A 56,882-nucleotide genomic window follows, 5' to 3' on the forward strand; every position below is an offset into this window, starting at 1 on the left:
TTTCCACTGAGTCCATGCCTTGTAATGCCCTGAATTCATAACACTAGTGAACAGTAAAAATGGACTCAGCAGACAAGTTGGGTTTAGTGTGTACAATTTTCCCCAACTAATGTCCTGAGCTCTTCAAAAAGTACCTGTAGAAAATTCTCTCTCTGTTATGGAAAGCTATGACAAGCAGCTTTTGGACACGATTTTTTTCCTTTAGATGAGTAGCTTGGTGGATGAGGAAAGAGCAGGAGGTGGTGTTTATTTTGGCTTTACTAAGGCTTTCGACCTGTCTGCCACAGCATCCTCACAGGCAAACTGATGAAATGGGCAGTGAGGTGAACAGAAAACTGGCAGAACTGTTGGGCTGAAAGGGGCTCATCACTAGTGGAGTAACCCTGAGGTCGATACTTTAACACCTTCATTAATAACCTCGATGAACAGGTAGAGTCCTCTCTCAGCAGCCATCAGCAGATACAAAACCAGAGAGTGGTTGACAACCAGGTGGTTGTGCAGAAGGACCTCAACAGGCTGGAGAAATGAGCAGCGAGGGTTGTCAGGAAGTTCAGGAAGTCTTCTGGCTGGGGAGGTATAATCAGTCCAGGCTGGGGGCTGACAGTCTGAAGGCAGCTCTGCAGAGGAGGAGGTGGGAGTGCAGGCGGAGACCAAGCTGCCCATGAGCCAGCAATGCGCCCTTGTGGCAAAGAAGGCCAACAGCATCCTAGGCTGCGCTGCAAGGGCTGCCAGCAGGTCACAAAGAGGGGAGCTTTCCCCCCTTCAGTTTTCTTCTCAGTTCCAGGAGCTAAAACCTAGGCATTAACTCTGCCCTCAGCAGTAGAGACAGTGCAAGAACGGCTGAATTGTAGTTGCATTATAATCAGGAGAAACCTTCTTCAGCTGTGACCTTCAATGTTAACAACCACTGCAACATAAAAGTATATCCCCCGCCACCCCCTCCATCCTTAAGCTATACCCTTTAGCACAGAACACTGCCTGCATGCTTCTGTTTAAAAAGGTTTAATTTTTCACCCTGGTACAAAAATACAGTACAATGTGATGGCAAGGCATTCACCAAGAAACATTTGAAGAATCGAGGGAAACCCCCCCTGTAAAGCTTTGCCATAACCCACCCTCACCTGGACAGCAATCAAAAGGTGAGAAAGTTACACTGCTGCCCAGAGGCAAAGAAAGATGAACCACACAGGTTTACACACACACATATACCAAAAAAATATGTTTGCAGAGCTAATAGTTTCACATGCTGCTTGGACATTCATGACATTTAGTCTGCTTGGCTTAGTGGTAGAATTCGTGGTCTGGGATGTCTAGAAAACACCTGGCCTAGAAACATGATCTGTTCATTGGAATTCCCAGTAAAAACAATGGGATCACATAATACCAGTGGGGAAGGAGGGATCTGACCCTGATTAAGTGTCAAAACATCAGCTGCTTTGTAGTTATTCCAATCACACTGCCCTCAAATGAAGGTTCTGTCCTCCACACCTCCCTTTTAACACCAAGTATTAGTGTCTGCTCAAACACAGGAAGTGATGTGTTTGCACATCACCTACTTGCAAATAACCAGTAAGAGTACAAACTGCCAGGCAGAGGAGATAACACTGCAATCAATGATGTGTGTTAACCTAACGTTGTGGATGGGAGAATGATGTCCCTCCAATGCACCTACATTCTTGGTCTGTTTAATCATTTCCTTTGAGGGTTTTGAAATGACAGAAAAGCATCATTCAGTGTATTCATTATAGTTCATCTCCCAGGTGTTTTTGTTTGAAAGCATCACCTGTTAGCTTCTCCTGGGCCTCCTTCATCCCTTGGACAACTGAAAGGAGAGATACCAACTGTTAATCTCAACGTGAAAACATCAAGATGGACTCGTATTGAAAGTGTTCTAAACCAACAAGGCTTCAGAACGTAAATCTACAAATTAGCCTGTGGGACAAAACCCAAGCAGTTCTACAGTCTTTTCCCAACTCTCTGTAGCTGGGAATGGCACCACATTCTGTGCCACAGCTGGAGACAACTAGGTTCTACAGACATTACAGTAGGTAGGGAGGTGAATCATGATAATGATTATGAATCATGAGGTGAATCAAGAAGAATCTGGAGATGCTGGAACGTGTCCAGAGAAGGGCCACAAGGATGAGCAGAGGACTGGAGTTCCTCTCCTATGAGGACAAACTGAGAGAGTTGGGGCTGTTCAGTCTGGAGAAGAGAAGGCTCTGAGGAGACCTTCTTGTGGCCTTCCAGTATCTGAAGGTGGCACAAGAAAGCCGGGGAGGGACTTTTTAGGGTGTCAGGTTATGATAGGACTGGGGGGAATGGAGCAAAACTAGAAATGGGTAGATTCAGAGTGGATATTAGGAAGAAATTCTTCCCCATGAGGGTGGTGAGACACTGGCACAGGTTGCCCAGGGAGATGGTGGAAGCCTCATCCCTGGAGGTTTTTAAGGCCAGTCTGGATGTGGCTGTAAGCAACCTGCTGTAGTGTGAGGTGTCCCTGGCCATGGCAGGGGGGGTTGGAACTGGATGATCCTTGAGGTCCCTTCCAACCCTAACAGTTCTATGATTCTGTGATGATTCTGAATGCTTCTAAAAGCACTTCAAACTACTTAGCACCTACCTTGATCAGCGTTAGTATAGAAGTACTTGTAGCTGGGGTTTCCTTTCTCATTTATGATTTCTGGGTGGACTTTTCCACTGGGGTCTATGAAACAAGAAATCAAACAGGAAGTTTAGGTAAGACAATAGCAACACAATCCTGTGAGTGGATACAACAGCTGTGGATGGCCTACCCATGAAGAGGATTCTGGGAATGTAACCTCCATCAGGACTAAAGGCTTCATCCTTTGGCTCTTCATCATCCTACCAAAGCAAGACAGAAGAGAGGGAACACATGAGGAATGTATCTAACAACGAAGCACATAATTCCTTTTAAAGCAACAAGCTGTTGCCTTCAGATTCTATTTACCCCAGAGCCTAGGTAAGTGCAGTATCCTCCACTCTCAGTTTTATAACTAAACAAGTATCATGTGTGAAAATAATCTTTTTTTTTTTTTCTGTGTAGGAACATTTGATATGTCATGAGAATGTAAACTCCTTCACTGCAGCACCAGAATGGCAGAAGGCACAAACTGTTAGAGACCATGATAGAGCCAGGTTTGTAAACACAACTGAAATAACCAGACTGAAGACAACTCTTTTAAAAACAATCAGCTCAATTCATCAACCCTGAATACCTGCCCAGGGGTGCAGCATTTAGGATGTACACAAAGGCAACCAAATGGTTAATTTCTAGGCAGTAGCATTGATACAAACCAGAGGGCAGCATACCTCAAGGTTGACCATAACAAAATTATGGGCAAGTTCAGAGATCTCCTTGGATTCAGCAAACTTCGGCTTTAAGGCTAATTGAGGAGGAGGGAAAAGAAAAAAAATGAAGAGGTGTGTGATAATGACAGTGGAAAAGATTTCAGATCTGCAGGCAAGCCAGCATTCAAAATCTGAACTTCATTGCTCCCTCTGGAGTGCTGGTACTCTTCCATAAGCAGTAAGCAAATGGAAGAGAGGTATCCACCTGCTCAAGCCAGGCTCAGAACAGCAGAGAACTGAGGCTTGCTGGGCAACCATATGATGAAGCCTGGCCAACAGACAGATTTGAACCAATGGAACAGAAACAAAAAGCTTGCCCTAAACCACTGCTCTCACTCAATTAGCTCATCCTTTAAGCTTAGCCATTATGCCCAGATACTGAAAGAGCATGGCAATTTACCCTGAATCCTTGAAACCCATTCATTCTATTCCATTTTTCAGAGCCAAGTGCAGGAGAAACTGCAGCCACGACATGAGTGCACTATTACAGCTGATTATTTTGCTGCATTTAGGCATGGTTGGCTTTGGACAGTGCTAAGAGGTAGGGGAGATAGTGTGATATTACACCACCCTAAGTGAAACACAAGTACCTCTAGCTACATTTTGAATGAGAGTTCAGGTTTCCCATGGTTACATGATATGCATACAGAAGCTCCTTAGGAATTTAAACAAGCTCTAGTATTTACCTTTGCAAGCTCCACACCAAGACTTGTGGATGATAACCATAAGAGGCAAACCACTAAAAAAAAAAAAAAAAAAAAAAAGAGAAAGAAAAAGAAAACTATCAAAGAAAGCTTACAGTTGAGCTTGTATTATAGGTACATTTTAAGATTTCTGCAAAGTTGCTAAACAGAACAGCAAATGAGAGGTGTAAAGAGATTCTGCTGTCATTTAAGGTTGTCTTGCAGAAAGTCTTCCCAATCTTCAAACATGTGTAATAATAATTCATTATAACTGCCAGCCAACAGCTCTTGTAAAGACTTCAGTATCTATCCCTGTTCTTCAAAAATCCCTTTAATCCCTCACCTCCTGAGGACATCAGGCTTACCAAAGTCAACTTCTCGAGGCTCCTTTACAATGTATCCTGCATTATGTGATCAGACAAAGAGGCACTAAAGATATCTCCTGTACTCCCTGTTGTTAGTGTTGGTGATTCAATTAATCCACCACTTCATTGCTCCAGACTATTATGCATCAATTTTACCTGACAATAGAGGTGATACAACTACAGGTGACTTCTTTTCCTGTTCAGCACATCCAGGTAGTACAACACTTACCTCCAAGCTTTCTGCATGAGGAAACTTTCATTGTTGCTACCACCCAGCAGCTGAACTGGTGAATCCTGACTAGGGCAGAAAGCTAAGTAACTCTAAGAACAAGGAACTGGGAATCTCATTCCTTTCTTCTTACCAATAAAACCCTTAAACTATGGACTAGTATCCAAGGGAAGTGGTAATAATGATACAGCTTCCAGAACAGTTAAGACCAGCCTAAAACTAGGTGAAGGGAAGGAAGTAATCTAGAGAAGATATATGACCTGGCTGCTTCTTTCAGGATATGCCAAGCAAAGCAAGCTGTGAGCTTTCTGCCACTGTTAACTCATTGGGCTGTTAGGAGGTAAAAATAAAGTGACATTTTCACATAGAAAAATCACAAGCACCTTTATACACAATCAGTGACTTAGTGAATTACTACCAGGACTGATGTATGAGTTTATCTTTAGCTGTAGAGAGCTACAAAATAAATCTTTGCAGTGTTCAGTTCTGGCCTTTGGAAGCAGGAACGGGTGGAGAGGAAACCATTACCATTTAGAGTAGCTCACATAGAAGTCTGCCCCTTAGAACCAATCAGTGGTACCATCTTCTTTACATAGGACTCTGCAGTAAGGGGCAAGAATACATAGTTCCCTAGCAAAGCTTGTGCTGTACCAGCATCCTTTTCCTGATGATGAAATCCACCTTCTTTTTTCCCCATTGTTTCACAGGATCACACAGGATCACAGGATATTAGGGGTTTAAAGGGACCTCTGGAGATCATCAAGTCCAATCCCCCCTGCCAGAGCAGGACCAGAGAATCTAGCACAGGTCACACAGGAATGCATCCAGATGGGTCTGGAAGTCTCCAGAGGAGACTCCACAACCTCTCTGGGCAGCCTGTTCCAGTGCTCTGGGACCATCACAGTGAAAAAGCTCCTCCTCATGTTGAGGTGGAACCTCCTGTGCTGTAGTTTATATCCACTGCTCCTCATCCTATCACAGGGTGCAAATGAGCAGAGCCTGTCCCCTCCCTCTTGACCCCCAGCCCTCAGATATTTAGAAACATTTATTAAATCCCCTCTCAGTCTTCTCTTCTCCAGACTAAACAGCCCCAGGGCTCTCAGCCTCTCCTCATTGGGCAGTGCTCCAGTCCCCTCTTTCTTGAGTAAAGGATGACTTAAGCCTGGAAAACACACATTGTTCTTATCATCAAAGATCAATGCTTCACCTTAGAAGAGTGAAATCATCTGGGAATCAGTACTGCAACACACCTTTTGTTTCTAAAGTTAAGAGAAATTTTCAAAGCAGATTTGAAACAGACATGCTTGCAGTCTTGGAATACCAACTCTCAGTGAGAGCTCACAGAGGTTTTCAAGATACTGAACCTATTTTCACAGCTTTATTCTCTTTGACAGGGAAAATAACCTTACACCAAACATTTTTGCAGTGGCTCCTCAGCCCTGCAATGTGTACAACCACCTAGCAGCTGATACCCACACAGCCACTCTCACTGCAGGAAGCCTTCCTGCCCCACAGGAGCTCTGCCTCCCAGGCGGCACTACTCATGACATTAAACCCAACACACAGAGGTTATTGAAACAGGGGATTAAGTATGCACCAGGAAGTGAAAAACTTCTATTAGTTGTACATGTGGTATAGCAAAGACTGAACTTAGCTGAAACTAAGTGCAGAATGAAGTCACCCACCACAGCTGGTGCAAACTCATCAGTTTCACCCAGCAGAGACACTGACATTTTAGCCCAGTCTTCCTATGAGAGTACCCATTCTTAAACAAGTGTTTTCAAAGGCATTTAATGATGACCTTGCACAGAAAAGACATAGCCTCCATTTAAGGCACACATTTTATTGTTAAACCTGAAACAGAGGTTTGAGTTTGCCAAGCCAGCACCCTTCTGTTTGTGCAGAGCTTGCAAATCTCTCTCTTGTGTTCAGCAGGGTTTTATGAAACAGTCACACCCTAAAAATACAGCCTGGTGCAGTTCTGGACCTGAAGTTTCTTCTGCAGCTTGACATCATCTGGAGACAATCTTGAACAGCAATCTTCTTATTCAAGACATACACACGTCGACATGGAAGGGAAAGGTTTTCCTTTTGGGTTTTCATGCTCAGACACTATTTGCTTACTGGCGTTTATGTCTCCATAGGAGACTTCACTTGCTTGGAGATGCAACAGTAGCTCTTCCTTTCAAAGGATGCAAGTGGCAAGGTGGAGGAACAGCATCCCAGTAGATCCTCTTAGCAATATAGCTTGTTCAGCTGCTGCAAGGACACGGCATCCATCCTCCCAGAGCCGCTGCTGCCAAATGATCCAATATGTAATACGCTCGACCAGAGCTCTATCAGGTCTGTGGCTGGAGAGCATAATCCTCCTCTTGCAAGTCCTTTGAGACCAAATCGTGGCCCAGTGCCCTGTGTAGCAGAGGTGACAGGGTTCACTGGATGCTGCGGCTCAGGTACTGCAGGAACATGCTGGCCAGCTGGGGCAAGTTTTCATCACTGGGCTGCATCTTGGTGTAGCTGATAAACTGCCTCCGCAGACGGCTCAGCTCGGCCATGCTCACGGGCCGGTTCAGCACCAGCCCTTCGGCGACGCCGGGGACGCGGACCAGCTCCCCGGGCTGCACCCCGCTCCTCTGGGCGGCCATGACGGCGGCCAGCACCTCCTGGGTGACGCGGTCGAGCTGATGGAGGAAGCCGCACGACTGCAGGGGCTGGGTGCGGGTGGCGCGGTGCGGCGGCGGCGGGGCGGTCTCGAAGAGGGCGGCGCGGATGTCGGCCAGCGGAAGCGGCTCCTCGCCGTGCACCGTGAAGAGCGGCCGGTCCCAGCGGTTGCCCGGGTCGGGAGGCTCGAAGGGCGGCTCGTCGGGGCGGCCCGTGCCCCCGGCGCAGTGCAGGAGGCAGCGTGCCGTGCCCGCCTGCCGCGCCGTGCAGTACAGCTCGTAGCGGATGCTCCGCAGCTCGTTACCCGCGTCCACGATCACCACGTCCCGCCGGCTCAGCAGCCGCTCCACCTCGGCCCGCAGCGCCGCCCGGCCGCCCTCCGCCTCGGCCACGACGTGCGCCTGCCTCTCGGGCCCGCCCAGAGCCTCCCGCAGCTCCGCGGCCCGCCGGCTCTTCCCGCTGCCCGGCCTCCCGCACAGCACCACCAGCGGCATGCTCCTCCCGCCGCCGTTCCGACCCGGACGGACACGGCGACTGCTTCCGCTCGGGGCGCGCCGCACCTCGCTCTCCGTCGCCCGGGCAACCGCGGCCAGCGCCTCCGCTGCTTCCCGGGCTCGGGCAGTGCGGGCTCGGCAGCCCGGCGCAAGGGCCTATCCCAAGGGCACTCGCCTCCTCGCAGCGCGCGTCTGGCCCAGGGCCACCGTCCCGCCAGGCCTCCCGCTGAAAAGCGCTTTCGTACCGCGGCTATCCCTGAGAACCAGGCGCACACTAATTGTACGGGAGCTGGATCCCCACCTTTACCCACAGGGAACGTTAAAATAAGGCGTCTCCAGCACATCCAGACTGTGCTTCTTATCTGAAACTGAAGCCCCAGCACTTCTAGACCACTTGGCTCTGATGTATCTCACTTGATGCATAGCAGATCATTTCATACAATTGTTCATCTATGGGCCTAAGGTCAGACTTAGAACAAAAAATCTGGGGTTTAGGTTTATCTTCGTGGTTGCTGGTTTCTTCCAGTCCTTCCATTCAGTAGCACTCAAATGCTGCTGAACTCAAATGGTGAGCAAGTCTGTCCAGCAATGAATGGAGAGAGCACCAACATGCATTCCAGCCATCCCTCGTGGGGTGTTTCAGAGCAGAAATGCTCATCCTGCCTACACACAAGAGCTTGCCACCCCTCCTTCCTCTGTCTCATTTTAAAGCTTTCTCTGCTTCACTGCAACATAATACTGCAATTATTCCTCCAAATACTGAAATAATCTATGTTTTTACACAATTGTATCAAATAAACATTAGAATATCCCATGATAAAAACTTGCAAGGCCTCTGGACCATGCCATCTGGGTTGATTTGGTATCTACACTAGAGTGCAGAACTTGCCAGACAGCTCAGTCTGAGAGCAGAATTCAATGAAACAGCAAGCCTGGAAGGCAGAAGGAATTTCTGCCCACGTCAGCGCTGTCAGATCTAGGTTATACTTTTAAGTAAGTACAAGTAGAACTTACAAGCATACAATTTTCCTTCTCAAGCATACAATACAAGCAGACAATCTTCCTTTTCAACAAGAAACAGAAGGAATCCCGAGGAAAGAAATGTGTCAGAATGTCATTTTTAACCTTCTCACAGAGTCCTTACTAGCATTTAAGCTTAGCCCCAGAAAGTTTCTGCTTAAACCACTGATCCCCTTAAACATGCGTTTGGGGGTCTGAGAACCATGATCTGTCTTTACTCAATTATTTTCTCTTCAAAGTCATGCTGGGAATTCCATCATTTAATCAGACCAGCGATTAAACTTAGGTATTCTCAGCAAAGTTATGAAATTCCACATTTTCTCCCTAATGAGCTCTATGGATCTAGGCAGTCTCCTAAGCCACCTTCATGCTTGTCAAGGACTCCTCTTTTCTGTGAATAAATTTAGGAGTGAGACAGAACCTTTGTGAATGTCTTTAAAGACATTTTTCTGTATTTAGTTAACTTACCTGGCTGCTGCCTCTTTCTTCCCATCTTCCAGTGTTCTCCAGTGAATATGATCGCCAAAACCTGCCAGAGAGAAGGGTTTATAAATGCTGCATAATTTAACATGGCAACTAACAGAGGGAACCAGTCCGACCCTTAGGAATATTTTCAGCTCATTTTATATTTTTTTTTTCCCAAAGCCAACTATAATCCCAGTCCTGGCAAGACTTCTGCAAAAAAACAACCCACATAGCCTTATGAGGAAAATCCCACTGAAATCAATTAACAGAAACATGCCACACTCATGAATATTTATTTTTTATATAAGCAAATGTCATTTAAATCCCCCAAACAGAGATTAAAACTGAAGGGCTTTCTGATTATTCCTCAGCTTTTTCAAGCCATGAACATTTAACTGAGTAGTGACAAATTAAACATGTCAGCATTTGTCTTCCTAAATTGCTCTGAATTTGAAACTTAAAAATTCCTAGGCCCACATAAAATCACTAATGGCTCTTAAATTATCATGCTAAGCATTACTGCTGATGAGAATACTGTCAAAGAGCAAACAAGAACTCCATGACCAAACAATGCAGGAAATTTCCCTTATCAAAACCACAGAGAAGCCCAGATGAAAGAGATCCAGGAACTGTTCATAGGGGCACTCCCCTGGAAGACCTCCAAGGCCTAATGGCTCCAGTAATGCACACCTGTACTGGATGACTAATTGTCAGCCTCTGCTTGCCACTTCCCATCCCCTGAGGGTCTGGATTAGTCAACAACCCCCCCCTCCTCCCCTAGGGTGCTGAGCAGGGCAGATTTGGAGAGCTATACAGTGGTCGGGAGCTACAGACTGCCCAGTGCTGGCACAAGAGAGAGTGGATGTTGTCTCCCATAGACAAATATGGCAAAGAAGCTGGAGAAAGCCAAAAATAAAGTGAGCAAAATCTCATGGCATCCGAGTTCAGCATGCGGGAGCTGTGAACAGCTGGCACAGTATCTTCATTACCCTCTCTTCTCTCCTGATATGAACAACTATGCACATATATGATGCAACATATCAAATATTTAGTTGTGCTATGTGGGGTAATGGCCTAGCTTACCATGGGACAGGACTTCAGGTTAATTGAATGCACTTCAGGGGTGAGGTGGTTTAGAACCAAGAGCCCTCTATGTTAAATGCAGGCCCATGAAGCTCACCTGCCATATGGCTGCAGGAAGGAGTCTTATGAAGAAAAGACAGCCCTGTTTTGGCTAAAACTACTGAAGCAAAGCTGAAACAACAAAACCACTCAGCTTTGAAACCGATTTTGAAGGTAGTGATTGGGTGAAGACCTTTGCCTAGTTAATTTAAAGCAATTTTAATGATGAAGTTGACACCCCTCAGTGCAATAATGAGACAGGTGGAGCAGATGCTAAGCACACATGACTATGTCTCTCGACCCTCCACCCAAATCAGGCTAAACCTCAACTAGAAGGCAGAGACAGACAGGTCAGGATGTAAAAAAACACAACAGGAACATATCTCTGCAGCAGCATTGGAGGGGGAAGACTGGATTTAGCAGAGACAAGGACAGTGGATATGCTGTGATCCTCTTCATCCATCCAAGCAGGGATACCTTCTTAGTAAGAACTACAGCTTCAACGTATGGCTTCACTTCTCCTGCATTTCCACTATATATCAGCACTATTGCAAAGATTTCTGTGTCTGGCTTTGTTTGTTATCTAGGGTTTATGAACTCGATCCCCTGCAACCAGCACATTTCTCATTGGCAATTCCCAATCTGTTGTGTCCGTCTCTTTAATAAATCAAACTTTTTCATTATTTTAACTTTCTGAACCTTTGTCAGTGCAAGTCTTTATTGGGGCAGTGGGGGAAAAATGAGACAAATGTTAATTTTGTCAAACAGCTACAGTAAGAGCCCTGGATTCTGGGACTGGCAGGTGCTGGGGTCTTATCCCTACCACAGCAGTTATGGGTAAGGTGAGGACGTCTGGTCCGTGTTCTGTCACACACATACCAACACACGCATACAAAGCAACGTTTGTAGCAGAGCAAAAAGCAGATCAGTTAACACACAATGCCCAGACCCCAGTCACTTCAAGCTCCTGCTTTTGTAACACATTCAAAATTACATCAGTTTCAGAAAAACACACAAAAGAAATCACCACATGAACCTGGTCTTTAGAGAGCAAATGGAATGGGTGGTATGTGTCTGCCCCAGTGAATTGGTGGTTTGGGGACTTTCACAGGATGTTAGGGGTTGGAAGAGACCTCTGGAGATCATCGAGTCCAACCTCCCTGCCAGAGCAGAACCATAAAATCTAGCAGAGTTTGCACAGGAATGCATCCAGATGGGTCTTGAAAGTCTCCAGAGAAGGAGACTCCACAACCTCTCTGGGCAGCCTGTTCCGGTGCTCTGGGACCCTCACAGTGAAGAAGTTCCTCCTCATGTTGAGGTGGCACCTCCTGTGCTGTAGTTTATAGCCATGTGCTGTAGTTTATATCCATAAGCAGAAGTCATGTTTACTCAGAATATTGACAGAGCAGCTATTTCATTCAAACGCCAACATTTACAACAGGGGAAACCTCAGACTGTTCTAGCTAGGAAACACTTTTTAATTCTTTTTTTTTTTTTTTTAAACTAAACCTCCCTTCGTGGTGAGTTTCAGTACGTTTTTAAAAAGCACTACACAACACATAGTAGAGTGTTTCTTTTTGAATGAAAGTCACCTGAGGAATTAACTGTAAAACAATTGGGAACGCCTGGCAATGCACACCACAAAGCCTTGCGGTCATTGATCACACTGCGTTAGAGGAGATCGATTCCTCAGACGGGCTGAAGCCACCACCCGGGGCGAAGCTCGGGGCCGTGGCGCAACCTGACTGAACCGCGCTATCGGACATGGCAATCACACAGGGAGGCTTCGGCGTGCCAGAGGAGAGGTGAGGAGCGGTCGGGAAGGAAAAGGGAAGCCGAGGGCGGGAAGCAAGAGCCATTCACCGTCTGCCAGGAGCCTGCAGACAGGGGCCGGCAGAGGCTGAGCGGAGCTGACGGGCAGCACCAGGCAGGGTGGAGGCACTGAGGGGCTGCTGCCCCCCCTGCCTTTGCCAGGGGAAAGCGGAGCCCCTCGAAGGGCTAAACCTGAGTTTAGCCAGAACACAACCACGATGCCAAAGATCGGTTAAAGACCCCCTTCATCTTGAACGTCCAAAGGCAGCGGTGTCCCTCTAAACGGCGGCGGCAGTGCCAGGCCAGCCCGGCCTCCCCCCGCCCCCACGGCCCCCTGCTCGCCGCGGGCTGTGGGAACCAGCCCGGCCCCGGAACACCCATTCGCGACAATGACAAAAGCTGAGAGAAAAGCCCGAAGAAAACGTTTGCCTGACCCTTTCCGAGCCCTTCCGCGGCGGAGGCTGCGGAGGCCGCCAGCACCAGGCACAGGCAGAAGATGGACGCTGCCGCGGGCTGAGCCTTCATGGTGTCGGCGCGGGCAGCAGCGGCACCTTGGGTGCAGCCACTAAACCTCCAAAACGGGACCGGATCAGCTTAGGTGATTTTTTTTTTTTTTTTAAACCTTTTTTTAGAGCCCAGGAAGTGATGTGAGGCGGGTGTGGGCGGTGCGCCGCCCCCACCTCTGTGCTCGGAAGTGCTGCGGAAGGGAAGAGGTGGCGGGGAGTTGCTGTAGGGGTTTCTCTCCCCGGCCTTTCAGCTGTGTCCACTTCGGTCACGGTACTTCGGTTCCGCACAGGTAGCAGAGGCTTCCCTGGGTAGGAATAGCTCAGTCACACCGGCTTTCGAAACTCCTGCTTACTGTCATGAATAAAATCAAGGGTTACCCTGGCAGGCGCAGGCGACGAAGGATGACTTTTCTCCGGGTTTACTTCTTCCCAAATAAACCCTTTTATCCCGATTTTTGACCACCTTGTTGGGAAAGTAAAACTGACCGCAAGCACCCGTATATGAAGGAAAGTTCGCCAAGGGGGACTGCGCACCGAACGGTGCGTGGTGACATTTGGAGCCGCTGCGTCCCCAGTCTGGGCTACCCGGCATCGGTGTCCCCCCTAGGGCGTCAGTGCCCGCCTCGGGGCACGGGTCCGTGACGGCCTTCCTGGACTACAACTCCCAGGAGGCTTTACGGCTCGTGCGCACGCGCACCGTGGCACCGCCCCTTGCCCCGTGGAGTGTGGCTCCGCCAATCCGCGGGCGCGCTGGCACCGTCACGTGGCGCGAAGCTTCCTTTCTCTGTGCGCCTCTCTTTCCTTCTTTGGCCGCCATCTTGTTCTCACCGCGTGTTGGGCTGCGGAGGATCCACCGCGCTTAGGTGAGACTTTCCCCGCGCTCCTCGGCACCGGCCCGCCAGCATGGCTTCCTCTCCTTTCTCTGCCGTCTCCGTGCGCGGGGCGGGCGGGGCGCCGCAGTTCGGTTCCGTCCGTGCCGTGCCGTGCTATGCTGTGCTGGGGCCGTGGGCGCCGGCCGCTCTGCAAAGAGAGGACGGGGGAGCGAGGCCTGGCGCCGAGCACGGCGGGGTCTGCCCTTAGCACGGGTGGCCCGCGAATCTCCCCTCGTGCCGCGGCGCCTCAGCCAGGCGGCGTTGCCTTGTCTCCCGAGGGACGGGACCTTAATCCTCTCCCGCTGCCCATTTTTTGGGGGTGGCCAGCGCACTACTCTGCTGCCCTGAGTTCCTTCTACTTTCTCGGCGGAGTCGCTGGCAGTACGGCCTTCCTGGCTCCAGCTCACCTGCGGGAGCCCAGTCCTCCCCTCCCGGGCACATCGCAAATGCAGAGGGGTTTTTTCCTTCATTCAGGGGATCACTGATGACTGCCTGCCTTGTCCTGGAAACCTTGAGGCATTTTCCCACCCATTTCGGATTTTCAGGTTTTCCAGCCTTTGAAGGGCCCACATGACCCATTAGAGAAACTGCTTGGTTAACTTCCCAGTCATTGAATTGCATGGATACCTTGCCAGAGGTTCATGTAGGAAGTCTGTCAAGATGTGAGCTACATCGAATTTGGAGTTGGCTTATTAGCCAAAAGTATCAGAGATTAATTATTTGGGAATAGCATTCCAAACTAGTGTAGTTTTTCAGGCGAGTTCTCTTAAGGTGTTTTCCTAGAAGCGGCTGTGCTGTATGTGATTTGGGTGTGTTCTGAAGTCAGTAGATCAGTTAAATGGTTCCAGCAGTGAACTGGTGTATTTGGAATTCTCAGTTAGTACCTTTTGATTTGCCTCATCATGGCACAGACACTTCAGCTAGCCCACACTGTGTTATTTAGGTGGTATGGCTTCAAAGGTTTTTGTTCGTCTGTTTGCTTGCACTGTTTGGGCAGATTTTCTGTAAGGTTGAGCCCTCTGCAGTTTCAGGACTACTTTCAAAACAGACCATTTTTTTCCTTCATGTTTTGATGGTTAATTTATGGCTGTGTCTTGTTCTTACTCCTTAGACGCAGCACCATGAACCAAGAAAAACTGGCCAAGCTTCAGGCACAGGTCCGAATAGGAGGAAAGGTAAGAAAGCCATCAGAGACTGTTTCTTGTCAGTTCAAAGGACAAATTTGTTTTTCAAAACAACCTTTAGTTCACAAGAGGCAGGGGAGAAGTAGCCTTTGAAGACCAAAAAGTAGAGTTTTTCAGTGGTGTGAACTCTGGTACTAGCATCTGAACAGTGCACAACTGCTGGATGAGTGGTTTCCAGCATGTGTAAGCTTCCTTTTTAATTCAGTGACTTGTTGTGACCTGTGAAAGCTCAAGGTAAGCTTTACCTGTTGGTTGTTCCAGTTCTGCCTTTCTCTTTTTCCTTTGTGCCAGCTCCAGGGGTTATCTGACTCTTGAGCTATTTCTTTGAGCCAGCAGGTAGTTCATATGACAGAAAAGCCTGTAGTTGTTCAGTGGAGGTGTTCCATCACCTGACTAGGCAGGGTCATACAAAAAACTTGCAGAGTAGCAATTCCAAAATTGCTCTCTGTGCAAGAGTTTCAAGATGTTTCATTACTTGGTTGTGAAAGCCTGACCTTTTCAAGTTACTGTATTTGGCCTTCATCTTGGAGGTGGTTCTTATATATTGTCTAATATTTTCTATTTTTATAATCTTATTTTGTGGAAAGTGAAAATGTCTTTTGGGTCTTCTGAGAAAAATCTTAAAATTGAGACTGACAGCTAAGGCTGTAGGTGAAGGGAAGTAAGTTAAGAAGCATTTTTGACTACAGAGCTTTTTCATATCTTAAAGACAGGTTGATCAGAGTGCAATGTGACTTTCAATAAGTCAAGTGATGGGATATATTGAGGACATCTGACTGTTGTCTTGGTTCTTTTCCAGGGAACAGCTCGCAGAAAGAAGAAGGTGGTGCACAGAACAGCTACAGCTGACGATAAAAAACTTCAGAGTTCTCTCAAAAAACTGGCAGTAAATAACATTGCTGGCATTGAAGAGGTATGGTGATGAAACAACTTCTTCCTCTTTGAAATTGAACTCACTACATTGTTGGGGTTTTTTTTAACAGCTTTCTCTTTTCTGCACACACTTACATGATTGGTTACTGATAGGTGAAATTATTTGGTTGAATGTTGTCTCATTCTCATTAGTGGATAGATACCTAGAGAAAGAAGGGAGAAGGCTCTCCTGGCCAGAGAGTGACAATAGAAGCCAGTAAGCTCCTTGTCGTGTCTGTGGCTTGTGTTTGTTGCAGAACAAAACTTCTCTTGCTTCATGAACTTGGACTACTTGCTTTAGAGCCAAGAGCACTACACACGTGTACTATGCAGACACATGGAAAGGAAGGGGTTTGTGGTGCAGAATGTAAAGAAAGGCATAAAAATACGTGGAGTAGGAACTTTGAAGTCTGTATTATTAAAATTAGGTCCCTTTACTGCATAAAAATGACCAGGATTGTTTGTGATAATGGCAGGAAGTGACATTTCTTGGAACACAGCCAAGACTCTACAGACCCCACTTCTATAGGAATATAGAGGATTCAGGTTCTCCTACAGTATGTCTGCTCAGCACCTATCAAATAACGAACTCACATTTTCCATACCATTGCGGAGGGTGTCACTCCTGTGTGAAGGGGGAGATGTTCCTTCATCATGGACTCAATATTACTGTAGTGCTTGGTTAGAGAAACACAATATTTAATCTGTGATTAATTTAAGCAGGATTGCAAGGTGCTTCCTGAGGTCATTTAGTATCTCCTTCTCTTCAAAGGCAGATGCAGTGTAGAAGTGCAATTTGTCTGTAAGCTTTCATCCCTCTGCTGTACATGCTCATCCATACAAACCCAAAGAGACACAATTTTTCTTCTGCCTTGGATTTGTCTTTCTTCCCCCTGCAGAACATAAGCTCTTTATTCAGACACAGTTAGTTATTAAGGATTTTAAATGTCTTCGTATGAAAGAGGGTAGTGGAACATGCTTCTACCTTGATAGCTGGGCTCATAGTTGCAGAATGTTGTGTTCAGGTGGACACAAGTTGACCTTGGTCAGCTTTGTGTAGAGGGAGTTTGGGAAGACAGGTAATGTTGAGTCAAACATGAGTAGCTCTTCTTTGGCATTGGAGAGGATGACAGTGCTTGAAGCCTTCACCATTTCCCCAGGGGTAAGGGACAGGACATCTTCAGTTCTGCAGGAAAGCAGAACACCTGGCTTTCCTATTGAAACTGCTGCTGTGTGAAGATTGGCAACTCACATGGTGTCATATTTTAATCTTTAGTTTCCAAGTTGATACTTTCTCCCTGTAAAACCAATATTTACAAGTTTTAGTGACAGAAGTTTACTACTGTTGTTTGGTTCCTCTCTTCCTTTTTATCAAACAAAATTATTTTCCACTGAGCCATAGTTCAGCCATGCCCAGAAGAAAAAGCTATTTGAACTTTCGGTTCTGTCTCTCTCTCAGTTAAAAAAACATAAACCAAATCAGATATGCCAGTATAAACAATGACAGCAGGAGCAAGGCAAGCCACTATACTGGCTGTAAAATTTAATTTTTGGTGGCTCAGGAGATGAGGGAGGAGTAGGGCGTCACTGCATGATGCTCTGAGTCTTAAAAGAGTCACGTTGGAATTGCTGGGCAATGGGTGAATAAACCTCCAGTTGTGTGTCTGTCAGGAGGCATCCTTGCCTTGGGCAGCTTCAGCAGCTACACCAGACTGTGAATCTTGTGCCTTTGCCAGTTCCGCTGCAGAAATGTTTCCCTGATAGGTGGCACAGATAGCTGCAAGTGGTGATGTCTTTAACTTACTTGGCACCGCTCTTCTGTTAGAGCTTCAAGTTTGTGAAGTTACCCCACAGCTGAAGGCTTTGGGGTTTGTTCTTTTTTCCCTACATGTTCCTGATAGTAACTTGTTTCTAGCTTACAGTCTAGTAACTTCTGCATGGGTTTGCCTTTGTTAACAGCCATGAGCTGTGTGGTAAGGTTTATTACTTGCTATTGGGAGAAGTGTATTTCACATAGTGTGTATGAACCCATATTTCACCTTTACTTTGTACTGCCAATTCAGGTGGTGTCACTTTCAGGTACATTTCTCATGGTTGTATTTTTCTCCTGGAGGAGTGCTGCCTTGGTAAATTTCTAGGTGTAGAATGTACTTAGTAGTTTATCATGCTTGTTAAGAAGGTGCTGCAGTGCTTTGGTAAATGTTCTTGGTGTGTTTAACCAGGTGAACATGATAAAAGATGATGGAACGGTCATTCACTTCAACAACCCCAAGGTTCAGGCTTCCCTCTCTGCTAACACTTTCGCAATCACTGGTCATGCAGAGGCTAAACCGATCACAGAAATGCTTCCAGGCATCTTAAGCCAGCTTGGTGCTGACAGCTTAACAAGTCTCAGGAAGTTAGCTGAACAATTCCCAAGACAAGGTAGGTCTCTTTGGAATCTTTCATTGTATTTTGAACATATGAAGTATTAAAACTTTTAACCCAGATTTCATGTTACCTAAAAGCACGTATGGTTTTGACCACTTTGTCACTGTTGTGGAAGTACAGTAAGAGTAACAAAGCTTTTTGTTTGTTTTTGTTCTTACTGATACAAGATTGCATAAAGAAAGGCCATGATTTAAGATAAAATTGGTGTCAGACATACTGATTCCAGGTGTGCAGCTGGACAAAACACTTAGGAAAGCAAGTCTTTTTCTTGTTGTGGGTTTTTTTTTGTTGGTTTTTTTTTTTAACCTGGAAGAACATCTTTTTGCCAGGGAACCAATTCTGTTTTCTTTGTTCATACCAAATGTGCTTTTGTTGTGAATGTAGAAGAAGAAACGTTATTTTTCTCTATTTCTCCTTGGAGTTAGAAACTAAGACTTCTAAAAATTACTCAAAAATCAAAGATGTGATTCAAAATACAGTATTTTTTAAAATCAGCTCTTAATGCCACTATTTCCTATTCATTTAAAAACCATGGGAGCATGGTGTATGTATGTGTGTGGTGTAGCTATTACTCTAGCTTTTAGAGTTAAGAAATGGACTCTGGTGATGGTTCCCCAGCCTGGAACTGGCCATTTAAACAACTGTAATGGATATGTTGCACTTAGGACAGATAGATGGTTTCTTTGGTACAATGTTGATACCAAGCGATGCTTACTGTGCTCTCTGTAGATAGTGCAGGCAGTCAGACCTGAAATACTTCTATTTATTTCTGATAGGTCTATTGTTAAATGGTTGCATTTTTTTAGATGCACTGTAGCATGTTCCATGCCTTACAGAAGGCTGCTTGATGCAGAACCCTTGAAACAGAAGTACTTTTTCTATAGTTGTGGCCCTGTTATAGTTGAATTCTGTGTGCTGGTCTGTGATTGGTACCACATCATCACTCTGTTGACGCACATGACTCCAGTTAGAAGGTGTAGTCACACTGGGTTTTTTTCTGTATCATTTAGTCTTCAGCTAGCTCTGCATTCATAGCCCTAAGCGTTTGAGAATGGCTGTGCTGATACTTTGGCATATGAACAGCTGTTTGCTGTTGATACCCAGTCCTTTGTGTGTTGTCACTGTTAGGGATCAGGGAAATGCTTGCTTCTTTCACCTGTACTTTTGTTTTGTTGTATGATTGTCCCTAATTCTTTATGATGAGCACTTGGCACCAAATTTCTTTTTTACAGTGCTGGATAGTAAGGCGCCAAAATCTGAAGATATTGATGAGGAAGATGACGATGTCCCAGGTAGGCACATAGACATTTGTATGTCCATTTAATGTCTGTGTACTTCAACTCATGCATTCAAATATTTAGCTCCTGGTGTCATTATATTCTTACTTGCTAAGTGAGGCTTTGGGCATCACTAAAACATGGCTTTGGATTGCCGTTTTAGAAAAAATATTTACCTTCTTCAATTTGTGTAACTCTGGCATGCAAATACCTTAAAATAATTGGGAGGGCTGTTGGAGCAAGTAATCTAAACATCCACATGGGCTGGGGTTTAGGGCTGCAAAATCTCATGATTGACATGGTCATCAGCTGGTCTTTAAATCAGAGCCTGGAGTGGGGATTTTTATTTCTGTCATAGAAGAAACAATGTCAGTGTCTTGAAAGTTTCTCAATAAATATTGTCAATTCTTAGTCAATGAATAGCTATCTAGCAATAACCATGTTCTGCTGTAACTATCACTGTGGTGTATCAGCTAAAACAGCAAACCAGTGGACCCAGAGGTTCAATTCCTCATGCCCTGCCACTGTTTTGTGTCTTTGTGACCTTGCATAAAAATTTAATTTTCTCAAATGTTCTTTGTTAGAGCACAACAGTTAAGGGGTGGCTAACTTCAGGCATTCTTCAAGAATGCTGATGGCTCAAGACTCAGCTGCAGCTAATAGAGCAGGTCCAAAAATCCAGTCTTAATCACTTCATGTTTGAACTTCCACTGATCTGAGTCTTCCTGCATTTCTAGTGCTTTATGTATGTTCAACCAAACCATACTTCCTAAAGCCCTTTGAAATCTGCCTGTGAATAATGGTGTACAAATGTATAGTTAAAGAAATACTTGCCTTTCCCTGAAATACACGTTTGCATTAAAGCTGCTGAGGGTGGTGTTCCTGGGCGTTACTGTATAATACATATCTTCATCTCTTTCAGATCTCGTAGAAAACTTTGATGAAGCATCAAAGAATGAAGCTAACTAAAACATTGATAGTTCTGGAAGCTGGCATGGACTAGATTTAAGAAATCAGCTATGTGGTTCCAAAGTTCTAAAGAAACAGTGAACATCATCTGTTAATAGTTCAGTAATATAAATATTTTGTATTTTTATGATGCTGTTTGTTCAGCATTTTCTGTCAGTTGATTTTGCATTTTGCACTTGCTCCCAGGATCTACTCTTTTCGTCAAAAAGAAACGTCAGTGCAGTTTGAGGGGTGTGTGCATGTGGGTGTGTGTATGTGTGTGGGTGTACATATAGTGGAGAACTAATTGGAGGACACTTATTTAACCTTTTCCCCTTCTCCTTTGGAAGTAGAAAGAACACCAATCTTCTGCATTGTTACTTTGATTGTCACCAAATAGTGCACAGAAGGTATTTGAGGTTAAAACTTTGTGCACGTTCTGTGACCTGAAGTTATAACCTGGGTTGAATTTGCTGTTCACAGTTGTGCTTGGGGATGTTTCTCGTACACACGATAATGGTTGTCAGCCTTGTGCTGATTCTAGCTCGCAGTGGAGGTGAGCTGCTTCACCAGCTCACTTGGTACAGTAACTTGGTAAAAAACAAAACTTGGTCTTGGAAAAGGGTGCTTTTTTAAACTGTTCTCTATTTTTATTTTTTTTCCTAGTCTCTCTAAACTTTTGAGGAAAGCTAATGTTTGATCTTTTCATGTAGGCCTAGCAGTATGTTCTCCTGTTGATTATGTAGAGTATTTCCCATCTCAAAAGGAAAACAAACACTTTGGTTCTCTACCATCATGTCACTTCCTGAACTTGGAGGTCTAGTTGGTAACGGTCCAGTGCATCACTTTTGCACAGTAACAGATTTTTGCTTGAATAACTTCAAGCTGTTCTCTTGGCATGACTGCATTTACTAGCAGCTGATGATCCCCTGTCGTTCTTGAGGCACTAGGAATTAAATGCACGGTGGGAGCAACATTGAAGGTGGGAGGAAAGAGTTGTTGACGTTCTGCCTTGCGTCCTGCTGGGCAGTTTAAGCAATGACTGGCTCTAAAGGGATTTTTTTTTTTTTTTTTGCCTGTAACTTACCTTTGCCTATAACCTACCTCTAGGTTTGGTGTCACCTATATAGTAGCTTCTTAAAACCCACAAATGCTCCTCGGGCATAAAGAGGGCATTGGGAGGTACTGTTAGTACAGTGCAGTATTTATGACCTTTCTTTAAAATGCTTAATGTGAACCCATTTTCTCAGAGGCTCTTTCAAGGTTCTTGATGTAATGTGCATTATGGTATAGTTAGACATCCTTGTAACCTGTGTCAAGGGCAGCTGTGGCTTAAGAAAGCCATTTTTCTCCCTCTACATCTGTCACTTCACTATGGCTTAATTAGAACATATCAGCTTTTTATGTAGGTTCCTATGCTAGAGAACTGTAAAAGTACAAGGCAAGCAGTACCTGAGTTCTGGTGACTTCATTATGGAACCACGAAAGCAGAGCTGTAGTGGTTCATCACCTGAACTCCTGCATTTATTTTATAGGCTTTGTTCAGTTTTCCTGTTCTATTTTCTATACTACATGGACCTTACTACCAAATAAAATACCAGTACAAAAGAGGAACCGCTGCCTCTGGTGTGTTGTCTCCTCCCTGCAGCACTAGCCAAGGACCAGCAGGTGGATGCAGCAGCTGTTTCTGTTCCATCCTTGCTGGCAATGTCTAAGGGAGATACAGGCAGGACTAGGGAGGAGCTTTAGGATTTCACACTCCCATGAACCCACCCTCCTGTTTTCCCTGCAGTGTTGAATGAAACTTGGGTTTGTTGTATGGCTGACCTTAATGCAGCTGCATTTGATCTGTGGATAAGGAAGAGATGTCTTCATGAATGTGTGCCCAGGCACACTGAATTGCCTTCTGCTGCCTCTGCAAGCTTGAGGAGCAAATGAGAGATGCTAGGAAATGGTGTGTGCGGTGTTCTTCATTTGCTCAAGGACCATGAGTGAAGAACGTTTCAAAGTAGCAGCTGCTCTGAGTTTATGTATGGGACATCCCTTCTCCCTAAATTCTGTAATCAGAGACTGAAAATTTGTGCTGATGGGTTTCTGATGTAGGAAGTGTGTCAAAAATAGTTTTGTGAGAGCATGAGAGTAAGCATTGGAAATGATTATTCCGTAAGCTTGTACAGCTGGACTTAACAGACTCCTACAGAACACTCATTGATTTTTGCTCTTGGTCATGACAACTTACATGTTAAAGCCTCACTCTTTCCTGTATTTGCCAACCAGTAAACTAACGTAAATATGCTAGCTTATGTAGTTACTATCTTCAGTTTCTCACTGTATCTGGAAAAAGTCAACCACTGCTGGAAATACTAGAGCTTATCAATCATTAAACTGATTTTAATTAAAAGTAACCCATCAAGGCTGTTGTGGGAAAAGCTCTTTCTCTTTGTATTTATTCTTGGTGTAACGCAGACAGTGCTTGTATGTGCTGATGGAAATGTTGAGGGGAGTGTTGGTACAGGAGAAACTACCTTCATGAGGGTGAAGGGCCACAGGGATGATCAGAGGGCTGGAGTTCCTCTCCTATAGAGACAGACTGAGAGTTGGTGTCTGTTCAGCCTGGAGAAGAGAAGGCTCCGAGGAGACCTTATTGTGGCCTTCCAGTATCTGAAGAGGGCTACAAGAAAGCTGTAGAGGGACTTTTTAAGATGTCAGGTGATAGGACTGGAGGGAATGGACCCAAGCTAGAGGGTGGGTGCTTTAGATTACATGTTAGGAAAAAGTTCTTCCCCATGAGGGTGGTGAGACTGAAATAGGTTGCCCAGGGAGGTGGTAGAAGCCTCATCCTTGGAGGTTTTTAAGGCCAGGCTGGATGTGGTTCTGAGCAACCTGCTGTAGCGTGAGGTGTCCCTGCCCACAGTAGGGGGACTGGAACTAGATGATCCTTGAGGTCCCTTCCAACCCTGACAATTCTGATTCTATAATTTCTTTGCTTGGCTTGAAGCATGATAACCACTATACTTAAGCTCACTTGCCCACTACTTAAATACTTGGCATATTAAAGAACTTGGCAGTGATCTGAAAGTAGGAAGATGGAGCAGAAAGTAGGTTGAAACATCCTTTGGACTGTATGGGGAAAGAATCCCAGCAGCTGTGTATCAAAGAATGGAGAATGTAGCAAATGTCGAAGAGCCAAAGCTGGTCTTCCTGCTCTGACTGTGAGAGTAGGTCTGTGTAGTTCCTTGGTGTATGGAGGAGAAACTTGGGACTGGCACGCTGCTGTTGGGCAGAAGAGCAAGGCTGTGTGAACCTGCAGTTGTGCATGCACAATGCCTATGTGTGATGGGTGGCAGAGATGGCTATGCACTCCCTGGCACTGAGTGCTGCTGAGGGATTGCTCCTGCAGCACTCGATAGCAAAACTGCAGCTCCATGTTGGTATGGTGGAAGGAGCTGAAGGAACATTAGGCATACAATAGAGAGGGCTCAACTGAATTTTTTGGTTTTGGACTTCATGTAGAAATACTGGAAGAGTGCCCAGGGATGATAAGGATTAATTTTATAATGCTACTGAAGTTCTGCTGAACTGTGGAAGTAATTCACTTGTACTTGCCAGCTTTCCATGGGAATTGAAGTAGCTGTGAACTACCTTCTGCTGGGATCCTCACAAACATTTGGGATTTTGTGTGTGCACTGGAGGTCTTGCAGTTTAATTACCGAGCAGTGTATTGCTGTTCACAGCAAGGAACTGAGGAAGTTGTAGCAGCAGTAAGTCTGTACTGTCTGTAAGATGAAGTCATGCCTCTGCTGAGCAATGTCCATGAAGTCATCCTCCCAAGCTTCCTTGTGATCAGGCTACACAGCTCCAAACTCGGGGCTGAATGAGGGGCAGGGCAAACTCTGCTGTAGGTGAAGGTAATGGAGCAAATTCTTCCACCTGTCTTTAAGATGAGTCTTCCCTTGCTGTTTGCTGAACAAACCAGCACTGACTTCATAGTGAGCAGATAGCTTGCTCTGGAGATCATGATTACACTGATCAAAAATCTGTGTTTTGTGCTTGGGCAAGAGAATTGATGAAGGACAGAAGCACATCACAGCACTAGCCGTGGCAACTTAAGGAAGTGATAGCAGAGCTACAGGAATGGTTATTCACTGTCAGCTGTTTGCTTTCCCGTCAAGTAATGTTTGCTTTAGGTTTTGGTGGTTTTTTAAACTATTTTAATCCCATACCCTTCTTTCAAAGAGCAGATAATGAAGAACTTCATTGATTTCTGCAGAAATATGGGGGCTGCAGTGTCAATCAAGTATTCAGGTAGCTAAGTAGAGCAAGTGAAGCAACTAATTCAGCAACTGCTGGTGTTGGTATGTTTGGGTGGAAGCTTGGGTTGATGTTTGGAGCAGGGTTGTTTGGAGCTGGGCTTTTAGTTCAGGCTCGTGCTGTACCTGGCAAGAAAAAAACCTCAAACTTCAGTGCCTTGGTTTGCATTTCAGGGGTGCTGCTCTACCTCCTAGGAATGTGTGTGAGGTAAATTAACGAACACAGAACTTGGATGATGCTTGAGAGAAAAGAGCTGCATCTGTGCCAGTGGCATAAAGAAGCTACTTTGCTTCCATGTGATGATGGCTGCTATTTGATGGGCTCTCTGTTGAACACCCTCTCACTGAACAGCAGCCCCACAGCTTGCTCAGACTCCTATTTTCTCTTTGTCAGATTCTCAAACATTAGGCAGAGCTTCTTTGGGCTTGCATTGCAGATGGATTCTGTAACTGTGATAAACCAGTTTCCTTCTTGGAGTAGGAGATTATCCACTCGTTTGAGGTTTGAAGTTGCTTTTGATATTTTTTTGAAGTATCAATGCAAATGCAAACCTCTAAACAATCCTGTTGCAAGGCCTGCTGACCTTTCAGTGCACACATCCCATCTCAATAAAAGGATTTCTGTGACCTCTTGCCCTTTCTTGCAACATCCTTGCAGCAGCTACAGTAAATGCTTATGTCAAAAAGTAACATTAGCAAGTATTTAATGTATTTTTTGATCCTGTGGTAATGCAACTTAGCTGACAAGAGCCAGTGCCATATGACCAGCTTTCTACAGACACTGGGAGATGTGTCACAAGCTACATTGGGAGAATCTTAGACCTGGTTTGGAGGCCATGAGTGAAGCTGGCAATTTCTAGGCGATGCAAATTCCTGCCAGATGTAGGCAAGGGAATACCTAAAACATCAACAGATTGTCACCAGTCCTGGAAGACCTTGACCAAGGGATAAGTCTTCCCCTTTGCTCTCCCGAACACCAGCAATAGGAACCGATGTCTGAGGCCATCTGGATCACCTTCCTCAGCTGGCTGTGAGCTCCTTTTTGCAGTGTTGGTCTTCAGGTGGTTCCCAGCTCACCTTGCTGTTGAGACTGACCAGCAGTTGTACACGTGCTACGAGTTCACTTGTTTCTCCTAGCAGCTTGCTTTGGTAGGCTTGGCCAGCTTGTGAAACTGCAGCCTGAGCTGTGGTAGCAGCATCTGACCCTGCAGCTGCCACAGCTCATTCTGTGAGTGGGTGCCTGCAGAGGGAGCTGTGTCTCCGGGGCCCACCGTGGATGCCTTTGCCTTGCAGCTAGCTTTAAATTGCTGTGCAAGGAAGGCTGAGCTCCCTTTTCAAGGACAGCACTTCCACGTGGCCCTTCTGGGCAGGATGACCATCACTCACAGCAGCCTCCCACTGAATGAACCTCTGCTGCTGCTTGCCCTGCTTCTGAGGCTTGTCTTGGCAAGGCAGTGTGGGGGAACTTGTGCTGCTGCTGCCAGGGCCACGCAGAGCTTGGGAAGAAGGGAAGCATTTCCATAGCGATGCCTTGAGTCAGAGACTGTAACCTGCAGGTTGTTTTGAGTTGTGAAACAGGCTCAGCATGGTTCACTATGTCTTGTGAGACATGGGCTTTGCCTGCACCCTGAGTTGATGAGCTACAGTGTGTGATGCCAGCACACCACCCTCTGCCCAGCCATCCTACCATGCTGCAGCTGCACAGCACCCACATTCAGCCCTCCCCCAGGAGCCCATTCTGCATGTCTCTTCTCAGGTGAACAGTTATTTTGGGGGGGAAGCTGTTGAAGTTTTGATTCATTTGCAGGTTCTTGAATGCTGAAAAACTACTGAGATCTTTTAATAGGGAATTGCCATTTTTGTGACAAGATCTGGCTTCAGATGTTTTCTGGCACTCTAGTGTTTAATTGAAAGCAGCTGTACCTTGCTTAGAGCATTTTTGCAGGCTCCAGGGAATGATGCAACTGAAATTTCTGCTCTGTTCATTTTGAACTGATGCTGGGGACTCTGCTCTGTGTGATTGGCAGTTGCAGTTAGCAATGGCTTGCATTTTTGCATGCTTCTGAGAGAAAGCAAATAGGAACTAAAATAGTTTTTACTTTGAGGATTTCTTCTCCTGTCTGTCTGAAATTTCCCACAGCCTGCTTCCTTAGCTTGATGCAAGACACCAGGTTTTCTCATAATCTGCTGCTGGGTATTTGGGTGTTTGTCTGAGAGGTCTGTTTTGCCACAGAGGTGATGTCAGTTTTCTGAACAATAGGGAATGTGTTGCCTTTCCTAGTTCTTTCTACATCACCTTTCTCTTAGCCACATGACGTGTGCAGCAGTGTAAATGATTAACACGGGGACATTGTTGCCTCCATCTCTTCTGCTGCCCTTTGAGTTGCAGGATTGCTTCTCTTGGCAGAGTGCTCTGTGAAGTCAGGCTGGCCACTTCCAGCCCTGAAATTGTAATAGTTCATCCCATTACATGGTGATTTTTTCCATCTCACTTCTGAGAATCTTGAAATGAGTTTTCCATAGAAATGCTCCGTCCCCTCTGTCTCTTCTCAAGGCTCTATTCCAATTTGAAGGCATCATCTGGGTATTGTTTCTAGTGCTGTCGGATGTAGCCTGGTGGTTTGGTAGGTTACAGAGGAGGATTTTTGTAGTGCAGGCTGGGTCAGTCAGAACTTGGTGACTCCTTGGAATGAGCAAGCAGAGGCATGGCATTAGCACCTTGACTGATGGAAACTCTTCCATGAGAAATGCATATACCTTTAATGGGTTTAACCTGCACAGGCACAGCCACAGCAGGAGTTTGAAGGAAGCTACAGAGAAAGGTTTAGCTGGCTCACAGGACCAGCATCAAGCATGTATACCAAGTACCTGTGTGACTGCTGGTTTTGTCATTTCCTTTCTCTGTGGCTGTAGTGAGTGTTAGAATTTCTTAGAGGCACAGTGTGGGCTGCCTGACATCGCAGGATGCTCACACTCCCAAACTGCTTGAGCCCTCAGGTTCAGGATGGGTCAGGAATTGTCAGCAAGGAACAAATGAACAAGTAGCTACTCAAAAGAAGATTTCACTTGCATTGAATAAATATAGTGACAAATAATTTTTATTAATATGTGCATTGGTTCAACTGCTGCCCTTCTGTGTGATGTCTGAGATAAGTGAAGGTAAGAGACAGGCAACTAAATACTTGTCCTTAATTGGTCTTTTGTGTACTTAAGCAGTGCATGTGGGTGATATGAGATGCAGTGTCAACTTGCACAGCAAACCCAAGCTTTAACAGTTACTACCACCATAGTTAAGTAATTCTGCTACATAAAAGGCACCTGTAGGTTTTATACCCATGGTGTCTCTCTGATTTGGTAAAATCAAGATAAAGAGCAGATGTCAAAGAAGCCCCAGAGCTTTGTACTCTTTTACTATTCCCCCCCGCCCCTCCTCAGGAAAGCAGCTCCCTACTGGCTGTGCTGCTGTTTACTGTGCCCTGCTCTGTTGGCTGATGTTGTGCTTAATCCTGTCTCTTAGTCAGAATTGTTTTGCAGGGGTTCTGGCAGTTCAGCTGACTGACTTCTGAGTTACAAACCTGAATAACTTTCGTCTCGCAGATGTTGAGGAAGCTAGCTGGTCAGGGCTTCCCAAGTGCTGTGACTCACAGCACTCCACAGTCTCAATCATGTGATTTAGCAAGGTAGAAATAAGCCCGAGGATTTTTCTTTACAGGCTTAATTACACCCAGTGAAGCAATGTCCTTTTGCTTGAGCAGGGAATTGCCACACTGCCAGGAGAACAGGAAGGTTCAAGCAGAGCCATGACGTTCATAGGGCAAGCAGGAGTGTGCGTGCTCATGACCCTGTGCTCTCTACATGTTCACTTCCATGGGCTTTAGTGGTGGGGTTTGTGATGGTCAGACTGAGGGTTCCCTGTTTGCCACCACTGCTGGTTTTGTAAAGGACAGGATCAAAACAAGCACGTGTGTGTTGTTTAGTTTGGGATTTTTTTCCCGTCACATGTAGTCGTGAAAGAGAAATGAACTGAGGGAGAAAAGGGTACAGCCTGCTTGGAATAAGCAGGGCCTGGTATTCCTCTTTACGTAAGGTCAGGCGGCTGCTGCTGCTGCTGCTTTTTTTCACTTGATTTTTCTCTGATTCAGGGTCTAGATGTCAATGCCTGCAGGATTCTGAACTCTTCCTGTCCATGTTCAGCACACACCTGGCAAATGGGAATTTTAGGTCTGCTTTCATGAATAAGGAGGCTAGCTCAGGCTGATAGCTGAGGCATTTGCTGAGCCAATGCAGCTGCCACTGATGGGATCTTTTGCACTGTGCCAAATGAAGAAGGAATGGAAATGGCTGTAGCCAGCCAGTACCATTGCAGCCAGTGTTGGGCTGGTGCTTGCATCTCCAGGATTGTCTGCTAAACACTGCAGGTAAGAGAGACCTGGAGAGACCAGCATGCAATTAATGTTGCATCATCATATTGTGTAATGGGCAGTGCTGGGTATTAACTCCTTGTCAGACTTGTTTCTCTGAAGCCAGATACTAGGAGATGGCCCTCTCCCTGTGCAGGTTCTCCTTTCAGGCAGTCAGGTCAATGTCTACTGGTTTTCAGTGGTTGTGAATACAACTCACTGCCACCTACCTAGCTCCTTACCAAAAGAGCAGGAGAGGACAATGCTGACAGGACACATCCAACACATCCTCCCTTTGAAACAGACATGAAATTGTTGACCAATCAGCATTCCCTGAGCATTGCATCAAGACATTCATTGACCTGGCAAGGTGACCCATTCCTGTGTGCTGGTCACCTTTCATTTTCATGGCCTGTCTTACTAAATGGCATTTTTACCAAGCTCAAATAGTTTCTTGATCAAAGGCTTTAGCAGCAAAGAGCACTTTGAGCCCTGCTTAGGAAGCTCAGTCATCTCTTTCTGGTGTTTGAAGTCCTTTGCCTATTGCACAAGTCACAGCCCTAACAAACTGCCTTTAGTCCCACACCTAAACAATCTTGTAATTCAGTCTCTTATCTTCTTTTCCAACCCCTAATTTGTTAGTCAGCTGGACATTGTCACAGTCACAAAGCCATGAGCTTGTCACAGCTCTGACTTCTCAGCTTGATTCCTTGCAGCCTTATCCTTCTTAGTCCAAGTGCTCTCCCTGAGCTGGGCATTTCCATGTTGCCAGACCACATCAACTATCCTCACTATCAATACAGCCTAGGGATGAGGTGTTAGAAAGGAGCCCTGAGGAAAGGACTCGGGGGTGCTGATGGATGAGAAGCTGGACAGGAGCAGGCAGTGTGAGCTTGCAGCACAGAAGGCAAATCACAGCCTGGGCTGCATCCAAAGATGTGCTGCCAGCAGGTCCAGAGAAGTGATTCTGCCACTTTACTCTGCTCTGCTGAGACCTCATCTGGAGTACTGTGTGCAGCTCTGGAGCCCTTAAGATAGGAAGGACATGGACCTGATGGAGAGGGTCCAGAGGAGAGCCATGAAAATAATCAGGGGATTGGAGCAGCTCTGCTATGAGGACAGGCTGAGGGAGCTGGGGATGTTCAGCCTGGAGAAGAGGAGGCTCCAGGGAGACCTAATAGCAGCCTGCCAGTACCTGAAGGGGGCCTGCAAGAGCTCTTGAGAGAGACTGTTTGCAAAGGCCTGCAGTGACAGGACAAGGGGCAATGGCTTCAAACTAGAGAAGAGCAGATTTAGACTGGGTGTTAGGATCAAGTTCTGTACTCTGAGGGTGGTGGAACACTGGAACATGCTGCCCGGGAAGGTGGCTGAGGCCTCTTCCCTGGAGATATTCAAGGTGAGGCTGGATGAGGCCCTGGGCAGCCTGATCTAGTTGTGAATGTCCCTGCTGACTGCGGGGAGGGGGTTGGGCTAGATGACCTTTGGAGGTCCCTTCTGTCCCAGCCCATTCTATGATCAAGTTCTGGCTGGGCTTTTCCCTTGGCTCCTCTCTGCAGCCCAAAGTCAGGATTATTTCGTTCTGAGGGTGCTCAGCTCTTTGCACACCATAGGGGGAGACGTTTGCTCATGAGTTTAAGTGGTGAGCACTTGCTTTTGTAGGGGAGGGGGAAACACCACACCTCTGAACTCTTATTTCTGGCTGTCAGATGAAAGGACCACCTTGTTACCAGAGAAAGGCTGTGCTGTTTTCATTTTAATTTCAAGGTATTTGGATTAATTGTGCATTTGTGCACTGTTCTGATGCTGTGATGGTTGGCCGAGGCATGAGTTTCCTATCTAGTCTGCCTTGCAGTACATTCTTCTTTTGCTTTGCTATAATTTATACAAAATCATCATCTTGTGGAATTTACACACAGTCATTCATTTGGGCAGGCTGCCCTACAAGGACAGTAAGGGCTTTGGTGCCAGGTGTAATAAAACAGGTAGACCCATCCCATCATTTTCCAGAGTTATTCAAACATCATTCCCTCCACAGAAAGTTTTCTCTAGTGTCTTGTGCACTACTCCAGAATCAGTCAACATGGTTTTACCAAAGGGAAGTCATGTCTGACCAACCTGATAGCCTTTTATGAGGACATAACCAGCTGGATTGACAATGGTAGAGAAGAGGATGTGGTTTATCTTGATTTCAGTCAAGCATTTGACACTGTCTCCCACAGCATCCTTGCAGCTAAACTGAGGCAGTGTGCTCTGGATGATCGGGGAGTGAGGTGGATGGGAACTGGTTGAAGGAAAGAAGTCAGAGCTGTGGTCAATGGGACAGAGTCTAGTTGGAGGCCTGTGTCTAGTGGAGTCCCTCAGGGGTCAGTACTGGGACCAGTTCCATTCAATGTATTCATCAATGAGCTGGATGAGGGCACAGGGAGCACTGCCAGCAAGTTTGCTGAGGACACAGAACTGGGAGGAGTGGCTGACACAGGAGGGTTGTGCTGCCAGTCAGCCAGGCTTAGACAGGCTGAGAGCTGGGCAGGGAGGAATGGAATGAAATTCAACAAGGGCAAGGGTAGAGTCTTGCACCTGGGAAAGAACAACCCCATGGAGCAGGATAGGTTGGGGACTGACCTACTGGAGAGCAGTGAAGGGGAAAAGGACCTGGGGGTCCTAGTGGATGGAAGGATGACCATGAGCCAGCAATGTGCTCTTGTGGCCAAGAAGGCCAATGGCATCCTGGGGGGGATTAGAAGGGCTGTGGTTAGTAGGTCAGAGAGGTTCTCCTCCCTCTCTACTCTGCCCTGGTGAGGCTGCATCTGCAATATTGTGTCCAGTTCTGGGACCCTCAGTTCAGGAAGGACCTCAGGGAACTAACTGCTTGAGAGAGTCCATTGCAGAGCCACAAAGATGAGGAAGGGAGTGAAACATTTTCCTTATGAGGAGAGACTGAGGGAGCTGAGAGCTCCTTAGCTTGGAGAGGAGGAGCCTGAGAGGTGACCTCATTGCTGTTGATAAAGATGTGCAGGGTGAATGCCCAGAGGCTGGAGCCAGGCTCTGCTGGGTGATGCCCAATGCCAGCACAAGGGGCAATGGTGGAAGCTGAGGCATAGGAAGTTCCATGGAAACAGGAGGAAAAAAAATTTCCCCTGTGAGGATGACAGAAGACTGGAAGAGGCTGCCCAGGGGGGTTGTGGAGTCTCCCTCTCTGGAGATATTCAAGACCTGCCTGGATGTGTTCCTGTGTGATCTGCTCTGGCCCCTAACATTCTGTGATTAATTTCTGAAGGAAAACTCCAAACCTTTCTCTAAGGCTTTTCCAGCTTGCCAGTTGCCTGTGCTGTGGCACTGTGGAGGGAAGGTGGCAGTGCTGGAGGCAGGCCATGGCATAGCTGCCCAGACCCCAGTCACTTCAAGCTCTTGGTTTGTAACACTTTCAAAATTACATCAGTTTCAGAAAAACTAGTTTTGAATGCACGAAAGAAATCACCACGTGAACCTGGTCTTTAGAGAGCAAATGGAATGGGGTATAAGTGTCTGCCCCAGTGAATTGGTGGTTTGGGGACTTTCACAGGATGTTAGGGGTTGGAAGGGACCTCTGGAGATCATTGAGTCCAACCCCCCTGCCAGAGCAGGACCATAGAATCCAGCACAGGTCACACAGGAATGTATCCAGATGGGTCTGGAAAGTCTCCAGAGAAGGAGACTCCACAACCTCTCTGGGCAGCCTGTTCCAGTGCTCTGGGACCCTCCCGGTGAAGAAGTTCCTCCTTGAGTTTCATGTGAGCTCAGCTGGCTGCCTCATTTCTCAAGGTGCTTGGCTGTGGGTTTGACATTTCCAGTTGAGCTGCTGCTGTTTGGAAAGATGACTTCCATGTCATTTGCAAAGCATCTAGAAGCTGGAGGCCCTTCAGCATTTTGACACTCTTAATTAGCTGACAGCCTGTCACGAAAGCAGGTTGGAATTAAATGCTGTGGTAATTTTGGCCACGCTGCTTTACAATCTAATATTTTTTTTTTCTCCCCTAACTCAGCATAATAATTCAGGTGGTAACATCATGCTGGTAAATGTGCTTCTCCTTCCTCAATGCCTACTCAAGAATTGTTGCTTGTGGTTCAAAATAGCTTCAAGAAAATAAATTCCAGCCAGTTCTTGGTGGAAAGAGGAAATAGAAATGTTAAAAATTTCCTGTGAAATTTGTCTGTCAATGACAGACTGTGGCCTGTCATCCTGTTGGGGTCTGTGAGGATGACGTGCAATATGTGGCAACCTACATGTCCTGTGAGAGATTCACATGTTCAGAGAGCTGCAGGGTTTCTAGGGCAATCCTGTTGGATCTGTGAGAAAAGACTGGAGAAAGCAGTGAGACCTGGACAGACTGAGAGCTGGGCAGGGAGGAACCTAATGAGGTTCAATAAGGATAAGAGTCCTGCATCTGGGCAGGAAGAAGAAACTGCAGCAGGACAGGCTGGGAGGTGATCTGCTGGAGAGCAGCCCTGTGGAGAAGGACCTGGGAGTGCTGGTGGACAACAAGTTCTGCATGGGACAGCAATGTGCCCTTGTGGCCAAGAAGACCAATGGGAGCCTGGGGTGCATTCAGAGGAGTGTGTCTAGCAGAGCCAGGGAGGTTCTCCTCCCCCTCTACTCTGCCCTGGTGAGACCTCACCTGGAATATTGCATCCAGTTCTGGGCTCCCCAGTTCAAGAGGGACAGGAATCTACTGGAGAGTCCAATGAAGGACTACAAGGATGCTGAAGGGCCTGAAGCACTGCCTGATGAGGAGAGGCTGAGAGCTGTGGGGGTGTTTATTCTGAAGAGGAGAAGACTGAGAGGGGATTTGATAAATGTTTATAAATATCTGAGGGCTAGGGGTCAGGAGAGAGGGGACAGGTTCTGCTCACTTGCACCCTGGGATAGGACAAGGGGCAGTGGATGTAAACTCCAGCACAGGAGGTTCCACCTCAACATGAGGAGGAACTTCTTCAATGGGAGGGTCCCAGAGCACTGAACAGGCTGCCCAGAGAGGTTGTGGAGTCTCCTCTGGAGACTTTCAAGACACATCCTGTGTGACCTGTGCTGGATTCTCTGGTCCTGCTCTGGCAGGGGGGTTGGACTCAATGATCTCCGGAGGTCCCTTCCAACCCCTAACATCCTGTGTGATCCTGTGTGTGTGAAAGCAAGGGCAAGTGTTGAAATGGGAATGCTGATACTGGAGAAGCTAACCTGGGGTGGAGGTGTCTGTGGCGCAGCCCGACAGCATTACTGTTCAGAGATGAGTGGCGCTTGCCAGAAGCTGGTGACCCTCACTGCACTTTGAGCCAGGTTCCTTTGATGTCTGTTTTCTGCTGTACTACCCAGGGGCCATGTGCCATCTATTCATCTTTTCAGTCCTGTAATAACACCCCTTGTGCCAGCAACATCATACTGCTGGATGCCATGGCTGAGACGTTCCTAGGGCGATGCTGAAGATCCTTGCTTGGTGTGTGATGAAATGATCTTTGGGGAATAAGTGAAACAAAAGAACATGTAGGATATCCTTTAATTCAGTGAGGAATGTGGGTGGAGGAGCAATTGAAATGAACAAGATGCTTTGGGGTTTCCTTAATGCCTCAAATACTTCAGGGTGTACTTAAATGTCTGTGTGTGTGAACAGCCTTCCTGCTGGAAGAACCAATGCAAGCAGGAGGAGCCCCTGGGTTTTAACCACATCCTTCTCTACCTGCCCTCCATCACACCTTTCCCCTGAGGTGTGGGCATGCATCCCTCATGGCAGTGCTGACAGGACAGTGATAACTGTACAAAGAAGTCTTAGATCTCCAAGTGGCTAACTAAAAGCAGTTTGAGTGGCTGCTTTCTCTCTGCCATGCCCTTGGTACTGGCAGTCACTGGCAGCTTTCTCCTATAGCAGTCATCAGTTGTTGTCTCTTTCCAGTGTGGTTGAACTTGAGCAAACATAGAATCATAGAATCAGTCAGGGTTGGAAGGGACCACAAGGATCATCCAGTTCCAATCCCCCTGCCATGGGCAGGGACACCTCACACTACATCAGGCTGGCCAGAGCCTCATCCAGCCTGGCCTTAAACACCTCCAGGGATGGGGCCTCAACCACCTCCCTGGGCAACCCATTCCAGGCTCTCACTACTCTCTTGGGGAAGAACTTCTTCCTCACTTCCAGTCTGAATCTCCCCCCTTTCAGCTTTGTTCCATTCCCCCTAGTCCTGTCACTACCTGATATCCTAAAAAGTCCCTCCCCAGCTTTCCTGTAGGCACCCTTTAGATACTGGAAGGCCACAAGAAGTTCACCTCGGAGCCTTCTTTTCTCCAGACTGAACAGCCACAACTCTCTCAGTCTGTCCTCATAGGAGAGGAGCTCCAGCCCTCTGCTCATCCTTGTGGCCCTTCTCTGGACACCTTCCAGCATGTCCATATCCTTCTTGTAATAGGGGCTCCACAACTGGATGCAGTACTCCAGGTGGTGTCTCACCAGAGCAGAGTACAGGGGGAGAATCACCTCCCTTGACCTGCTGGCCACACTTCTCTTGCTGCAGCCCAGGACCTGAACTGTTCCAAAGGAGAGGAAGATGTACCTGCTCTGCAGCACAGCTGTGGGAGCCTTCCTCCTTTAAAAGACTTGGCTACAAAAAGCTGTGTGTAGAAAGGCTGGTGGGTTTGATGCCCACTCACCCTCTGTCATTAAGGAGAATTAGGGTGGAAAAGATTATCGTGACAGCAGCAGATAACCCAAGACAGTGTTGTAAAAGTGGTGCCTGATGGATCCCTTCAACAATAAAATCCCCATTGCTGGAGTTTGACTCTGTCATGTGTTGGAGGATTTAGTCACAAAAAAAAAAAAAAATCATGAACCAGAGCTGGAGCCTCCAAGTGTATCCATGGATAGCAGTTGTTCCTTTATCTCCAGCACAACAAAGAAAGGAAATGCTTCAGATAACAATGAGCCAGCTCCATCTCCTACTTCCTGTCAAGTAAGTTTCAATTCTTGTCCGTTCTAAAGCAGACCCAACTCTTCCTTTGAATCCAGACAGACCTAGAGGCCATTCATAGGTAGATTGGATGAAACCCTTTATGGAAGCATTGAAAGAAATACAAAGGTAGTCTAGATTAAAGTTTATACTTATGCTTGCTTGCATACTCCAAGCAAGCCTTGAACAATGAAACCAGCCACACTGGAAATATGCAACTGCATGTCTGTAGTCATCTTGACAACTCCACATTTGGGCTGAAAACCTTTTCTGAAACGTATTTTCTACCTCAGCAAGAAGCTATGAGCTTCATGCAAGATGTGTGCCCTCGCTGCTTCAGCCAGACCCTCATTCTCTGCCTTCCTATGCCCCAGGCCTCACTGGAGTCCTTCTCCCCGTGTCCTCCCTTCTCCTACTGAGATTGGCAGGTTCACAGACCTTTAGGTCTGGAGGAATGGGTGATGAAGGAAGGTATGGAGGAAAAATTATCCTGCAGTACTCCCTGTCAGGGCCCAGTGCTCTGCACTGATGTCTGTGAAGCACACAGAATGGATGCATCACTGCTTGGTGCTGCTCTTACAGCACAAGCTCTACAAGAAGCCAGGAGTAGCTGTTTCTGACCTTCATCTGTTTACTTTATGTTCCCATCTTGGTCTTTGATTTATTCTTAGGTGCCTTTCACATACTCACAGAACAGCAGAGGTGGGAAGGTATCTCTGGAGGTCTCTGAACCTCTGCTCAAGTGAGGTCAGCTAAGGCAGATTGCCCTGGACCACGTCCAGTAGGCTTCTTACTATCTTCAAGGGCTGAGATTCTGCAACCTCTGTGGGCAAACTGTAACAGTGTTTGGCCACCCTCACAGTAGAGATTTTTATTTCCCCCACCCCCCCTTATGTTTAAGGTGAATTTACAGAATGTGGAATGTTTTTGGCAAAAGTAAATGAAAGCTGTTCAGGGCTGTTCCAGAAGGATGCATTGACTCTCAGGATTGACCACAGAAGAAGAATCCCTGGTTTTTGTACAATCACAGAATGGTCCAGGCTGGAAGGCACCTCCAAAGGTCATCCAGTCTGACCTCCCTGCAGTCAGCAGGGACATCCCCAACTAGATCAGGTTGCCCAGGGCCTCATCAAGCCTCACCTTGAATATCTCCAGGGAAGGAGCCTCAACCACCTCCCTGCGCAACCTCTTCCAGTGTTCCACCACTCCCACTGTCAAGAACTTCTTCCTGATATCCAATCTAAATCTGCTCTTCTCTAGTTTGAAGCCATTGTCCCTCGTCCTGTCACTGCAGGCCTTTGCAAACAGTCTCTCTCCAGCCTTCTTGTAGGTACTGGCAGGCTGCTCTTAGGTCTCCCTGGAGCCTCTTCTTCTCCAGGCTGAACACCCCCAGCTCCCTCAGCCTGTCCTCATAGCAGAGCTGCTCCAACCCCCCGATCGTTTTTATGGCCCTCCTCTGGACCGTCTCCATCAGGTCCATGTCCTTCCTATCTTGAGGGCACCAGAGCTGTACACAGTACTGCAGGTGAGGTCTCACCAGAGTAAAGTGGCAGAATCACCTCTCGGGAGGTGCACTTCTCTCAGCTACTCTGGTACACAGGTGGATAACTCTGCCTGTTGCTGCTTAACTGTTGTCCTGCAAAAGAGAGGGCAGTAACACTGAGGCTGTGCTAGTACTTCTCCAGCCAGGTGACATGGCCCTCTCAGTGCTGGCCATAGGCTTCAGCCTGCCTAGAAGGCTCTAAAAGTTAAAAATGACACTGTATCAAGATGCAGGGAAATTTGTGAGATAAAGAGAAATGGAAATGTTCTGTTTTGCAGAACAAAGATGAATCAGGAGGAACCCAGCAGAAATAAACACATCAGAGAATTATACAGAGTAAAATTGATTGTTCCTGTATGAGAGAAAGAGGGTATTCAATTAAACTGTGCAGTGGAGGATTTGCAGCTGATGAAAGAAAATACTTCTCAAGTACCATGTTTAGCACATGGGGCTCATTGTTACAAGACATCACAGATTAGAAAATGATTTTAAAAGGCTTAGATTGGTTTTGTGTATAAAGTGTGTGTCCATTCATCGGAGGTAAGAACAACAACAAACTGATTTATTTGGATAGTGGATCTGTAAAAAAAGGAAATCTGGCAGCTCTTTTGGCTATAGAGTATAGTTCTGTTGGAAGAAACAAGAGAACAAAGTCTCACATCAAAGGATACCACTTCAGCACTTAATAATGGGCTAATTAATAACACCCATGTTGATAGGATTTTTCAACTGGAAATGGTTTGATTTTGCACTATGTATAATGAAAATTCAGTCAAGTTTTAATTGTAGTCCTTTGATTTCTCTGAATCACAGAATTGTTAGGCTATCTTAGTGAGTCACAGAAAACAGCCACTTCATCTGTGATGCATTTTCCACTAGATATCACTTAATCTCTAGAAAACAAAAAGCCCTGCTAGCCCCTCTCCTTGTGTGGGTCATAGAATCATAGAAGTGGTAGAGTTGGAAGGGACCTCAAGGATCATCCAGTTCCAAACCCCCTGCCATGCCCAGGGACACCTCACACTACAGCAGGTTGCTCACAGCCACATCCAGCCTGGCTGCAAAAACCTCCAGGGATGAGGTTTCCACCACCTCCCTGGGCAACCTGTGCCAGTGTCTCACCACCCTCATGGGGAAGAATTTCTTCCTAACATCCAATCTGAATCTACCCGTTTCTAGTTTTGCTCCATTCCCCCCAGTCCTATCACTACCTGACACTCTAAAAAGTCCCTCCCCAGCTTTTTTGTAGCCCCCTTCAGATACTGGAAGGCCACAATAAGGTCTGCTCGGAGCCTTCTCTTCTCCAGACTGAACAACCCCAACTCTCTCAGTCTGTCCTCATAGGAGAGGAGCTCCAGCCCTCAGATCATCCTTGTGGCCCTTCTCTGGACACCTTCCAGCACGTCTGAAGTTGTTTTGTTCTTAGAATTTTCCTTGCATCTGAAGTGTTGACGTTGGAGGGAGTGGGTTTCTGTTCACAAAACCAGTCATTCAAAAATCCTCCACAAACCATCCTCTGTGCTACTGTTTGCTGGTGGAATTCCTTTCTGAAGTGTCTGGTGCCAGCATATGGAACAAGTCTTGCCTCTGCGAGTAAGTGCACTAAGCACTGAGTACATTCACTGAAGCCCACACATAAATGCCTGAGGCTGATACTTATGTAGACCTACCTCATGAGCTTGTAAGCTCTCTGCAGGCCTGTATCTGGTCTGGTTTTGGAGAAGGTCAGTGTAAAAATCAGCTGTTCTGCACCATCGTGCTTTCCATTGGCTGTGAAGCACAGATAACGTTGGTGCCACACGTGAAGTTTTTAGAAAGAGCTATCAACAACTCAGAAACTTCCTTCTAAGAGCTGTGAGATATGCTGGTCCCTCCTTCCTCACCAAGGTATCATACTGGAAGCAGACTTTTTTAGACCAAAGTGATCTGAATTATGACTTCTATCCAAACAATGAGAATCTCACTTCCCTCTTCCACCACCATCTGGCACAGTTCCAGCATTATTCTGGGAGTGCTATCACCTTTGAAAGAAACTTCTATATGAATGAGGAAACTAAATCATGTCACAGCTAAGTGGTGTCCCAATATACAGGTGACAGGATGTGAAATTAGGACTTCTATGATTCTGAATGCAAACTCTTAAAGGCATTTTTATGAGCATCATGGAGCAGATTGCCTAAACCTCCCAGGAGGGACTAACAGGTTTCAATGATTTGGAAAGTACTTTTAGACCTTCAAATGCCAAATGCTGGTATCTTAGAATGTGAAGAAGATGAAGTTCTATAGATGGAGCTAATTTTTCAAGCTCCTATCAAAGGTCTTTTGTTTCAGTGAAGCAAAAAGCACATATTTCGATGATGATTTCCTGTCTTCCAAATGATAGTAACACTTTTCATAGGAAACTCTCAAAGCAGTTTCACAGACCTTCATAGAATTGTTAGGGTTGGAAGGTACCTCAAGAATCATCTCGGATTGACTAGTTCCAACCCCCCTGCCATGGGTAGGGACACCTCACACTACATCAGGTTGCTCAGAGTCACATCCAGCCTGGCCTTAAAAACCTCCAGGGGTGAGGCTTCCACCATCTGCCTGGGCAGCCTGTTCCAGTGTCTCACCACCCTCATGGGGAAGAATTTCTTCCTAACATCCAATCTGAATCTACCCATTTCTAGTTTTGCTCTATTCCCCCCAGTCCTATCACTTCCTCACACCCTCAAAAGTCCCTCCCCAGCTTTCTTGTAGCCCCCTTCAGATACTGGAAGGCCACAATAAGGTCTCCTTGGAGCCTTCTCTTCTCCAGACTCAACAGCCCCAACTCTCTCAGTCTGTCTGGATAGGAAAGGATCTCCAGCCCTCAGATCATCCTCGTGGCCCTTCTCTGGATACGTTCCAGCACCTCCAGGTCCTTCTTGTAATAGGGGCTCCAGACCTTTGTAAGGTCTCATGCAATACTTACTCATGGTGTAGATATAACTACTTGTACTTGGAGAGAAAGATCAGGCAGGCTAAATGCCACTCAGCAAGTGAGCTAAAGAGTTGAACAAGAACCTGTTTCTCCCATTTGCACATCCTGGCAGGCTTTTTGTTCCTGAGCACAGACATGTTCATCTGGAACGCTCACAAATCCTCGAGCCCCACAGGGATTCACTAAAGGCATTGCCAGCCTCTGGCCAGACCAGAAATGCAATCAAAAAGGTGCTTGAGCATTTCCAGGGCTTCCAAATCCAGAGGAGTAGCAAAATAAACACTAAGAATTAAATGATCCCAATGTGCCTTGTTTTCTTGTTAACAAGGACTGCTAAATCCTGTAATGTGACTTCTTGCTTAGTAGAGGCTTTCAGATTACCTCCTTATCATATCCCAGTCTCAAATACTGAATCGAAACAACAGCCCTTGCAAAGCTGTCCTGTGAGGATTGGAAAATCAGCCCTGGTTTGCACACGGGTTTGTGTCTTCACTGTTTGATCTCCTCCTTGTAGTAACCCTTGGTCTGCCACATCCACGATGGCCCCTGCATTCCCTGCAGTGCTCCGAGGCTGAAGCAGCTTATGTGGGTGTGGTGGGTTGAAATTACCCCCCAAAATAAAATTGCCTGACTAGCTCAGATGGAAGCAATTTGAGCTCTATTTACAAGCAAAACTAAAAATCTAGGAATATGGAATGCAAAGAATCTGTACAAAATATACAACATTTACAGGTATTTACAATTTATAAACAACACAGGAACCCTCCTGGACAAAACCAGGGGGTTACGAACAGCTTCCCCTTCTCCACTCCCTTCTCCCCCTGTGCAAGGTAAAAGAGAAGAGCAGAGAGTAGCCGTTAGTACTTAGCTACAACAAAGAACAAGGCCAGCAAGCCAGCAGAAGCACCAGCTGGTATCTGCTAGAGCAAAGAAGCCCAAAAGAGCCAAAGTTAGTTTACACAACTAACTCTACGTTAGTAATCAGCCCAATGGGATTATTTAGACCTTATCATTATTTTCCCTTTTATATCCAGTGGTAATTTATTTACATGCTACCACTTTTCTACTCAATCTGTGGAAAATTTTCCTACGCACAGCCTAAAGCTGCCACAGTGGGGTAGGTAACAGGTGGTGGTGCCTGCACACTGCCCAGGCAGCCAAAGCAGGCACTGATGAACAACCCGACTGCTGCCACGCTCAGTGTGTACCAGGGGGCTGCAGTGCTGTGTCTCTGTCTGGCAATGGGTTGCCACAGCACTTGTAAGAACTTCATTCCCTCTGAGGCTTACTTTTGTAGCTGTGGCAGAAATCAGCCAAGAGATCGTAAAGATAGGGGAAGGAGGGAGGGGGAAGAGAAAGACAAACATTGTAATTGAGTAAGTGGTGTGTGCTGCTGAAGCTTGGGCTCCTAAGTTAAAGTGGGTGCCAGAGGGAGAGAAAAAGAATAAACCAAGAAGTAATTAAAGTCCAGGGCTCTTGCTCAAGCTCACACAGGTGCAGACACAGGGCTTTTAGAGCCTCTAGGCCAGTGTCTGGAATACAGAGAAGTGAAAGGTTTAACCAGCACAGACAGGAAGTGATGCTTCGTTTTGAAGGCTATAACCAGTGTGAGTTTGCTGTTGGAAAGGATGAAAATGCCACCTGCTTTTGTACTCCTAACAATATAAGCCATGGTGGAAATTTAAACTGGACAATATAAGGACAGGTATTCAGCATGGAATGACTCCAAACTGACCCAGACAGACCAAAGGACCTGGGGGTGCTGGTGGATGAGAAGCTCAACATTAGCCACCAGTGAGCATTTGCAGCCCAGAAAGCCAACCAGAGCCTGGGCTGCAGCAAGAGAAGCATAGCCAGCAGGTTGAGGGAGGTAATTCTCCCCCTCTACACCACTCTGGTGAGACCCCACCAGGAGCACTGTGTCCAGTTCTGGAGCCCCTATTACAAGAAGGATCTGGAGGTGCTGGAAGGTGTCCAGAGAAGGGCCACAAGGATGATCTGAGGGTTGGAGATCCTTTCCTACCCAGACAGACTGAGAGAGTTGGGGCTGTTGAGTCTGGAGAAGAGAAGGCTCCAAGGAGACCTTATTGTGGCCTTCCAGCATCTGAAGGGGGCTACAAGAAAGCTGGGGAGGGACTTTTTAGGGTGTCAGGTAGTGACAGGACTGGGGGCAATGGAAAAAAACTAGAAATGGGTAGATTCAGATTGGATGTTAAAAAGAAGTTTTACACCATGAGGGTGGTGAGACACTGGCACAGGCTGCCCAGGGAGGTGGTGGAAGCCTCATCCCTGGAGGTTTTTGCAGCCAGGCTGGATGTGGCTGTGAGTAACCTGATGTAGTGTGAAGCATCCCTGCCCATGGCAGGGGGTTTGGAACTGGATGATCCTTGAGGTCCCTTCCAACTCTACCACTTCTATGATTCTATGACCCACACAAGGAGAGGGGCTAGCAGGGCTTTTTGTTTTCTAGAGATTAAGTGATATCTAGTGGAAAATGCATCACAGATGAAGTGGCTGTTTTGTGTGACTCACTAATACTGAGATAGCCTTAATACAAGATTCTGAGGCTGTTTAGCCAAGCATTTTTATTGATTCAGATTGTTCCAGTGCAGGTAGTACTTGAGTATAATGGATGAAGCTTCCAAACACTTGAGAAGCATGAAAGGTTCAATGCTGATGAGGTAATCCAGATGTATGAAGACAGATGCCACAGGAACTGGACCAGTCACTCAGGCTCTAGAGAGCAAAATCAGGGCATTGTCACCTCCATTGCAGGTCTCTTGGTGTCAGTGGAAAGGTGTAGTAAGAACAGGGTTTTGACAGCAGAAGCTGGTTAAAGGTCACTGGGCACTCGACTGGCAGGGGTGGTAGTAATGAATATCTAGAGTGTGGTTTCTGTCAGTGCAGGATGCAAGCAGCTGGCAGCAACTGTAGGGAAGAAAGCCAACAGTTCATTCCATGGAACTGAGCAAAGGCTTCAGTTGCCCAAGAGTCTTGGATGCATTGGTCCACAGTGCAGGCCTTTTCTATTTGAGATCTTGCATGTCAGTAGAAATCTGAGTGTTTGTATCAGGAACTATACTGGGAAAGTAATGAACATTTTGCTGCAAGGTTTCCTGACTGTTTGATGATACCAGATCAGACCAGGAGACTACTGAACAATTCAGTCAGTGCCAGATTCTGCAGAGGTCCAGAGCCTCATGTACAATCCTCTACCCAAGTCAGTCCCTGACCTTTAATATTAAGTGCTCCTGTTCTCCTCTCCCTTGGTTTTTGCCCTGTGCCTATGCCTATTTATTATGAAGTGTCTGTTCTCTGCTCCCACTAAACTCCCACTCCATTACTAAGAGAGAAGGGGTGGGTCAGCCTCAGCATGGACCAGAGAGACTGCTTGGCAGAAGAAGGTTCAGCATCCTGCCTGTGACAGTGGCCAGAAGTAGATACCAGAGGAAGAGCTCAGTAGCAGGATAATTGTATAGTCACACTTGTCAGGAGCAACCTCCCAGCTTCCAGCAACGTATGTCTCAGACTTCCTGAGTGAGAAGAGTTATCTTTGTGTGCAATATGCTCCAAAGGATTTGCCTTCTGTGAAGAAGTCCACCCATCCCTCCAGCCCACAGAAACATCACCCTCCCCCCGGGCTGCTCCCATCATGTGCTCAGCAACACATGATCTGTGTCAGATGATGCTGGAAGGGATGACAGGTTGTTACTTCTTGCTGCCCAAGGAGATAGGTTTGGCATAGACTAGTAAAGAGCATCCACAGCCATGGTCAAAGGGTTGTATCTCATGGGTAACAGACTTACAGAACTGAACTCTTGCTTGTGTTAAAATATGGTTTTTACAAGCACTTGATTTTGACGTTTCCAGTGCTGGGAAATCTTAACCTGTGCCTCCCTGCAATGTCTGAGTGCCTTCACTGGTAGAAAACCTCACCAGGAAGCTGAGCACAACTGCCGTTAGCAATCACCCACTGAATTTTGAAAGTACTTAAAAACCTGTGACTGAGTCACACCTTCACCCTCTTTTCTGACACTGAAATAGACTGAATATTTTAACTTTCAATCTAAATAAATTGTATTGGTCTTCTCTGAACCATCTCTTTTCCAGCTTCTTTTAAAGACGTAAAGAAATCAGAAGCATTTGGACTAGCACCAGCAAAAGAATAAAGATGTCTTTCCACATTCTCTTCCTTATAAACTTGAGGACTGCACTAACCTCCACTTTGGAGCTTGTTTCTGAGCATTAACTTGTTATAACACAAATTCTCCCCTCCTGTAACCACTGCCTTTACTGTTTGGAGCTTGTTTCTGAGCATTAGCTCCTTAGAACACAAATTCTCCCCTCCTGTAACCACTGCCTTTACTGTTTGGAGCTTGTTTTTACATCTGGCTGCACAGAAACACATTCTCTGTGTTACCAAGCTGTCTCAGATACTTTACATCATGACTTGTTGTTTATGACTCCCTATTGCTTACATCAATTGGAAGCTTTGTGATGATTTTACACTCTCCTTAGAGCCCTTAACAGCAGCCCAATATAGCATGGAACTAATTGCATTGGACCCAGAAACACATTCTTTGATGATGACTTCTTATTTCCCCACTTTGTAACTGTCACTTAGCTGGAGTTTGAACAGTTTAATATGTGCTGTGATGAGTCTGTATCATTCTGGCTCCTTAATTAAAATGCTGCAAGTTACCAAAGCAAATATTTTGCAGACCTGCTTACCTTGATCAACCAAATTTGTAATGTCATTAAAAAATAAAATCAAATTATTTTGGCACAAGATTTATTTCCCATGTTAATTTGAATTTATTGTGTTTCCATCCTTTAATTCTTTTTTAATCAAGTAATGTAGATAATGTCCCATTACCCATAAGTCTTGTCAGGCTGGCAGGTCATAATTGGCCTGGTCACCTTGTTTACCCTTTGAAAATATTGGTAGAGTATTTCATCCACTTCTCTGGAATTTCAGCAGCGTTCCAAGATTTATTGAAAATCAGCATTAATGGTCTAAAGATACTCTGTGCCAATGCTTTTAAAACTTTTGGATGCAAGTTACCTAGGCCTGCTGATGCCCAACTTTATTAGCTGCTGTTTAACATCCTCCCCACTGCCTGCTGTAATAGAATGTATTTCATCATCATCTGATATTCATTTATCATTTGGCTCTTCCCCAAATACAGACCAGAAATAGTTATTGAGCTCTTCTGACTTTTCTTATATCGTTGTTAACCATTCTGCTATTTCCATCTACTGACAGACCAAAGCCATTGCTAAGCTGCCTTTTTTGTTTTTTCCCTCCAAGTTTCTGTTTCACCAAGTAGTTATAAAATCCACTTATTTGTCCTTAACTCTCTCATTCATAGATCACTCTTGCATCAGTTTGGACCCTGTATCAATGGCCCTTAGCTCCCCGTGTGTCATACATTGGTGCAGCCACACCGGTCATTGTACTGACCCCGTGACACTCTGCTCCCTTCTTCAAGCAGGATATCTCATAACATCCCTTCACCTTTCTAACTGTTGTCTCTCACTCCAGTTCCCTGCCTTCTGCAAACTGGAGTCTTCTATATGTTCTCCTCCATTTCTCCTGCTTGGCTTCTCACAAAAACCTGGGCAAAGGTGGCAAAAGACTTGGGAAAAGAGGTGGCAAACTGAATACCACATGTGCAGGCTGTCAGGTGGGCTACTGTTAGGCATAATTTCTTATGACAGTGCCATTGAAGTCCACTGATGTGAGCCTGATGTATGTGGAAGAGCTGAAGATACTTTTGAGAGATTTTCTGACTCGTGACACTTGCACTGAATGTGTCAAGTAGAAGGTCATGGGCAATGTCTTACAGCCTCGCTAGGGCCTGGGATCAAAATTACTGCTTTGGTTTGTAGGTTGTGCTTCTCGCTATACACATCAAAGCGTTACCTGCTTGGGCAGGCATGAGCAGAATCATAGAATCAGTCAGGGTTGGAAGGGACCACAATGATCATCCAGTTCCAACCCCCCTGCCATGGGCAGGGACACCTCACACTACATCAGGCTGGCCAGAGCCTCATCCAGCCTGGCCTTAAACACCACCAGGGGTGAGGCCTCAACCACCTCCCTGGGCAACCCACTCCAGGCTCTCATCACTCTCAGAAGGAGCACACTGGAACACAAGACAGGAAGTCTCCCTGCTTTGAGTTCAGATGTTTGGCACAACTGCCTGGAGTGGCAGCCTGAGCTTTGCTGAGTTCCTGCTCTTCTAGACACATCTTCACTGAGAACAAGTCATGTGTCATACACAGAGTTACTGAGGAGGTAGGGGGCATGAGGCCATGGCCTGTCACCTTTCCTAATTGCTCCTAGCTCCTTTTATCACAGGATCACAGGATGTTAGGGGTTGGAAGGGACCTCTGGAGATCATTGAGTCCCACCCCACTGCCAGAGCAGGACCAGAGAATCCAGCACAGGTCACACAGGAACACTTCCAGATGGGTCTTGAAAGTCTACAGAGAAGGAGACTCCACAGCCTCTCTGGGGAGCCTGTTCCAGTGGCTCTGTGACCCTCCCAGTGCTGTAGTTTGTATCCATTGCCCCTTGTCCCATGCTTTCATAAGATGGCCTTGCAGAACAGCCAATGATGTTATGCTTCAGGTAAAACCTCTGTGTTTGATGAGAAAACATTCCAACAAATGGTGGTATGCAGAGAGATTGAAATGGAACAAAACTAAAGTAGTGATATGCCTCTGTGCTTGCCTGTGTTTGGCCAGAGGGTACAAAGAGTAGTACACTGCTCATCCTTTAGCTTATTTCCTTTCCGTGTGTCAGGCATATTGTGTGTTCAGCAGTTTGAGGGGTTTCGTGAGAACTGCTTTGAGGACAGTAATTGTGTATTGGACTGATCTGGACTCCTCTAACACCACTAATTGCTAGAGAGAGCCAGTTGGGGTCAACTGGGAATGCTTTGTGGAAGAAAATAAATTCCATCTCCATAACATGGTGCTACCAGCTATGATTGATTAGCACTTTTTTATCTCCGCAGCTCTTTGTCCATGGACTGATGATTCAGTTGATTAGGAGTATCTTCTATTTTCTGCTTGAAAAGCACATAGTTCTACCAGAATCAATGAAAAAACATCAAGTGCTTCCCTTTCATTGTGAGCTGGATGGGCTGATATTCTTGGAGCAAGAAAGCCTCCATTTGATCACCAGGGTTCATCACGCTGCATTCACTGTCACACATAGGAATCACAGAATCACAGAAACATTCAGGGTGGAAAAGACCCTCAGGATCACCAAGTCCAACCCAGAACCCTACTCTACAAGTTCACCCCAAAACCATAGCCCCAAGCACCACATCCAAACCACCTTGAAAGACATCCAGGCTTGGGGACTGCACTACCTCCCTGGGCAGCACAATCCAATCTGTGACCACTCTTGCCATGAAAAAATTCTTCCAAATGTCCAGTCTAAACCTACCCAGTCACAGCTTAAGGCCATTGCCTCTTGTTCTATCAGTAATTACCTGTGAGAAGAGACCAGCACAAACCACTCCATAATGTTCTTTCAGGGAGTTGTAGAGAGCCATGAGGTCTCCTCTTAGCCTCCTCTTTTTCGAACTGACCGTCCCCAGCTCCCTCAGTCTTTCCTCATCAGATTTATTCTCCAGGCCCTTCACAGCTTCCTTGCCCTTCTCTGCACTGGCTCCAGCACCTCCACATCTCTCTTGCATTGAGGTGCCCAAAACTGAACACAATACTTGAGGTGTGACCTTCACCAGAGCTGAGTACCAGGGGACACAGCATTTCTAATCCCATCCAGGATGCCTTTGGCTTTCTTGGCCACCTGGGCACACTGCTGGCTCCTCTTCAGCTGCTTGTCCATGAGCACCCCCAAGTCCCTTTCTGCCAGACAGCTTTCCAGCCACACTGCCCCAAGCCTGTAGCATTGCTTGGGGTTGTTGTGACCCAAGTGCAGGACCTGGCACTTGGCCTTGTAGAAGCTCATCCTGGTAATGCTGGCCATGGATCCAATCTGTCCAAGTCCCTCTGCAGAGCCTCCCTCCCCTGGTGCAGATCAACACTGCACCTAACTTGGTGTCATCTGCACACTTACTGCTGACACACTCTGTGTCTTCATCAAGGTCACCAATAAAGATGTTAAACAGAAGTGGTCCCAACACTGAGCCCTGAGGAACACCACTTGTGACCGACTGCCAGCTGGATTTAACTCTGCTGACCACCAGGAAATTGGAGAAGCCCGGGTTGCTGCAAAGTGATAATCTGTGAGGGCAAAGAGCTGGGAATGGCAGCACAACTGCATCAGCAGCCACCACACTTGCCTTTGGTGCTCTCCTATGGGTGACATGGCACTCCATGGCTGGGAGAAGGCCAGAGTGCTGCTCAAAGGTGAGGGGATGATGGCTCTCCCCTGCTTCTCCTGGTGCAAGGCAGGCCACTTCCGAGGGGAGCCGAGGCTGGGGCTCCTGAGGCAAGCAGGGAGGTGGTAAGCGTTTACTAGTGGTGGGTGGGGCAGCAGACAGGGGGACATGTTGGAGGGGCGTGAGGTGTTGGTGAACGGCCTGAGGGACCAGCGAGCGGCTTGAGGCGCGGGTGCGGGGCGCTGCCCCCGCCCGACAGAGGGCGCCCGTGCACGCCGTGGCGGCAGGCGGCAGCCCCCTCCCGACTTCTGGGTGCGTCGGAGCCGCAGCAGCGCTACAGGTCACAGGCGGGCGAATGACGCTTCCTCGAGCTGCGGAGTGCTTGCAGACAGGCTGGGAAAAGCGTCCCACTCCCGGCACGGGCGCTGCCGTGGCCGCCTTCTCTTAGGAAGAGAACCGGTGAGACTCCGGGCACATAGTTATGGTTTGGCACAACCTATCCGTTTGCCATTGCAGCTCTGAGGCCGTTTCTCTGAGGAAGGAGCGTGGGGTCTTTGCTTGCTTTGGTATCCTGCTTTGCTGAGGAGTTAGTGTGTCTTTGAGCGTGCCTGCGCACCCAGGCACCCCTCAGGACGGCCGTGCATGGGCGGCTGTGGGTGTCCCACGGGATAGGGTGTCCCTCTCTAATTTTGAAGGTACTTGTCAGGAAACAGCGAAATAAAATACCAACGGCCTTTAGCCGCGAATCCTTCTATCTACAGCGCGTAGGTGCAGCTGCACCCGGCTGCGGACTACGTCTCTCGGCCCAGTGCACACCGGTCCGCGCGCAGTGCCCGGGCCGAGATCGATGGGTGCCTCCCTGCGGCGCGGGCAGCGGCACAGCTGCGCCTCACGCAGTCCTTATGCCTGCGGCTGGTCTGCAGTACACCCCCGGTACCGCCCTCCTCCACGTGTGTGTGTGGGCCGGAGGGTCCAGCTGCGGGGCCGCTCCGGCTGGGTGTTAGCGCGCGGCCCGCACGCTTGGCGGGACCCCGCGGAGGCAGCTCTGCGTGCAGCCAGGCTCCCTGCGTGCGACCAGGCTCCGTCCGCCGCGCGACGGTGCGTCCCCGTGCGCCGGGTGACTCCTCCCGCCCTCCGCCCGTGACGGCGGCGGTAGGCGGCCGGCCCCCCGCGCCGCGGGGCGGGGGTGCGGCAGGCTCCGCACTGCCTTCCCGGCGGTGCCGCAGTGCCGTGCGCTGCCTCTGGGGCCGGCCAGGGGGCGCTGGCTGCCGGTAGCTGCGGCGGCCTTGGCCGCGGAGCCAGCGAGCGAGCCCGGCAGGCAGGCGGTGAGGGCGGACGCCGGCCTCTCCAGCGCTCGCGGGGTCTGCGGGGCCCGCCCGGGACCGAGCGGCGGAGGTGGCGGCGGAGCGCGGCCCCGGGAGACCCTCCTCGCCATGCAGACCCAGCGGTGCCTGCTACCTCCCGAGGTGAGTGAGCGGCCCCTAGCCCTCCGCCCCCAGGCCCGGGAGGCCGGGGTATCCCGCTCCCCAGGCCCCTGCCGCCCGAAGCGAGGCCCCGCAGGCGGGCGGGGAGGGCTCCGACGCTTCTGCGGAGCCGCCGTATCGCCGACACCGCCCTAGTCCAGGACCTGGGGGCTTCGGGTGCCCCCTCACCCTGCCGCCCTTGTCCCTCGCACGCCACCGCGGGGGAAGGCAGCGATCGCCCCTCAGCCCTCACTAGCGGCGACGCCTGTCCTGCGAGCCCCCTCCCCGCCATGCTGCTCCATTCTCGGATGCCTGGACCGGGTCACCCCTCGCCCAGCGCGGCTGGGAGCAGCTTTCACCCCGCGCCGGGGAGAAAGAGGGAGAAGGGAAGAGAGCTCTTGCTGCCCTTCATCGGGACTCCCCCCGCCCCCTCCCGGGACCCCGGGCGTGCGACGCGGGGCAAGAGGAGGCTGTTTCCCGGGCCGGCCGGCGCCCCTGGGCCGCGCACGGCAGCCAGCGGGCAGCCTCAGCTCCTAGCCCGGAGAGGGGAGGATCCCTGTTTGCATCCCGTGCCCTTTTTATGGCCTGATCTCCGCTTTCTCCCCGGGCAGGGAATGTTCCTTGCTCATCACGATGTGTAACAAGTCACTCCTGCAATGGTGGTAGTGGTGGAGGGGGATGGGGCAGCGGGCGGGATGCGTTTTATAACATCGCTAATTACGTGGAGCTGTGGTCATGTCTCACTCTAAGAATAACTGGCACTCGTGGCGTGTCAGACTTTGTGCAGAGGTGGGTTGGTTACTTGCTCGTGGATGTTTCGGTTAAATAGGTGTGTGCGATGGAAGGTGGCTGAAGAACTGTTTTTATCTTAACCAGACTGACAAACAAGTAGCAGATGGGAATGGATAGACTGTCTTGTTTATTTATAGACAAGATATTCCTGATTATTTTGTGACAGAGGTTTTTTAGGGGGTCTGATTTTTTTACTCACATTTTCATTCAGTTCAAATATTAGAAGTTGATTGAATTCTGTCAATCTTTGTATTAAGCATGGGTTGTGTTAGATTAGAATTTCTGAATAGCACTGCCCTCAGTATTTTGGTCTAAAAAGATGAATCCTAAACTGGAAGGGCTCCTGTATAAACAAGTAAAACAGTAAAAGAAGAAAAGATACTCCACTGGAACAAAGCTTTTATTTTCTTTAGGCAGCATTTTACTGACTAGGCAATGTTTTAAAACATTGTAATTAATTTATTATCATATAATTTTTGATAGCTAATCCAGATTTTGGATATACCTTCAGCGATTGAAACAACATCAAGATCCTTTGTTGCTGCCTGCACTTTTTAAGATAAAGTTGTGGCATGTGGTAGAAAATCTTGGAATCACAGAGTGGTCTGGGTCAGAAGGGACCTCCAGTGATCATATACTCCAACCCCAAAATGGGAACAGGCTGCTTGACTCAAGGGAGACGAAATTAAACATCTGTTCAGAGGTATGTGGGATCTGAAAAGGAAGCTGAACAGGGCCTAAAACTTCAGACAAGCTTCCCTCTAGTTCAAGCCCTAATCTACACCTGACAAGTTGCCATGTTGTGACATGTTGTGATTGATTCTCTCATTGTCCATTGCTTTATGATGCCTTCTTCAGTGTGAAGAAAAACACCCCAAAGCTGCAGTGCTGAGTCCTGATATTGGGTGTTATTTTTGGGTGTTAGCTTTGAGTCAGTTTTTAGGCTGAGGATTAAATACTTTCAAACACACGTTTCAGGATCTGAGGCCTGAGGCTAAGACTCAGATGAAATACAGTGTTTTTTTAGTTTGGCATAAAGTCTGGCTGTGATTGTCTAAGGGAACAAAGGTAGAGACTGAACAAAGATGCGGTATTAAAACTTGTGGCTGAAGAATGCTGGGCTTTTAATATCTGTTGTTGCCTGTCCTCTGGCTGTGCCAGCTTTAGCAGAAAATAGCTTGCAAGTTTTTGAGTTCACAGGCTGCCTATAAAAAATTATCTGGGATTATTTTGCGAAAGGATTAGAGTGAAGTTTTTCTTTCAAATAAAAGTTGGCCAAAAGGAAGCAGATTTTAGGAAGAAGTTGTGTGTTCATTGTTTGTGGATCAGAGGAATCTTCTTGATGCATTAAGCTGAGAGTCTCCAAATAAAGCAAGTTTCTTGATGGAAAATCAGACGAGGGATGATAGTTTCAGTGCAGTTATTCTGTGTGTTGATGAATCAGAGATTTATTTTTTTTTCCCCAGGACACTGTTGGAAGACACCAGTATATTCTTAGACTCCTTGGAAAGTGTATAAAGGCTACTGTTTGCTTTTTAAATGTGATTGAGATTAAAGCTGCTAAAGCAATTGAAAGGTGGCCTGGTTTAGAGCTCTGTGATTCTTTATGAGACTTGAACTTTGAAATGAACAGAAATGTGAGCTAACATGCTCAGCTTTTCCTCCTGGTGTGTTTGTGAGCACTGAGAAATGTGCCTGTGTAAGGATGCTCTAAGTTTACAAAGCTTTTTGCATTGGTGAGAAATACACCGTCAAAAGCAAAGGGCTGAAAGTAACTTAAAAGTGTTGAGTTGTAGGGGATAGAAACAGCTTTTACTTCTGTCAGCTACATCTTGCAACACTGGGAAAATTCCATCAATAGATGTGTATGGATGGGAAATTTTAAAGGATATTTCAGAGATCTTTCATTGATAGAGTACTTTCTGCTTAGAGTTCAGGATATATATTCCTACAAACTTATTTGATGGGTAACCAGAGCAAAACACGCTGTATAGTTACAAAAGAACAGCACAGTTTGAAGCATCAGTGTGGCAAAAGTAAATTACCATTAGGGTACTGCATAAAAAAAGTATGGGGTTTATGTAAATAATCATAATTATCTGTTTTGTAGATATAAATGGTTCTGGTTTTGCAGACAAAGTACTTTCCTACTTGTTTGGTTGGCTGGGTTTCACTTAATTGGAACTAAAGCATAACAGAATTTCTTTAATTTAGCTGTGAAGATTCATTTTAGATATTGAATGTTTGTAGATTTTAAGGTGCCCAGTTCAATCTCCATGAGAGTAATTCTTGGCTAGTGTTTGTGGGCAGGAATGAGCATGAGTGTTATACGTATAACTAGGGTATTAAACTGTTATTGAACTCTGTATTTCCTTTAAATGTTACTTTCTAGAGCAAATGACAAAGCATTGCAAATTCCAGGACCTCTCCTTGTGATTAGTGGAAAACTGCTTTTATTCTTGACAGGTATTTTGTTTTGTGAACGTGCTTTATGATATTTTTCTCCCTTCTGTGCAGAGTTTGGGATATTTAGGAATGCTGCTATTCAGGCTGCCAAAGCAGACACAAGGAATAGGAACAATCCTTTTAAGGCAGATTTTATATGTATTCTTTCAGTGATTTTTTTCAGTATTGTTTATTACTAGAATATTGCAACAGTTATTATATTGCTGTTGTATTGCTAGAAGATATAGGTAGAAACATGTAATACTGATACTTGTCAGAAATAGAATACAGACTTGTCAGGGTTGGAAGGGACTTCAAGCATTGTCTAGTTCCAACCCCCCTGCCATGGCCAGGGACACTTCACACTAGATTAGGTCACTCAGAGCCACATCCAGACTGGTTTGAAAAGCTTCCAGGGATGAGGCTTCCACCACCTCCCTGGGCAGCCTGTTCCAGTGTCTCATGACCCTTAAGGTGAAGAACTTCTTCCTAACATCCAATCTGAGTCTACCCATTTCTAGTTTTGCTCCATTCCCCCCAGACCCATCACTATGTGACATCCTAAAAAGTCCCTCCCCAGCTTTCTTGTAGGCCCCTTCAGATACTGGAAGGTCACAATGAGGTCTCCTTGGAGCCTTCTCTTCTCCTGACTGAAAAAAACCAATTCTCTCAGTCTGTCCTCATAGGAGAGGAGCTCCAGCACTCTAATCATCCTGGTGGCCCTTCTCTAGATATGTTCCAGCACCTCCAGATCTTTCCTGGAATAGAGGCTCCAGAACTGGACACAGAGCTCCAGGTGGGGTCTCATCAGAGTGGAGCAGAGGGGGAGAATCCCCTCCCTGGCCCTGCTGGCCACACTTCTCTTGCTGCAGCCCAGGCTCTGGTTGGCTCTCTGGAATGCAAGTGCTCACTGCTGGCTCCTGTTGAGCTTCTCATCCCCCAGCACCCCCAAGGCCTTTTCTTCAGCTGCTCTCAAGCCAGCCACTGCCCAGCCTATATTGGTGCCTGGGATTGCCCTGACCCAAATAAGAGCCCTCTCTCCAACCAGTACATCACAATCAGAAAGGCTCAAGGCGAATGGTAGAGGAAATCCATAAAGGGTCACTTACACCATTTGAAAGGTCATTACTAGAGAAATCCAATTAATTTAAAAGCATAGGTTAAAGACAACCAGTGCATGGCCAGGAAGTTGTGGCTGATAACACTGGGAAAATTGTTTCTTCTGTATTCTTTCATCCATATCTGCTCCAGTGGGAGTTGACTTCAAGACTAGTCAGCTGAATTTTACACAGATAGCTCTGTTAGAGTCAAAAACACAGAAAACAAACAAACAAAAAAGTGCTAAAGTATGTGAAAACTGGATGTGGGGTCACAGTCTGTAGAACTTCTGTATTTTAGACAGCATGAAGCTCTCTGGGTAGCTTCTGTGACACTTCAAGGATAGATTAAGGCAATAGTTGTCTTGTTTGTGAAGGCCAGTGAGGTGGGAGCCTAAAGAAACTGAAACATTTGCTTCCTTGTAAAATTTGGTAGTTTGGAAATGTCAGTTTGTGGCAGGTGGACCCTACTCGATGTTTTGAAGTTTTGATGTCCATATAGGAAACTTCTCATATGTTTTACCCTCAGTGTCCATTGTATGTTGGGCAAATAAAACATAGACTTCAGTGCTGGATTTCTGCTTGCACTGATTTTGCACTGGTTTCCGTGTTCTTGAGCAGCAGTTGCTAACCTTCATGTTGAATTATTTGCTGCTAATGGCTGTACCCTCCACATTCTGCCTCGATGTTGTATACAGAATATACAAAAATCTTTGCCTTGTTTGCTATGTGTGTTAATTTTGCTTCTCTCTCTGATATTTTGATGGCAACTGAAACTACAAACCTACCTTATCAATCAGTGGGGTCACTGTTGAAAGGAATACTCTCAGGGTCCAGAAGCCTTCCAGTGCTCCGTTAGGATCATCTGGGTTTTCCTACAAGAACTGTGTTAGGTGCTGCTAATATGTACTGTGCTTCTGTTTTCTGTACTTCCCTCATTTTTAATATCAATGGGAAGCTTGATGAGTCTTTAAAAGGGGTTGATGACATAATGAAGTTGAGTAGGACTTGACAGTTGGAAATGGTATTGTCAGTTAATCATGTTTCTTAAAACTGTTTAATTGGATTTCTGTTACTGTTTTGGGTGGAAATCTTTCTAGGGGAGGCTTGAGGCATCTACTGATAGATACTTCAGATAGTGATGCTGAACCCTGCTTTAGGCTATGACTTTCTTTGTGAAGTAATGCAGTAATGTGTCTTCACTAGTATCTCCCTGGGTTTTGGCCTGACTGGAATCACAGAATCCCAGAATTATTGAGGCTGGAAAAGACCTCTGAGATCATCAAGTCCAGGCTGTGACCTAACAGCACCACATCAGCTAAACCATGCCACCAAGTGCCACATCCAAGCTTTTCTTAAAACCCCCCAGTGGTAGTGACTCCACCACCTCCCTGGGCAGTCCATCCCAGTGCCTAATCAGCCTTTCTGTCAGGAAGTGCTTCCTAATATCCAACCTAAACCTCCCCTGGCACAGCTTCAGGCCATGCCTTCTTGTCCTGTCACAAGTTGCCTGGGAGAAGAGCCTGACCCCCACCTGACTACAACTTCCTTCTAGGTAGCTGTAGAGAGTGATAAGGTCCCCTCTGAGCCTCCTCTTCTCCAGGCTGAACACCCCCAGCTCCCTCAGCCTCTCCTCATCAGACTTTCCCTCCAGCCCCTCCCCAGTCTGGTTGCTCTCCTCTGGACCTGCTCCAGCACCTCAAGATCTTTCCTGCAGTGAAGGGCCCAGAGCTGCAGACAGTGCTGGAGGTGAGGCCTCAGCGGTGCTGAGCACAGGGCAGAATTCCATCCCTGCTCCTGCTGGCCACACCATTCCTGATCCAGCCCAGGATGCCATTGCCCTTCTGTGCTCCCTGGGCACACTGCTGGCTCCTGTCCAGCTGCTGTCATCCAGCACTGCCAGGTCCCTCTCTGCCAGGCTGCTGTTCAGCCACTCATCCTCCAGTCTAGCACTGTATGGGGTTGGTGTGGCCAAAGTGTAGCACCCAGCACTTGGCCTTGTTAAACCTCATACCGTGGAGCTGAAGTGTTGTTCACAGTAGTTGAAGAAAGCACTAAAGCCTAATGTACACAGCCACTACTGTGGTGTTTGGTTTTTTTCCTGCTGTTATCTGTGTATAAAAATACTTCTGTGTGGTGGATTTCAGTTTGGTAACTATTTTGGGACTGCTCCCAGCAATTTT

At 46.8% G+C, this 56,882-nt stretch overlaps 3 protein-coding genes across 4 annotated transcripts; 1 reads left to right on the forward strand and 2 right to left on the reverse strand.

Annotated features, from left to right (window-relative positions):
• Nucleotides 1-1,663: 1,663 nt before the first annotated feature.
• Nucleotides 1,664-12,748, reverse strand: TXNDC12 (thioredoxin domain containing 12). Its single transcript, XM_054384421.1, has 7 exons — nt 12,658-12,748; nt 9,293-9,353; nt 4,059-4,111; nt 3,334-3,407; nt 2,796-2,865; nt 2,624-2,707; nt 1,664-1,822 (listed from the first exon to the last, which is right to left on the reverse strand). The coding sequence occupies exons 1-7, from the start codon at nt 12,746-12,748 to the stop codon at nt 1,743-1,745; spliced, it is 513 nt and encodes a 170-aa protein (XP_054240396.1). The 3' UTR covers nt 1,664-1,742.
• Nucleotides 7,082-7,804, reverse strand: KTI12 (KTI12 chromatin associated homolog). Its single transcript, XM_054384420.1, has one exon. The coding sequence runs from the start codon at nt 7,802-7,804 to the stop codon at nt 7,082-7,084; it is 723 nt and encodes a 240-aa protein (XP_054240395.1).
• Nucleotides 12,749-13,546: 798 nt separating the features above from the next.
• On the forward strand, nt 13,547-20,447 carry BTF3L4 (basic transcription factor 3 like 4). Of its 2 annotated transcripts, XM_054384161.1 has the most exons (6): nt 13,547-13,592; nt 14,713-14,776; nt 15,585-15,698; nt 17,920-18,121; nt 19,360-19,419; nt 20,327-20,447. In XM_054384161.1, exons 2-6 carry the CDS (start codon nt 14,723-14,725, stop codon nt 20,371-20,373), a joined length of 477 nt encoding a protein of 158 aa, XP_054240136.1. In that variant the 5' UTR covers nt 13,547-13,592; nt 14,713-14,722; the 3' UTR covers nt 20,374-20,447. The 2 variants fall into 2 exon arrangements, with proteins under 2 accessions (XP_054240136.1, XP_054240135.1); XM_054384160.1 differs by lacking the exon at nt 17,920-18,121 and having other exon boundaries at nt 13,559-13,592; nt 20,327-20,365.
• The last annotated feature ends 36,435 nt before the right edge of the window (nt 20,448-56,882 follow it).

This window comes from Indicator indicator, chromosome 10, assembly GCF_027791375.1.
Source record: "Indicator indicator isolate 239-I01 chromosome 10, UM_Iind_1.1, whole genome shotgun sequence".
In the NCBI taxonomy this organism is placed as follows: domain Eukaryota; kingdom Metazoa; phylum Chordata; class Aves; order Piciformes; family Indicatoridae; genus Indicator; species Indicator indicator.

Bases quoted from the DNA above. Each gene is read 5' to 3' on its own strand.
- TXNDC12 (XM_054384421.1), bottom strand. From the start codon at position 12,748: ATGAAGGCTCAGCCCGCGGCAGCGTCCATCTTCTGCCTGTGCCTGGTG. The intron at 4,112-9,292 runs GTAAGTTAACTA...TTTTTTTTTTAG, and splicing joins AAGAAAGAGGCAGCAGCCAG to TGGTTTGCCTCTTATGGTTA. The intron at 3,408-4,058 runs GTAAATACTAGA...CTCCTCAATTAG, and splicing joins TTGGTGTGGAGCTTGCAAAG to CCTTAAAGCCGAAGTTTGCT.
- KTI12 (XM_054384420.1), bottom strand. From the start codon at position 7,804: ATGCCGCTGGTGGTGCTGTGCGGGAGGCCGGGCAGCGGGAAGAGCCGG.
- BTF3L4 (XM_054384161.1), top strand. From the start codon at position 14,723: ATGAACCAAGAAAAACTGGCCAAGCTTCAGGCACAGGTCCGAATAGGA. The intron at 15,699-17,919 runs GTATGGTGATGA...GTGTTTAACCAG, and splicing joins ACATTGCTGGCATTGAAGAG to GTGAACATGATAAAAGATGA. The intron at 18,122-19,359 runs GTAGGTCTCTTT...TCTTTTTTACAG, and splicing joins TGAACAATTCCCAAGACAAG to TGCTGGATAGTAAGGCGCCA.